The following is a 70,889-nucleotide window of genomic DNA, read 5'->3' on the forward strand; positions in this document are numbered from 1 at the left end:
CCTCTGTCTGCCCGTCTTTTTCCTTTTACAATGTTTTTTTTTTTCTGCACAATAATTGCTGCAGTACAAGTGTGAGTGATGCCGAAATACGGCAACAGCACGCGGAGGCTCTGCACGTCCCATTAGCTGCCATCCCTCTGTCCCAGGCTTTCGAAATTGCATGCAAGGCTTCTACTGATCATTAAATTATCTGTCGAGGTCTGCTGCACTGTTCAGGAAGGCCAGCTTATTAACGAAAGGCCCCTGCTTTTTCATCTGAGGACACACACCCACAGACAGACAGACAGACACACACACATGCACACCGAGTCTTTCATGTGGTAATTCGAAATGCAGACGTCCAGGTACCAGAGCGATGTTCGCATCCCTGATTCAGTTTACTTCCCATGTTATGTTTTTCGGAGGTAAATAATGAATCTAATTAAGTTCATTTGTTAGATCTCTTTCATGTTCCTTTAAGTACAATAATATTTTTAGTTTGCTTTAATAGGTCCACGCTTTAAGGGACATTTCTGCATATTTGCCTTTAAACAGAATGCTTTAAATGTGAAGTTAATATCGTGAAAGCAGTGCTATTGGATTATTGTATCTCTCAGTCCGTTTCTTATTGGTTATCTTTTCCTCGCTCTCCTTTTTCAATTGGCTAGCTTTATGTCATTCTTTTTTAATTGGCTAAACATCTAAACAATCCCCTAGACTACGAAAACAACAACAGGAAACCCCAGATGAATCATCAGTTTATTTAGTCAAGCAGAACAAAGAATAAATCATGTCTTATTGACACGGTAGAAGAATTCATATCAGTTTACATATTCCAGGTTCTTCTAGGTTAATTTAGGTTATGATTTGAGGGTAATATACACATACACTATATGATCATAAATATGTAGGCACCACTATTAGTTAGACAAATTTTCTAATTAAGTCACATCCATTTCTGACACGTGTATAATTAAGCACACAGCCATTCAATCTCCGTCAGCAAACACTGGCTGCACAATGGGTGGTTGTACAGCAGAAGTTAGTAACTTTCAACTGCGTGCCGTCACAACTTGCCTTGCCATTGCACAATTTTTGCCCTGCCAGAGCTACGCTGAGCTACTGCAAGTGAGATGGAAACATCTGGAAACATCTAGAAACATCTGGAAACAAGTTCATTTGTGAAGTGGCAGCTGCATAGAAATCAACCTGATCACCCAACATGAACACCCACACTGAATGGCAGAAATGTTCCAGCATGTTCCAGGAAACCTTCCCAGAAGAGCTGAGGCTGTCGTGGCAACAAAGGATGGACCGATTTCCTATCAGTACCCTTGGTTTTGGAATGCTGGTGTCTACATACTTCCACACGCATATTTTAACTGAAAGCTGGAGGCGAATCTTTCACCCCAACCCTGAGGACTGTACCTCCTCCGTGAAAGTTGGAGGTGAATCTTTCACCCTAATCCTGAGGACGGTACCTCCTTCGTGAAAGCTGGAGGAGAATCTTTCACCCCAACCCTGAGGACTGTACCTTCTCTGTGAAAGCTGGAGGAGAATCTTTCACCCCAACCCTGGGGACTGAACCTCCTCTGTGAAAGCTGGAGGAGAATCTTTCACCCCAACCCTGGGGACTGTACCTCCTCTGTGAAAGCTGGAGGAGAATCTTTCACCCCAACCCTGGGGACTGTACCTCCTCTGTGAAAGCTGGAGGAGAATCTTTCACCACAACGCCGAGGACTGTACCTCCTCTGTGAAAGCTGGCAGAATAAAAGAGCTGGATACCTGAGAAACACTGGGCGATAGAAACACTCAAGGTTCTCACCCCAGACAGTCCTCGGCCAGTAGGGGTCAGTACGTGGTGATCAGTGACCTTTAGCTTTGCAATCTTATTGTCATCATGAGAAGGTCAATGTTTGTGATCAACATCCCTCACCAAGCCTGAGTCTTCCAATGGAAATAGAAGGTATGGTAAATGAAATTCATTCTAAATGAGAAAACAGTATTGTATTATGTCGTGTCATACAACAGTGTTACCAAGTTAGCAGTGTTAGCTTCTGCAGGGACCCACAGAGCTAACAATGTTAGCTATTTTCACGATTTGATAAGTACTGCAATAGCGCCATTGTAGGTTTGGCAGGCATTAATGATAAACTGACATCCTGGTAAACACTACCCTGCGTTCTATCCTTGCCGTGGTGTTCTGTTCCCATAATACCGTAGTGTTGTGCTTCCCAGTACCACTCAGGGCCTATTCTGACGGTGTGACATCAGCGTTTGTTTTAGATGTCAGGATCTGATTCGTTAGCTCTATCTCTGGCATGGTGTTATTTTATGTGCCTTTATTTTAATGTATTACTCATTTAATTTTATTAATCTGCTTTTAACCCAAAGCACCTTTGCGGTGCTTTTTCCCCACAGCAGTATGTTTTATAGGAGAAAGGTTTAGTAGAAGCCCTGTTCAAAGTGTAACGGCTGGACTTTGCTGTCAAGTTTCCTTTCTGTTCATGGTTTTATCTAGTTGACAAGTTATGCCTGAATAATAATAATAATAGTAGTAATATGACTCGATGTTATTTTAATTGCAAACTCTGGGATAGTCAAGCATTTTGCTAAACCCTTTCATTCCTTGAACAAATAAGTGATATATTTTTAGTACGTTTTAAGAGTGCAGTGTCTCTGAGGATTGCACTGCATTTCAAAGCTGTATTTCGCATGAGGTGTAAACACTAGATACAATTAACTGCAAATTAGACTGATTAAGCCGGGGAAGTGGGTTAGAACGGCAATTTGCATCCTGTTGTGAAAATGACACCTTTGTTTGCTGGATATCTACAGCTAGTTTCAGCAGTTTTTATGCTAAAACACATTGTATTTTTGCACATCTGACATGACCCAATACTCTGATAAAGGTAGCGGGATCCTTGAAAAAGCCTAACGTCGTGGGTTTGTCTGCCGTAGATGTTTGGCAAAGGGGACACATACTACGTTTGGAAGTGTGGGGTTTCTGAATTGAATAGGGAAACATGCACAGTGGTCAAGGCGTCATCTCTCCATGTCATGAAGTTACTGAGCTCACTCTGGGATCGTTCTGAACTCAAGAGGTTCATGCCATGATGTCCAATTGCCGAAAACGTCAGAGGTTTGGCCGAGACGCCTGCAGGTCCCCCTGTTCAGAGAAAGCGGGGGAATAGAATGAAAAAAGACAGACAGTGATTCTCCATCAAATATCCATCCATCCATCCATCTGCTTATCCTACTGGGTTGCAGGGGGTCCGGAGCCTATCCCGGAAGCAATGGGCACAACCCAGGACAGGGGGCCAGCCCATCGCAGGGCACACTCACACACCATTTACTCTCACATGAATACCTACGGGCAATTTAGCAACTCCAATTAGCCTCAGCATTTTTTGTACTGTGGGGGGGAAACCGGAGTACGCGGAGGAAACCCCACGACGACATGGGGAGAACATGCAAACTCCACACACATGTAACCCAGGCGGAGACTCGAACCCGGTCCCAGAGGGGTGAGGCAACAGTGCTAACCACTGCACCCACCATGCTGCCCCCTCTCCATTGAATATCAAGAACAAAAAGTACAAAAAGAAAAAGTATGCTGCCCCCTCTCCATTGAATATCAAGAACAAAAAGTACAAAAAGAAAAAGTAAAGTATAATGTCAGACTGGGCATATACATTTCATCATTTTTACCCTGAAGCTGATAATACTCAAGCTGATAATACTCAAGCTGATAATACTCAAGCTGATAATACTCAAAGAGCAATAGTGTTGGCCTGCTGCTCTCTCCTGTTTATTCTTTAAAGCATTTATTTTCCCATTTCAAGTTTTACTTTAGTTGTCCGTAAATTGCTCTTCATTTAGTTGTCTTTAGTTGGGTATCTATCGGCGTTCCCTGTCTTGAATTTCAGGAAGCGGAGGTTAGCCTGTGTTTCACAAGTTCATCCTCGGCCAGACCCATGTACCTGTCCACACCATGGTTGACGTGCTGCTAATGGGTGAAAGAGCGGTACGTCACTCACTGTTGTCATCCAGTAGGCTGCAGGAGCGTTAAATAGCCTGTAGGAGGCGTTTCTTCAGTCAGCTGAAATTCAGTCAGGGGTGCCTGGCTGATCAGTGATGGCTTTGACTGCAACATCATGGCATTCCCTAGGCCCACCACTTGTTCTATATTGGTGTGTCACTGCCAAGGACTACTGAACCATTCTTGAGGACGATGTTCACCCAGTGGTCTAAACATTGTACCCTGAAGATGGTGCCATGTATCAGGATGATAATGTTCCCATACAGACAGCAAGACTGGTGACAGAGTGATTTGATGAACATAAAGATGAAGCTGAACATCTCCCACGGCCTATACTGTCACCAGACCTTTGTATTATTGAGCCACATAGGGGTGATTTGCAGAATGTTTCCTCCACCAGCATCACTGTGATCTTTTTGTTTTGTTCAAAATCTCTCTGGCCATTGTGATGGAACTGATGTTGTATTGGCTCTGAAGGAGGCCCTACACCATATTAACAAATCATTGCGGTTTCAGTTTCATTGTCCAGCCCCTGTATTCCCCACCATTACTGAATGAGCAGCAGCTCCTGTTTAAGATGCCCTCACCTGCTGATCAGCTAGACTGTGTACTGGGTGTGAAAATGACTGAATTAAGTAGGCAACTGTAATGACCATCGAGCTGAAGTTCATGTTCGAACAGGAAATGCAAAACAGATGGGAAAGAAAACAAAAATACATATTTTATTTCTTCTTCCTAGTCAGTAGCAAAGCACCCTGACATGAAGTCAGTCACTGACGTGAGGGACCTCCAGACCCCTCCCTCACGTCCGGACCGAGAAGCAATCTTTTAGAGTACACTTCCACAGATTTTATGCGTGACCGTGCAACCTCTAAATTATTTAGTGGAGGCACTTAACTGTGAAACGAGGGGCACGCCACTTCTGACGTGATTCTGTCTTTCCTCCCTTCCGCACTCTGTCGTGCCCCCCAATCACGTGTGCCAACCAAAGTCCCCCTCCCCCCGTCTCCGGATTTGCCGCAGCCCTCGTCCCCTGTGGCAGGGGCACTGATATCCTTTGCTCTCAGCTATGAGAGGAGACCGTACCATGTGAGAGCCATGGACAGGTGAGCACCTGCGCACGTTGGGAAGACCCGGCTCGTATCTGCGCTGTCACCTTGTGCCTGGCTGATCCTCGCAAACGGCACACTGTGGTTATTGTCCTACAGCTGCCGTCTGGTGCTGCCCTCACCAGACTTATTGAATATCAGTTTCCCTGTGCTCCTGCACTGTCATGCAGTCTCTCCAGCTGTGTAAAATTACAGGGCTTGCACAACTGGTGCCCCAAATCACAGCGGTAACCATAGACCTGCAATTAGGTCAGCTGGAGGGCCCCGTCGTTGTCACTGGAAGGAAACCATGGAATTAGAGGGGATTGATTTCTCCTTGGAATCTCCCGTGGAACACGGTATCCGAAAAGGGGTCATACACTCGTGTGAAAGGCGGCCAGGAGGGGTATGATCGCCAGACCGGCGAAAAGGGCGACATCTGACCCAGGAACCACACACAACCAGATGGCACCATATGCCAAGACATTTCCTGGCTGGAATCCAGAGCTCTGTTTTCTGGGCTGCTTTTCCAGGGGGGGGTGCTTTGTTGTTTTTTCCTTTCATGATTATCCTTCTCATAAATGGGAAACAAAAAAAAATCCAGAAGAAAACAGATACAACTACAAAGACCAGCTACAATCAGCCTAGTCAGTATACATACCTCAGATATGTAGTGCTCTATTGCAATTGGTTATACTATATTTGATAATATTTTAAATATGATTTCAGGCATCCATTCTATTTGTCAAATATATAAAAATTATATGCAAACAGCAGGACCATGATTGGATGAATACAGTCAGAGGGACACAAGCAGCAGGACCATGATTGGATGAAAACAGTCAGAGGGACACAAGCAGCAGGACCATGATTGGATGAAAACAGTCAGAGGGACAAAAGCAGCAGGACCATGATTAGATGAATACAGTCAGAGGGACACAAGCAGCAGGACCATGATTGAGTGAAAACAGTCAGAGGGACACAAGCAGCAGGACCATGATTTGATGAATACAGTCAGAGGGACACAAGGAGCAGGACTATGATTGGATGAATACAGTCAGGAGGACACAAGCAGCAGGACCATGATCGGATGAATACAGTCAGAGGGACACAAGGAGCAGGACTATGATTGGATGAATACAGTCAGAGGGACACAAGCAGCAGGGCCATGATTGGATGAAAACAATCAGAGAGACACAAGGAGCAGGACTATGATTGGATGAATACAGTCAGAGGGACACAAGCAGCAGGACCATGATTGGATGAATACAATCAGAGAGACACAAGGAGCAGGACTATGACTGGGTGAATACAGTCAGAGGGACACAAGCAGCAGGACCATGATTGGATGAAAACAGTCAGAGGGACACAAACAGCAGGACAGAATTAGTTTGGCAAGTTTCTGGACAAAGATTTACTTGTAGGATCTGAACCGTGAGCAAACTGTTGCAGGTGCCTGGTCATGATTTAATTTGATCAAAACATTGTAAAAAACCTGCAAATGATACCTATGACATATAGGTTATGTTTACTAGTTTCTTTTCAGAGACTGTAATATTAATCCTCATTAAATCATGGGGATCTTGTCTTAGAGATAATTCACTGGCCAACTTAAAATCTTACTGAACTTAATGATCCAGAACTTACTAACGGTATCTAACAACCAGTCAATGTATGGGGCATGTAGGTTCATTCCTGGATCCCCATGGCACCTCCAGCAGAGATGAGAGTGAGGATGAGGGCATTGTGTGTCACGTACCTCACACTTGTGTGTTGGGAAGCCGGGGTCTTCATTTCTGTGTAGTTGCAGGGTTCTTCGAACTGTAGGCAATCTCTTTTTCTCCAACATCCTCTGTGTCCCTGAGGCAGGTGGTTTATGTGAGGGGCAGGGGGCAGTCCAGATGTCAAGGTGTGGTGTGGGGGGGGGGGGGGGGGGGGGGGGGGAGAAGGAAAAAGAAACAGGTATTAGAAGTGAATTTATTGACAGTTTGAGAGTGACACTGTGGCAGAGGCACTGACAGTGGCGAGGACATTTTTGTGTCATTCTTCTTTCTGTGCGTGGGAGGATTGGCAGCCTGTTCAAATACTGCATACTGTAGGAGGAACTGCCACAATATAGTCTCAACGTGGGCAGGACATCCTCCAGAGCAGTGGTGGCCAATCTTATCCAGAAAGGGCCGTTGGGTGTGCCGGTTTTCGCTGCAACTCCTTAATTAGAGGGCAGTCAGCCAGTTGTGTGCAGGACATCCTCTACAGAGCAATCAGCCAGACGTTAGCAGAGTCTCCACTAGAGGGCAGTCAGCCAGATGTTAGCAGAGTCTCCACTAGAGGGCAGTCAGCCAGATGTTAGCAGAGTCTCCACTAGAGGGCAGTCAGCCAGATGTGTGCGGGACGTCGTCTAGAAGGCAGTCAGCCAGACGTTTACAGGACATCCTGTAGAAGGCAGTCAGCAGGCAGACATTTCCAGGATCTCCACATGGGTGCAGTCAGTCAAACGTGTTGCTTGACGGTCTTCAAAGCAGCTAAATGCATACGGGACATGCTGTATGGTGCAGGGAGTCCAATGTGTGCTTTTACGATCATACCTGCTCACCTGTCAGCATTCAAATCTTTTCCCCATTTTCACCATTTAAATCACAGCTTGCTATCATTATTATCGCTATAAACACCAAATGGATCGTCTCGCCAACGGTTCCCTTCCTATTCTTTTTGTCCTTTGTGTCCAATAATAAGACAGAGAGTTGGAGGTTCTACCGTCCATTGTGTGGCCGAGCTGCAACATAATCTGGGCTCTCCCCCTTCACTGTTCCCCTTGACTCACTTGATGGGCCGAACCAAAACCTTGCTGTCACCTTCCAGAGACTCCAGAAGGTACATAATATTCTTTGGCTTGCATGTCATTGTTTGCTTGATATTATTACCTTGCCTGCAATTAATTTTACTACACTCACACATGCAATGTTTTACTTTTGGGCCAGCAGAGGTATATAATAAAATAACCATGTTTCTCAGTAACAATTCACTTTTTCCTGGAGAGACTCTTAACTGTGTTTTCACAATGAGCTAAGAGAATTTTTTTAATGGTTCTTATCTCCATTTGGACAGTTAAACAGTGCTGTTTGGAAGAAGTAACCTAGCCAAGAGACTGCGGAGTTGAACGATTGCTCATAAATTGTACATATTTAAACTATTTATGAAAACTTTTCCATACTTGTTTTTGCATGATTGTTTTGCATTATTTTTTACATCCACAGATGAATCTGTGAAACACAATGAAGGAAAGAATGTACTAGAAATAGCTTAATAAAAATACACTTGTATGTTTGTGTGGTACACTTGCACGACTGTTAAAGGTGATTAACAGCCTACCATATGTGCTGGTTAATACAGTTATTTGCTGTGTTTAACCTCATTAAGATCCCAAGTATGTGCGGGGGAAAATGTGAAATGGATTTAGACATCATCCTGCTGTAAACCTATTTTTCCTAAACATGATTTCATAGGGAACAAAGCAAACCGAGACCTTTTCTGATACTTATTTGAGGCTAAATCTACTTTTGTGAAAACCTCAGTATACTAGTTTGTTTGTTTACAGAGAACAAGAAGTACAGATGATGTTTCCGCCCAACTGCGCTGAAATGAAATTGACAGCAGTTTATACTCTGGGGTAACACTGCGAATCGCTGCTGTCCCGTATAGGGCATCACCTGCCTTGTACCCTGTTCTCCACATTCATTCTGTTGGACAAGTGGTTAAATGAATGGATACATTAATTGACTGACGGCTCACAAACTGTACTGGCCTTTATCTTTCCTTTGGCTTTACTACAGGTAATGTACAACTTTATATACAACGATATTTAAATAGCCCCTAAGTTCTCAACAACAGTCAATTCATAAATTTGGCTATGAATGGTAGAGATGTGTCCCATATACACGAATAATGTGGGAGTACCGTGCCCGGTTAGAGAGGCAAGGGGGGTTGGGGCTGACTTGGCCTCTATCAGTGCTGAACCCAAACATAAGAACATAAGAACTATACAAACGAGAGGAGGCCATTCGGCCCATCAAGCTCACTTGGGGAGAACTAAACTAATAGCTCAGAGTCGTTAAAATCTTATCTAGTTCTGATTTAAAGGAACCCAAGGATTCAGCTTGCATTACATTATCAGGAAGGCTATTCCATACTCTGACTACACGCTGTGTAAAGAAGTGCTTCCTTAAATCCAGCTTGAAATGTTCTCCCGCTAATTTCCACCTATGGCCACGAGTTCGTGAATTTAAACTTGCACCCTGGCTTCACATTATGATTGTTCATCATTCATTATATGCCGTCGTCAGAAAAATAATTAACTCTATTACAAACAATGAACATGACATTTGCGCAAGGGAGCCAGCACTGGAATTGCTGCTTTTAAAATCTGATGATTTTCTAAGCTCATACTCAATAACAACTGAAAAATGCAGAGCTACAATAGCACCATTTATACATCAGCCAAACCCTTCTAGGAATGACAGTTCTTAGCATTGCAACTGAGCAGCTGGTCGAGTCACTAGTTTCTCGACCTCTTCTTATTTGTTATAAGTAATCATTTACCATACATGCTGCAAGAGGGTGTTAGTCTCTGAGGCCCCCTCAGTTACGACATTAATATCGGACAAACAAGACAAGCCAACAACCTTCCTTTAGCTTGTATTTTCAAAACATAAAACGATGAGTCAACCATCTTCATGCAAACAACCCCAAGAACCAGGTTACAAATTATACTGTCTGTGACGGCTTCTGTCTTGCAGTAACAGCGACCGACAATCTCCGGGAAAATTGCTTCATGCAAAAGCAACATATGGTATGACAGAACTTCATGTGATGTGCATATTACATTAGTTTAACACTTCTACTACCAGTAGGCAGGTATAGGGATGGGTTGGGGGGGGGGGGGGAATAAGGGTGCCTGAGCACCTGGTCCTTTTGCCCAAACAATTGAAAATGCCCCCCAACACTAAATATATTGAGGGGGATAATTTACCTATACAGACCCCTACCATGGAACAGCTGGTCCTTGTACAGCACTGGCGTTCAGCAAGAATACAGGGTCTCCCTGCTCTCTCAAGTTAAAATGTCCACTGTAAGTGTTCTGGTGCAACATAACCAGTACTGATGGAGACCCTGAAATGCGACGTGTGACATTATCCCCTGAATAACCGCAGCAGACGGATTTCATTGTTCAACTGTCCCTTCATTTTTTTTTTGGATAAAAGAATGAAGTATAATTTCCACAGTGAATAAGTGTCGATGCTGAGAGATAGTCTCTGCCGTTTAACGATTTTTTTCTGTGTACCAACACACATTTAACTAATGATGATGCCTTTTTGGTGCTAGGAGGTTTCATAATGACACTTCGTAAGGCCGTCAAGAACCTGGGAAAAGCTTGTTTGTCTGTTGTGGCTTTAATTCGTTGAGCCCAAACGTGATGCAGGGGTCATGCCGACGTGTCACATGCGCGTTTGCTTTCCAGCAGCTCGTCTCCCCATCGCTCAGCGTTACGGGCCTCTTGGGACGACCAGTAGCACGTTCAGGTTCGCATTGTGTTCATAATCGGATCAAGTCTCAGGCACAGAGCATCTCCAGAGTGGAAAGCAGGAAAGAATGCTATTTTTGGCAACTCAGACTTCTGCCTCGTGAAAACAACATTATCTGCATGAGAAATTTAACAGACGAGACTGTGAAGGCATCAAACACCACGAGAAAGCTCCTCTTCTATATAACTTTTTGGCCCTGACACTGGGATAAAACCCATCAGATCGCTGGTGTCCCTCCAGGAAGATTTCCATTAAGCTTTCAGTTAAAGTCTCAGATAAAATGAGAAACGTGGAGGCGAGTCAAGCCAAGACTGGAGATTAACACAGATGTGGACCCTCTGATGCTTTGAAGTAAAGGACTGTAATTCCCCCCCCGGCTCCACGATTCCTTGGCAGGAAATTTAATTTTGTTCCCGAAGGTCTGCCATAGGTTTTATGTTCAGGGCAAAATTGGATAATGTCTTTTTTTCAGAATTCCTCAGTCTTCCTGGATCACTAAGCTGCCCATACTGGGTGAGGAAGGGTTATGAAACAGGACCCTACATGCAGGGGAATGAGCCAGGGCAAATTCCACAGATAGGAGATTACCCATCCTATGATAATGTACTGATTGCATTCATGAATAATTAGACGTGAGCAAACTTACGGCTGTTGATAGCATGTACCTTTGTCTTTGGGAACAGCTTTGGACATGAAAATAGCACACAGTGAGGCGGAAGGCAGGCACCAGCTGGTGTTTGGTTTGTCTTTGTGTTGTTGGTGATGCACAAACTGGACATAGGTTTGGATATTTGGGCGTGTTTGAATTTATGAAATACCTCTTCTAGGTGGTGGCAAGTACTGATAACAAAAGTGTGTACATGATTCTGCAACAGAGTGTGAATTATGAGCAGAGATGGATAGTTCATATGGCCCTATCAAATCTGGCCTCCTAATAATCCCTTATATCTAACTGCTGAATTCACTCCTGCCCCTTCACCACCTTCGCTACAGTGTGGGTAGTATACTGGTATAGAATGCCTGCCATCATGTCATCCAGGTGGGGGCTAGACAGTGGTTGAAGTGGCTTCCCATTGGTTGTCTAAAGGGCTTTGGGTGTCTTGAAAATCTATAAATATGACATTTACTAGGTCCTGGGGGGGTGGGGGGGGAGGGGTGCCATAAAACAGGATTTCATGGTTATCTGAGCTATGTAATGATTGTCCAATAGTTTACATAAGGAGCATTTTTACTGGACATGATTTCTAGCTTAAGTTAACCCAGCTGATTGAGAAATCCAGCATTGTGAACCCCCCCCCCCCCCCCCCACCCACCCCAGAAAGTAAAAATCCTGACCAAGATTTTGGTTCAACCAACCAGTTGAGTATAGATTCACAGTCAACTGGTTGCTTGAAATTACATCTTGGTCTCGATTTTTACTTTCCGGACTTGAACACTCCACCTCTGATTGCATGGTTCAACTTTTGTGTGGAGCAAGTGGTTTTTATAGTGTCACTTTTCTTAAGTTTTAAGTTTCACACGTCACACAGGCGCATAATCCTCCTTCAGTGTCCTTTTCAGGGTTCCTTACTCCATGCATACATCCTAAGTAATCATGATAATAAGCGGCGAGGGGCTGCGTACTCACGGGTCGACTCTGCTGAAGAACCGCCGCCGTAGTATGATGGCCAGGGTGGTGAGCACCATGACTGTGGTGCACATGGTGTGAGACCAGTGCCGCGGGGTCCAGCACACACGAGTCACGCGAGCTACGTGAGCCCGTCGCCCGCGACTACGGACGCCTGCCGCCACCCACGGACGGATTAGCTAGGGGATTAAGCCAGATCAGAGGCGTCGCTATCGAGGGCAGCGGCAGAGCAGTGAACGTCAGCCGCCGCATGGCGTGTGGGCGCTTCCAGCATGGAGCTCCTTCCTGTTACCCCCCTCCCGAAGGTGAGAAACACAAGCTACCCCACCTTCCCCAAAGACAGTCCCAAGATGGCTGCACACTCCCCCCCTGTTTTCATTCATGTGGAAATGATTGCTGCTTCAAAGAGACCCAGCTGTCCCTCAAAGTCTGGTGTTGCGTAATGAGGTCTGGGTGCACAGTGAGTACAGAACCCCAGGAATACATTTGAAATTGCTCACTTTATTACTCAGTGTCTTGCGTTAAATGTACTTACTGTTTTTAATTTTCCAGATGAAAACAGTCAGTAACTCAATGAATCAATTTGTATCTCACAGTCCTGAGAGCAACAGTGGTGCCCCTCCCCTATGAAAAAATGGAAATATGGGGGCATTATCTGAAGGAGTGAATGAGCAGACATGCTTCTTGAGGCACGGGGAGCCTCGAGCTGGTCGGGAGGAAGCATGAGGGAATAGTGCTTGGATCTGTTGGTTCCTCTCATTGAGGGGAGGTGAATATGAATTTGTTCTTCAGACAATGTTAGGCATCTTATTGCGGCCATTCCTATGTTGCCCTGCCCTGAATTCCCTGCATGACCGGCCCCACCTCAGCCCCCGATTAAGGGACTGGAGGACATTTCTTCAGAGGTTTCCTGATGAGTGACCTGCGAAGTTTAAGTACGAACTTCATGTCAGACATATTTTTCTGCATTAGAGGATTTGAATGTTGTCTCATTATTTTTTGACTAATTTCTTCTACTGCTTAAAAACCCATTGAGCTAATTTGCATATTTGCTCATTTATTTGCGTATTTGAAGACTGGGATTAATGGGTCAATATCCATAGAGAAAAGTAGGATATTAGTGACAGAAATAAGACTGAAATTTTTAAAAACACAACATGACAGGGCCTGTAACTCCTGAGCTACTACTCCATTGCTAGAGTTATTTTTAACTTAATAAAACAAGGAATCCTGAGACTGGTCATAGTATAGGGTGACTGACGCAAGGTGATTACCCAGTTCCCAGCTGCGCCCGTGTCCCGAGCGTATAAGCAGGTCTCCTGTTAATCTGTAAATCTGCAGAATCGCTGACTCAGAGGCGGTGGGAACGCGCACATAGCCCCATGACCACGGATTCAGGGTGACCGAGAGGCACAATAAGGAAGAGAGAGACCACCAAATGCGGGCCCGGCAGGTCACGTGCTGAGCTGGCTGGGGTGTCCGTCTCCTAGCCGTGACTCGCTGACAGCTTCGTGTCTCACCTCGTGTCTCGTCCTGGGGACCCGAAAACGGCTTTTCCTGCTGCGACGTTGTAATGATAAGCTGCCAGACGGGAGACCTGTCCCCATTTTGTCAGCTGGCGAGACGAGGTGCAAAATGTCGGTGCAGGGCTCTCGGCAGAGTGGGGTTAGAGCTTGGCAAAGGCGGAAACGCTATTAGGCAGCTTCCCGCATTGGGGGGGTGGGCCAGTTCGAATAGGCTGACTGCTGTAACAGCACCACCTACAGACATCTGAAGGTTGTCAGTAAGAGGTGCATGGCCTCTCTCACTTGGCCTGGTTTTAAAACATTCACCCAGTAATTAGGGGAGAATTACATGCAGTAGAACAGAAGATAAATATAATTTAAACCCACGTGTAAATTTGCTTAATTCCAGAGAGCTACTCTAAAACAGGAGTGCCATGGTGACAGTGGTTAGCACTGTTGCCTCACACCTCTGGGACCAGGGTTCGAGTCTCCTCCATGGCTTTACGTGTGTGGAGTTTGCGTGTTTCCTTTGGGTGCTCTGGTTTCCCCTCACAGTCCAAAAACATGCTGAGTTTGACTGGAGTCACCCAATTGCCTGTAGGTATCTAAGTGTGAGTGAATGGTGCGTGAGTGAGCCCTGCGATGGTTGGGGCCCCATCCTGCGCTGTTCCCTGCCTTGCACCCATAGGCTCTGGTATAGGCTCCGGACCCCCCGCGACCCCAAATTGGGTTAGGGTTACAGAAAACGGATGGATACTCTGAATTATAATTAATATGAATATTGTTCAAATATGTCTTTGATCCATACATGTCAAAGTCTGTGAAGGAAATAACAGGCCATCAGAGTACATGTTTATTAGTCATGATTATTTGTGACAGGTTTGCTAAGGTATAAGTCTGTCTTAGATCATGAAAACATGCTATTACGGCACAAAACTGACATTGTCCTCCACCAGCAATGTACAATAATTTGTATATACCATAGATTTATATATATATATCAGAATCAGAGTATAATCTTATTATATATAGCACATATTGATAACCTGTATTTTTTGTATATTTAAAAAATATATAGAGTCCAGACTTTAAAATAACAATCCACAATGATGATCTGGGTAAAAACATACACGTCTAGAGAACATTTCCTGCCGACAGACGTTGAATGATAACAGCTAGCGAGTGTATAATTTGTGTGTAATCTGCGAGTTACCCCAGCTTGAAGACATGTGACTTCCCAAACCTTTCAACCCATGACCTCATTTTGTGTGTGTGTGTGTTCAGGGGGGGGGTGTCCCTCAGTAGATTTTGCCAGTGGGGGGAGGGGTAGCATTGAACAATAGTGGTTGACATACAGTTAACGCTGAACATTTCTTATTTCTCATGTTTTTTACATTTTCTGAACATATTCTGAAAATCATAACGCGACCATCCCCCCCTGCCCCCCACTAGTGTAAGGTTCACCCCCACTTTAAAGACACTCATAAGGAAGCAAGATTCCCGCCAGACGGGGATCCCAGTGTTCGCGAGCGGGTGGATGCTAGGTGACAGGCGGCAACGCCGACCCGCCGGTTTTCTCTCTCTTGTCCTCCGCTCCCTTTGATGTGCAGAACTCAAGCTGGCTTCCCGAAATACATGGCGGAGGGGAGGATGGGTGCTTTCTATCTGCGCAGCTGTAAATGGCAGCGTGGGCGTCTCTGTCGACAGGTGAGCGGGGCACTGTACCAGAAGCATCACGTGACAGGACTTACGCTTTGAAGAAAGAACAGTACATCGCCATTTTGGGAATATTAACTGCCCACCGCAGTGCTCAATAAACAATTTGTTGAAACAGTCAGAAACAGCTAGAGTATAAACATCGCTTTGCTATAAAAGTTGTATAAAGAGGAAATCGGGAAAAAATAGGATGGGCCTTAGAATGAGGGCGGAGCCCACTTGATGCTTGGCCAATGACAGATGGGGACTGATTTTGTAAACAACAGTCGTAGTTTAAGGAGTACCCAAACTGGGAAGCGGGTTAACTTCACCGTGTCTGTACGGCAATTGTGTGCAATGTTCGCACTGGTGCCGATAAAAATAAAGCGGAATAAAAAATAAATTGCTGTCCTTTAGCTTCAGGGCATTTATTTATTACTTTGTGGAGGAGATGGACAAATTACGTTCAAATCCCCCCTGCTCCCTCAGCACTCCCAGTAATATCAGATCAGAATGGGGAGACACAAACAAATGGCAAAGCATCTGTATCTCATGCACGGCCAGCGGGGAGACACTGGTGGACGGACGGACGACCACGGGGACTCATGAAGTCCTCGTTAGTGCTAAATGACGATATGAAGGAGAACAGGGATGTGTGGAACAGCCACGCGGGACCAGCTCCTGACAGGATGAGAGGGTCCTGTCGGGATCAGCAGAGACTGGCTCTTTTCAGCCTCTGCAGTCCACTCTGTTTAGTCTGACAGCCTGTTTGGGGAAACCGCAGCAGGAGCAAATTTGAATTATTCTCTTAGTTCTGTCTCAATCGATGTATTTTTTTTTTTTCCAACACCACGTGTTATGAAACAAACGGAGTTAAACTAGTGCCTTCTAAAGACACGGGAATGTGTTTACTTATGAAAGGGACAAACAAATGCATGCGTGGAGAAGGTCTGATATGTTTCCAGTGACCTTCCAGTGTCGTCTGTGCGGACCGAGCTATGCACATGCTGTGAAGTGGTGCATTGTCACGGTAACGCGCCATATTGTATTATCCCATATGCCATTTTTTCTGGGTGTGTGTATGTGTGCATATATTTCTGGAGTGTGAAAGGAAATCACAAGCGCGTGCAGACTGACGAAGCAGGAGAGCCATGAGGGGGGGAGGGAATCCACACCCCCGGGGCATAAAATCGAGGGTCCAGGTGGATACCAGTGAATCTCTAAGGAGGGTAATCCTATTAACACACTCACAGATCTGAGACGACACGGATGACAACTTGGCAGTTACATTTACAAGTGAAGGTGCCAGAGCAGGAAAAGGCCCTCGAAAGCGGTTGGCATTTTTTTATACACTATTTCCAGACAATTTCCAGACTCTCCTCTCTGCCTGGCCCTACACACTCCCACCCAGTCTGGCCCCTTTGCAGACGGGCACCAGAAAGACGCCCGTAGGCTTTAAAACAAATCAGCAGTGTTGGTCAAGGACGGCCACATGGGGGTGCAGCAAGACCCGTTTACCCAGTCACACGGCAGAGCTGGAGAGCTGCACCCAGCCGGACTCAGTGTAGGCCCCGGTCACATGCCAGTACACCAGGCCCATCAGCTTGGTCCAGGCTCTCCGCACGTCCGGGGTGAAGGACTCGGGGCAGTCCTCAGACAGAATCTCCAGAATCACGCCGCTGAGGATCTGGCCAGGAGGAAGGATCGGCAGAAATCGGTAAGTACACATATTTTAAGTGGAGGGTGTTTTTGTCCAGTTATTTTTTTTTTGCCCCCAGCTGATTATTCATATAGTAGCATGTCTGAAGGAAAGGAGTTATCTGACACAAAGATGAGGGGGATGTACAGAAGTGACAGACAAAACTCCCCAAAGGCAGGAGGTGATGGTGCTTGGTTTATCAGTTAAATGAAACATCACTCCACTGATTAACCTTTACAGATTGTTAGTGTTCGGTTTTCTTTAAATTAGTCATCTTGAAGATAAAATGCACTGGAATCCTTCCCTTGGGGACATCTTATGCCATGTGGATGGATAGTTGGAAATAAAGTGTCCCCAGCAAGAGTTTAAATTTCACTTTTGAGGAAGGCAAATATATAATATATAAGGGAAATATATACTGGATATAAATATAAATATAAATATATATATATATGGGGATTAAAAAAGGGAATTTAACTAAACAAACGAGGGGCCTAATTACACCACTCCTGTACCCCCCCTACTGTGAGCTTCTGATGTGATTACAGCGCTGCTCAAAAACACTTGACTAGCTTAAGCTGGTTGACCAAATTTTGGTAGTTGACCAGCTTAAGGTATGTTTTTACACAATGGCTTGATGGTTCAGCTGGTCATACCAGTTTACGATGGTCATTTTTCCTGGTTTAGCTGGTCATGCCGTCAAAGAGCAGCAAGAGCTGGGATATGTTCATCTTAGACCAGCTAAAACCAGCTAAAACCAGCTAACCACCCTCCTCACATGAACATGGACACCCACACCCCCTCACCTTGAAGTACATGGGCTCCACCTTGTGTTTTATGGCGTGTGCCTTGCCCACCAGGTTGAGGATGGAGGCCACCTTGTCTGGATCGTGGAGGTTCTCCACCACGGTGTTGAGGGCATTCATAACTCGCTGGGCGTGCTTCCGGAGCTGAGTGCTCCGCTCCATCTCCTCCATGTCTTCCATGTCCTGGAACTGGCTGAAGTACTGCTTGGCTGAGGGGAAGTTCACAAAAAACCTGCCAGAAAGAGAGGCCCGGGAAGATTAGCTTTTCCCGCCTGGTTTGGATTAATGGCTGGCTTCAAGAAGACCTGAGCATCCGTAAAGCTCAGTACGTCCGCGAGGATCTTTTCCCGATCGTCAAAGTCAGTGCCCTTGATGGACTAAAAAAAAAAGACATGAATATCTGCATATTTATAAAAAAAAGTTGGTTCAGTTTTTTGTGGAAGCATATTTGATAGAAATAACACAAATTTTAAACTTTTTTTTCCCAGTTTCTGTCTGGTACAAGACATTTATTGCAGACCCCCTACACGCTGCTTTCATTTCACAAATTTATTCAGTGTCTTAGTATGATTAGCTACTGCTTCTAAAAAATGTCCCCAAACGCGTACCAGCTTCACTCCATACTTTGAAAAGCTCTTTGATTTTGCTTCCACAGCTCTTCGTTCTCAGAGATTTACTACCTGTCCAACAGACTGATTTTACATCAAACACAATTACTGTGTATGCAACCAATTCATTCTATGCAGCTAAATTAATTTGAGTGTACACAGTGAAGCGTACAGTTCTTTGTTTTTGTGTTTTTGGTTAAAGCCTTTTGTGTTTTGATTCGAGGGATGACAGATTTTGGTTCCTTAAAGGGTCTAAATGAACTGAAAGCTTTAAAACGAAGAAAATGTGAATGCAGGAGTCTAAATGCCTTCACCGGCCACCCATGTTCACATAGCCAGCGATCAGCGAACAGCTTGCAGAAAAATCCGTCAAGTGAGGGGTGCCACAACTACGAGTAACAGCGTATGCGATAAAGATGCAGAATCCTACTCTACTCACTCCCCCCCCTCCCCCGTTTCAGGCAGGGTGCACGTGTGCGCACCGTATGCAACGCGACGTGGTGCCGATGGGAGCCAAGTCACTCTGCTGGCTTGTGGGTAATCGGAAATGTACCGAGTGATAGTGTCCGGAAGACCCCGTGCTGGTGCTGCTTCATGTCCGCCCTGCTGCTGAATAGGGCCATTTCAGGCCTTGGAAGGTTCACGTTCTACCTGTAGCTGGTGTTTCTCTCTCTCTGCCAGACCTGTCTGCTTTCTCATTGTGTTACTGAACAGCACTGCCAGGCCGGCCCTCACCCTCCTTAAACATTCTTGCTTGTGAAGACGACCTCACTTCTACATCTGGAATTCATCTCTTGATAAGCATTCCTGGCCCCCATACCAATTGCAGTAGCCTCCCCCATTCCGGTGCATTGAACCCCCCCTCCCCCCCCCCCCACCCCCATAATCTGTGTTACTGCTGACCCAGTTTCATCTCAGCACTCCCCTGCACACTCATGGCTGACTGCGGATGTTATTTATTCATTCAGTCGGCCCTCGGCTAGAGCTGCGAGATGGACGACCCATGACAGGTTCCTGGGGGGGGGGGGGTAGCAGAGCCCTCAGTGGCCTGAGTTTCCAGACGTCCAGCTCCGCCCTCCTTCACATTAGTAACGGAGGAGCCAAACACGCGTGTGGAGTGCCTCATCCCATCCATCCATCCATCCATTTTCCAAACCGCTTATCCTACTGGGTCGCGGGGCCTATCCCGGAAGCAATGGGCACCAGGCAGGGAACAACCCAGGATGGGGGGCCAGCCCATCGCAGGTGCCTCATCCCAAAACATACATTTCTGCAGCGTTTACAAACCATGGCGCCTTGTGACACATACAAATGTATTACGACGTTCAGGTATCCTGCCATTATATCCCAAAGCGAAATCTCTCTCTGCTTTATGTCCTAACTAGAAAAACTCATACTTTGTCATATCATTAAGAACCGGGGGCGGTTATTGGCCCCCACAATCTAACTTTCCTCGTCCGCTGAATCTTGTTCAGCATCACAGGATAATGCAGGAAAAGCGCCTTGGAGAGGCGCTACTCTCCAACAAAGTGACACGGCCGGTCCATGCATATAAATGACTTCATTAGCACAAAGCAATCGGAGGCTCATTAACCTGCTCTGGTTAATTACGGTGTGGATGATGTACGTATGGGTCGGAACTGGCCCATGCTCTCTTGTGGCTTGTCGATAATGACCTGGTCACTCCCCTCTCATGGGTGGCCACTGAGGCGAGCTGTGCGTGGATATGTTTTATAAATAGTCACCCCCCCGCTCTTTTGAGCGTGAGACCCTATTAAATGGTGGTGATGTATCTGCGCTTGTCTCTTTTACGGTGCCTCCTTGGAGGAAGACCCAGTTCGGCTTAATACTCTGACCTACTCCAAGTAACCGTCGGCGTGAGCAGCAGAGGGGCTCAGAGCCGGTCCGACAGACCCGCAGCGATGTCAGCCTTGCCCATTAATCCAGGCCAACAGTTTATGATATCCGTCTTAAACATTTCCTCCATTTCACCCTAAGGTAAACATGCTTGATGGATGCAGACATTCCCGGAGGCAGACCCATGCAATTCCCCGGGGGTGGGGGGTGTACGGGGGCCCTGTGGAGAGGGCCTTCATCAGCTGATTCGGATCCCAAGGTGGGAGGCAACAGGACTCCCTTATATAACGCAGATGTGTTCCCTGTCTCGTGGGGGGGTGTTTTAAGCCTCCCCCGCCAGAGAGGTGCGAGGTGGAGTCCCAGTTAGGGCCCCCCCAAGCAGCCCGGGTCTGGGCTCTCCAGGCGATGCTATGCAACTCACAGATTTTTATAAATACATCACTTCTATTTACAGTCCATGGAAAATGGATTCAAACTGCCTTTTATACACTGTGCCTGGTGGCTCAGTGTGATATGGTCGGACTAATTTGAGCGGGTCCGTCCCTCACAGCGTGCAACTTCAGCTTTTACGAGGTGTTTTTTTCTTTTTTTAAAAAAAGTTTCACGCGCGGTAAGAGAAGGATTTGTTCACAGCACTCCTTCTTTAAGAATGGCCCTTATTTTTCGCCAGCTGCATGAGTCACGTTCTCTCCACGCATTCGCAGCTCTTTGTTACGCCTGAAACCTGGGCGTGAACAGGTTATGTGTAACACTAGACTTAAAATGCAACCCAATATATATATAAAGAATAATATGCCCAGCCCAGCTGTCATGTCCTGCCTGCCTGCCCCTCCCATTGGCTCTAACAAGCCAATGCCTGTTGCTTGTTTTGTCATACCTCTCATTTCAGCCCTCATGTGGATCACTCCGGCTGCCTCTCGTTTGCTCCCTTGTCAGTCCTACATAAAAGTGCTTCCCAGTGCTGTCATTAATGTCATCCCCTGCCTGTACTCCTATTCTTTCCCCAAGCTAATCTTCCCATTTGACCCCTCATAGTCTGCTTTGTTTTTGTCCTGCCCCGTCTACTTTGAATTTTGTTCATCCTGATGCTTGCCCACGACTTTCTTGCCTTCTGAATGTGACAACAATAGTCTGTTCATACACTCGCCATAGATCTTAATTATACTCCATAAGCCTCTTGGGAATCAGAAGACCTTTAGCTGCAACGTAGCTTATAAGGTCCCCAGCCAGCCGGCCAAGCAGTCAGATTTGGTGACTCCAGTTTTGATTTGACGGCTTCACTTTACCTCCTTAGGGTCTGAGACTCCCACACAACACAAGTCAAGTAATGACTAGCGGTTACCTGAACAGTCAGGGGCACATTGTGAAATTCGGACGTATGACCAGAATAGACCATGTTGCGGACACCATCATTACTGCTGTATTCCTGCAGCGTGACACACATTCAAGAACATTTCACAGATCTCATCTTCAGCCCTAAAACTCAAAGTCAGTGCACAAACTGACACCTTTGGCTGGTATATCAGTTCTGTTGGCCATGTGGTCTGTATAAGACCTCAAATATACTGCTGCCTTCTCTTACATAAAACCATTACCATTTTCATCAGTTTCTGTACAAAATATCGCTTAACAACACTTATGACACATAATTGCGCTAAGGATAGTTTCTTTTTCATAACAACGATAATAGCAATTTCTAGGTGTACTGATTTAATCCGCGTTATGTAATTTCTGCCAATTTTTAATGCGAAATAAATCCACTAATCTCGCCCCAGGCCCGGAAGACCGAAGAAGTCAGAAAGAGGGTTTTACGTCAACAAAACGTTGCATGCCTTTCCTCTCTGCTTTTATCACCCCCGGCTTGGGAATAAATAGTCACTCGGAATTATCGGTAAAGGCACTTTATTTCAGCCCGCTAATTGCCCCGAGAAGTGCCGCTGCCTTTCTTCCTCCCTAAAGACGCGAGTGTGTAACAGGCTTCAGATATGCCACTTGCCATTTCCATCTTCTAAGGCACTTCAAGGCTGCACTGTACGATCCGCCCCCTACAGCTGGCGGGGGTGACAGTGCCATCCACCTCAGGCTTCATTTACAACATATAAAAGATGCGACCAGACACACCAGCTGCAAAACACAGGCATCTTTTTGGTGCCCCTATGTTCCAGTCTCTTACATCTGCACTTTGCACACGAACTTAGTTTCCACAGGGCATCGCAGCACACTTCACCCTCTTGGGAAAGAATGTCTAACTATAAGAAGAATATCCCTGTTTGCTGAGCTTTAAAGATCATCTAAATATGTTGGGATGTGTACAGAGACCACCCTGTTCAACTAAAAGGTCACCTGCGCGGTTCAGAGGCTTGCGGGTTTTTTTTGTTTGTTTGCGATTTAGCGATGCTGCTTCCTGCGATCTGGATGGTGGTTTGCCGAAAACATCGCAAACAACGTCGAGGGCACCGGAGTTAACCAGGCATGCAAAGCCAGAGAAATTTTTAAAATGTTCTGCATATTTCGCTGTCACGTTTGCCATCTACAGCCGGCTCGCAAGCCCGGCTCGTTTTTCGCCGTTTCGTGCTCCGCAGGCTGCTCGCCTCCTCCGGCATCCACACAATACCTTAAAGCACAAACGGCAGCGTTTGCATCAGCGCGGAAAACCGTGCATGCTGCCATGAGGTAGTGATCAGACTCCCCTGTGGAAAGACACAAGGAAAGGACATTTTAAAACAAGCGTAAAAAGTACCTGATGAGGATAGCGACTCCCACATCCTCACAGTTCTCGTAGACGCGTGCCCATGTGTCTTGGATCATGCCCGTCTCCGCCTCAGACAGCTGGTCGGCACGCTCCCTCTGCTCCATAGCCCCGTCTCCTCGCACCTCCTCCATCCGAGACAGAGCTTGCCAGCGGCAGCAGCAGCAACAGCGGCTGTGAGGGGAATTAAGAAAGCAGAACCCACGTGGGATGGAGGTGACAGCTGATCGGGAGGGTGAGCCACACTCACCCCTAGGCACCCTTCTCCCCTTAATCTATCCCCTTCCTTTCTCCTCTGACTCTGTCCTCTGTCTGTCCTTTATTCCACTGTTGGGCTCAGAATGAGCTCTTCTTCTCTGAACTTGTGCCTTGTGGTTTTGAGGACCTGACAGAGATAGCAGCGAGAATTCCCGTATAACAAACCAACCCACTCCTTACTCTCTCTCTCTCTCTCTCTCTCTCTCTCTCTCTCTCTCTCTCTCTCTCTCTCTCTCCTGTTTCTCTCAGATATAAACATAGCAGCAGGCATCAGGGCTGCTCTCAGTAGGATTCAGGCAGATCGACAGGCTGGGGCGTGGGGGGGGGGGGGGATGTCAACAGGTTAAAAACTCAATGCTTTGTTTAACAGTTTAAAATGTAGTTTCTGATATTTTTGAGAAGCATACAAAAAATACCAATTAATCGATAAGCATTTGTTACACCAAGGAAAATGTACAAAAGTAACTGAAAACTGATAAAAATAGAAAATTCATGCCATTTTTTCTTTCATTGGTAGTGCCAGTCAAGGTTACTTCCAAAAATATTATAACTTAAATTTCTCATGCTGTTATAAATCTCTGGAGATTTTCTTTGGAAGTGCGAGCAGCTTCAATTCATAAAGCCTTTCCCATAGGCAAACAAATGCTGTTCCAATGTTTACAGTTCCTTGTAAAAAGGAAAAAGGCCAGCAGGCCGATGTCAAACAGCTCTGATCGCGTGAAGCTCCCAGCGGCGTCCTGCGAACCTGTTTACTGCGTTTGACGGCATGACTTATGTCAGCAGAGCTGAAGGTGAATGCAGTGCTGTCTGTAGCCTTCCTACATCTGCATCTTTCAGAATTTTCCAGAAACTGGTGATGGATACATACGGCGATTTCAGCGCAGAAGCAGTCAATCTGGAATTAGTTTCGAAACAAATTGAAGTCTGATTTCTGAATTTCTGTATCACTGGGAAAGAAACCTTTGACCTGACCACCCAGTGTCTTGGGTTGTACTTACACATTCCTCATCTTATTTACTTTGGAAAAAGATAAGCTATACAGAGATATGTGCTGTATCCAGTGACCACTGTCCCTTTCATGTTGCATGCAGGATTGACACTCTTTAGCTTCACTTTTAAATAGAAATGGGTTCCACTTTTTAAAGACAGAGAAACAGACATAAATAGTAAATACTTCACACTCGCAAATGGAAACTAAAAAAAACATTCAGAAGTGTTTCCTTTCGATCCTCCTGGTGCAATCAGGCCCTGCTCTTTCCATTTAACCAGGATTTGCATATTGATTTGCGATTACATGAAACTCCAGGCTGCAATTTTGATGGTCAGCGGATTACCCAGCAAAGCATTTGGAGGGGAATGAAACTGATGCAATAGAATATGGATGGTAGTGGTAGGTAATGAACCTAATGGATGTGAACACTGGTTGTGCAAGAGGGCACAAGGGTTCATAGAAGGAACTGCAATCTAACTGGAATTTCTCTTCAAACTGTTAGTGCATTCCAATACGGAGACAGCCGCTCACAGAATGAGATCTGAAAGGTGATAAGCTGCTGTCTGGAGAAAAGAAGGGAGCCCACACTGATGCACTTATTATGCAGAAGAGGCGTCTGAAAGGCTTGCTATTCAAATTAAAGTGTCACTGGAAACAAAAAACCATGACAGATTTCTGCATGAAGCCAAGCACTGCACTCTTCAACACTCCACAAACGATGGCAGGGCGACCACACCCTGATGACTATGTGAAAGGACTTCTGAAGACAGATGCTGCTCTGGTGACCTGGTCCAGCGTGGGCTTGTAAAGGAAATTGTTTCTCCACTTGGTTTCCAACTTGGTTTCCTGTGATCTCTCTGCGACTGGAGCGTCTTCACTTTTTCGCATAGCGGTTTAAGAGATCAGTGCTGTTTGGTTCATTCATAGTTTGTGTTGCCAAAGATGCCTTAATATTTGATGCTGATATAATTCCTGAAAAAGCAGCTAGATGTTCTATGGGGATTTATTGGGACAGATGGTTATGTTTGTAGTATTTCTTGCAATCTAATCACGTAATGAGTCCTCCGCCAATTCCTGGCTCTTAAATAACTATGGATTTATTCATACGTTGTCCCTTTTGTCTATTTTGTTCGATGACTTAATACAAAAACTGTGATCTCGTTTTGGGACTTCTGTTCACGTTCAAGGATTATTATTAAAGTCTTGACAGAATCTAATTTACATAAAGTTAATATTTTGTGCCAGACTACTGTGTCAAGTTGGAAAATAAGCAGGTGCAGAAAAAGCCTTTTGTTTTGTTGCTGAGGAGCACAACTATGGATCAATTACCAGCAATAACTCGAGGAAAAGCCTTGCTGGCTCCCCCTTGTGGGGTCACAGGCGTAAAAATAAACTTTTGTTCTTGGCATGTGCAAAGGAAAGAAGCAGCCCTCTCGACGTTCCTCTTTGGGGCACACCGGAGGGGTGGGTTTGCCCTTGATGATGCCAGCGAGCAGGCCGCCGATTCCATCCCCTGTCCTCCCACCATGCTCATACACTTTGTTGCAAACAATCAGTTTATGGGATGTGCAAGAGAAGAAAAACATCCTGTTTGCAAAACAGTAATGAATGCCTTCCATGACAAACTGCAGACGCCGACCTGTAAGTGCTGTTTAAAGCTTTTCAATTTGGTCTTGCACAATGCACATGTAAACGTGGCGAGCGCTAGCTGTCTAGCTGCTGGAGATGATTTTCTTTGTTGCTGATTCTCATCCCTTCTTTGTACATTTGCCCGCACATGGCAAGCACAACCCGGTGGAATGACAGGCGGCCAGCGGGGCTGTGTCTGGGTGCCATGCCGCTGGCTGCCTGTCGTACCTCCACGTTGCACACCTCAGTGAACCAGCTCATTAGGTGATTGGGTCTCTACTGCAAACGAGTAGAACCCTGCTCTTCGAATGTGGACCTCCAGTCCAAATCCAGGCCTTGTTTTCAGTTCTCCCATGTAGTTAGCGTAATAATTACTGATTCACACCTGGCTCACAGGTAAAGGAAGGAAATCTGCAGTGCGTGGAACTTTGAACAGGCCTGGATTGAAAGAATGGGGAGGACACCTTGTTTTCAGAGCTGAAGAAAGAGCCCTGTGTGTTTGCAGCCTAAATTTAGTGTTAACAGCCTGAATAAATTATTTAATTATTTTTTAGGCTAACTTTTCTATATAATGTGGGCTTATGATCAGTTTCAATGTGGGATAGAGATCAGATTTTAAATTCAAATTAAATTTTTTTCTTAAAGTCGGTCCATTTTCTTAATGCCGGTCCATTTTCACATCTCAGCACCAACTAATTGAGACAATTGACCCTATTTATAGTCAAAAAGTTGCATATTCACTGTTTATAGCCAAATTAGGCCCATGACACGACAACAGAAGACCAGGGTCCGGCTTTGCATGAAAGAGGAGTGAAACTACCCAATGCAAAGCTTCCCAATGATTTCCCATATAAGTGGGTCACGTTTCCAGTCCCTCTCTCTTATTGTCCGTCTTCCTATACACCTTCCTGCACTAGTTCATAAGCTGAACAAGAAAAAAAAACATTTACCGTGGATTGCCACTAATTGTTTGTGTGAAAATGACACTGCTCAATAGTAAAAAAAAAAAAACAGCCTGCACAGTGTGTTTACATATTTATTCTGGGACAACAAAAGCAGACCAGTCTTACAGAAAACCTTCCAGCTGTTCCACAGCAAACACACAGTCATCTGCAAATTACAGATCGCATCACACGTCAGTAAAGGTTTTTTCTTATTACAGTGATATAAATCTCTTTGCTTAACAGGAGGAATATCACTTATTATTTACTAGTACCTTTGTCTCGTCTCCAGTATTATCTACACCATATGCAATATGTTCATTTCTATGCAATTCATTTTACTGTTTATCATGATCATCATCTTGCAGCAATACTACAACTCACAACCGCTGCCTTTCGTAAGTGCAATAATTTATCTTATGTGCAACTAGTGTAATAAGAATGTATTTCTTTATTGCTATATGCTATTTACTTTTTTCTTAAATCTTTCTTTTAGCTTGTATAGTTTTTATTGAATCTTCTACAGGATCCAAATTCATCTTATTGTACTAGTACAGTGACAACAAAGATACCTTGGATCTTTTATTTTGTACATTGTACCTTTTGCAGAGAAGCAGTGGCAGGCCTATATGTGAGATGGTGTAGAGTACGGGGTGAAGAGGACTGCTATGAACGTATGATGCATCTGCTTGGGGAGTCAATAACTCTGAAAGTGGGTGGTAAATTAGGACACAAAACAGGGTGATATTAAAAGCCTCCATAGTGTCTCTCCGTCTGCTGCCAAGTAGTGGGTGGATTGTTTTTCTAGTTTTTCAATAATTAGCACTTTAATCATGTTTGGTTGTGGTAGCAGTATAATGTAGGTCAATAAACACAGGAGCTGATTAGTCTGTGACTCCAGATCACTCTGGCGAATTGAAATGTCCCGATTGGAAAAATATCCAGTGGCCCAAAATCCCAGTTTTGTTCTTTAACCCAGCTTGTATCGCATCAGGCGGTCTGCCAAGTGATTGATCTGTTTAGCTTAATAAATCTTGGAGAAAAATGCTTTTGTTGTAAAAGTCTCCTCTGGATTTGTGATGGATAGTGGGAAAATCACAGCCGGGCAAAGGCCTAAGATAGATTATCAGTGATCAAAGAGAAATTAACTGTTGGATTCTCAGAAACTCCAGTGCCATTTTCCCTGCATATTATATTTTGTTTTAAGTACTGTGCATGTGTGTTGAGAGCCATACGTGTGCTTATCAAACAGAAATCTTTACAAGTGACCAGATACCTAAAATACCCTAATATAATATGCAAATATTTGTTTGGTATTCAGTACCAAGGACTGAATATTCAGATCCTACTCAAATCTTAACATATTGTTAACGTATTTATGTATTCTCTTCAAATGCACAAATCTTCAGCAAGTACATACCTACTACGAAAATATAGCATCTATTTTAACAAATATGGACGTATGCTGCCCTCTTGTGGGATCTCTGTGAAACGACGATGCATTGTAGCCCCAGTTTTACCAGATTTCCTGAGAAGTTGAGTTACACGTCAGAATGTAACCTGTACTGGTGAGCGGACGTGTACTGTGACCTCACCAGTTCCTGCGTATCAGCTGACCCCGGATACAAGGAGACATGGAACGTGTAGCCGATATGCCTAACAACGGCGGTAAGACCCCTGCTATAAATACTTACGTCTGACACGGATATTATTTTCGTTATAATTTATTATACATATTATTTTTATACGTCGTTTTGTGCAGTGGAGTTGTCGCGCCGTGCATATATACGCCACTACAATGCGGACGTGTTTTTTTCTGCGTAATCACGCCGTAGGGTAGACGTTGATTGCGTTCGTGCGTTAAACATGCCGAACCGTTATTTCTTGCGGCGATCGGAGCGTCGAAAACGTCCGAAAACACGAGAGCGGGTTTTAAGGCTAGATCGTGTGTACGAAGCATAATTTTGGACTTCATCCGCAGTCCGTAGTAGCAAACGTGTACTGCCCTGATCCAAGAATTAATGAAAAGCGGACAGACCAGTGTACACAAGGGATGCCAGTCTCATTTATTTAGCAGCACGAGTATTAGTTCTAAGGTTAAAGGACATCGGCGGGCAGTTTTAAAATTATTGTTATAATTTATCTCTATTTTGTGATCATAAAAAATAATTCTGTGAAATGAAAACGTATATTTAAAAAAAAGTTTTCGTGTTTAAGTTTAAGATCTTTACATTTTTTACTCATACACTTTTTACATTAGCCGCCCTATAATTATGGGAATTACAAGCTAAATTGCAAAACTATTTAACGCGTAAAACTTCATAAGTTGTGGAACTTCACTGCATGCTGTCCTTACGTCGTTTCTTTGTGGTCACTGCTGTTTACTACAGTGTTCCGGATCTTCTTCCATTGTCCAGTGCTCCCTACATGTCCGTCGGTGTTTGCAGGACCTTCCCCTGCTCATGTTCCTTGACCTTTCCATAGGGTTCTCCATGGCTGGCATTTCCCCCACTCCACGTAAGAGGCAGGTGCGGTTCTCTGCCCGCCACGACATCCTTCTGCTGCGTGAAGTCATCGCTCAGAACCCTTTCTCCTCCAAAGAGCCCGGTAGGATTTGGGCCAAAGTGGGCGAAATAATCACTGCCGCCCTGCAGGACGAGAGCTTTGAGGTGGATGCCAGGCGCTGCCGTGAGAGGACCGCCCTCCTGCTGGATTACTATAAGAAGCAGGACTTCAGCAGCTTGCGCAGGTCTGGTTGGGCTTCTTGTAGCTCTTGCACCCACCTTCTCCTTCTCCATGGCTGGAGAGCACCACTATAGTACACATATTATGAGGACTTCGTATAATATCTTGCATAGCTGTCTGCAGAGGGAATGGGAATAGCTGCTGCTTAGCAAATTTTACTGTATCTGACAGATGTAACCAGCCCAAACATGTAAATATGATCTGTTGCTTACCCAGCGGGGGCGGCATGGCGGATAGCACTGCTGCCTCACATCTCTACCATGCACCATGTGCGTGGCTGTTGCATGTTCACCCTGTGTAGAGTACTCTGTCCCCCCCCACAGTCCACAAACATGCCAGATTTTGTGTGTGTATCTGTATGTGTGCATGCACATGCCCTGTGATGGGTTGGCCCTCCATCCTGGGCTATTCCCTGCCTTATGCCTGTAGCTTCCTGGTTAGGCCCACAAGCCTCCGTACAAGAAGCAGGTATAGAAAGTATCTGGATGCTTACCCAGCACATCAAAAGAGATTTGACACATGTAACTGGGCTTTGGTATTATTACATTTTAAATTGTAGTAATGAATGCATGAATATAGTTATTTTCAATGATAAAGTACGTTTCTTGCCCAATCATACACAGATAAAGAGGGATATAGGAAAGTAAAATTATATTTACCTGTCAAACATATCAATCAAAGAGTCTATATATATATATCCAGGTTTGGGACAGAAAGACTTTATGCCCAGAAGGAGGATCTGTTACATGAAGTCCTGGAGCTGGAGGCAGAGAAAGGCCTCATGGGAAGTGGCGAGAGTAAGTACCAGGATGAAGAGCTTCGGAAAAGAGCGATAGAGGAGCTGCCGCTGCCGGAGCAGGACAAGCCCAACGTGATACCCAACCAGACAGCTCCTCCTACAGGTGAGGAGGAGCAGCGTGCTTTTTTTAATTGCCCCATACATGATTGGTTCTCAAGTCCGTTATATGATTTCAGTTAAGACACAGCAAGGTGCTAGGCTCAGTTGCAAAGCGTGAAGCCTTTTTGTGCATTCCTGGCCCCAGCAGCCCCTACCCCAGAGCCGGAGGAGCAGGAGGAGCTGCCTGACCTGGCAGCACCTACAGCCAAGCGGCCGTGTCAGTGCTGCTGCCAGACCTACTCCGAGATCCTCAGCTTCTTGGAGAAACGGTCGGAGGCGGAGCACCGTCTGCGGGAGGAGGAGATGGCCCTGCGACGCGAGGAGCTGGAGATCCAGCGGAGCAAGATCGCGCTGGAGAGGGAGAGACTGGGCGCCGAGAGGAAGGAACGCGAGCGCCGCTTCGAGCTGGAGAGCCAGGAGAGGCAGGTCATCCTGGATCTGCTGAAAGAGAAAGTGCTCAAAGGCTAAGGGCCTCGGCCAGATGCGGCAGCAGAGACTGTAGTGAAATCGCAGGAGAGGATAAAAACATTTCTGCCTAAAATGAAACATAAACCATCTGGGCCGAGCTTTGCAAAGTAGAGCAGGTTTGGTTTTAGAATCATACATGGCAGCTGATTCTTCAGTTAGAAGGGAGCGTTTATTTGTAGATGGCTCCTGTGAAATGGACTTGAGGACCCAGCTGTTATGCTTGTTTGCTGTATCGGAGCATTTTTGGCCCTCATGACTGGGCACCCTGAAATGGGTGCCTGAAAGAAATATATGTATGGAATAAGCAGGTCGTGTCCAAGGCAAAACATTTATCTAGCTAGCAGTTTTTCCATTTAACACTACATAACTGCTCAAGGGCTAAAGCACTGGTCAAATAAAGGTTTGTGTGGGCGAAGCAAAAGGTGAACTTATCACCCAGTCATTCACTAAATATGAGCAGAACTGCTTTGTGTCATTTCGGCTCTCATTCCAGCAGATAAATTGGCCGCATACAATGAATTATATGTACCTTTACAGCTATATGTAAGAATTTTTATTTTTGTTTGAATGCTACTGCTTTGCCACGAGAGGGCCCAATGATTTATAGATATGCACATGTAAATAATAATTTGTTGCTGATACTGTAAAAATCATTTGTATAGTTATAGATTATGCCTTCAGCATAAACGTGTATTTTAGTCAATTTTTGAAATGTGTTTTATACTGGCATTATATTTTGTTTGTGCTAAATTAAAAAGCGAATAAAAAATTGTGGGCGATTTTCATATATTTCCTGATAAACACGAGGAACTCGGCAGAACTCCCACCAAAATACGAAAACGAAAGCCGCTCATTGCTTATAAATCGTGACCTTTTTGTTTCCGCACTTACGACACCTGAGTGGTTGCAGTGCGCGTTGGGGCTCCGCCCTACGCTCGGATTCTTTGCGCCCATTCGTTACATTGTACTGCCAGTCAAGGGAGGGGTTATCCAATGAAAAAAGCCGACGGTGGTGTTACAGCAACCGCATTGCAACAAAGTTTTCAAGAACGCGAGAGTATGGAGAGCGCGCCGAGCTTCAATTCGTACTTGATTCATTAACTTGGTTGTTTTTTTGCCCCTCCTCCACCGTTTTGTATGACTTTGGCTGTTTAGCTAGGCTGGTATAAAAAAGCTGTCGTTTCACGAAATAACTGAAAGTTATTGCAGAATGTAAATATCGAGCTCTTTTTCTACCAGCTACGTAGAGCCCCACGTAACGACAGTTGACCAGTTAGCCGGCGTTAGCCATCCAGGTTGCTAATCTTCCAGATAGCTTGGTGGTTTAGCCAAGTGGCCGATCGGCTGCGGTTAATTTTTACGTTTGCATCCAGTGTTTAGTAAGGGTTCGGTAGTTTTTTTCGATAAATTATCCGTATATAGCTGACGCTTACAAATGCAACCTTGTTGCTCTGCTATAAGTGGAAAGCAGTAGGCAGAGCTCGCTAGCGCAGTATTCTAACCCTAAGTATTTCTTCAGAATCGCTAATCGGCGAATATTTTACTGTAGCTGTCTAGAAGTGAGCCTGGTAGCTAACTACATATTAGCCTTGACCGTTTGGCGAGAATAATAAAGAGAAGGAACCACCACAGTAAGTCAAGTCGCTGTGAAGCACGGTTTGCTACCGACGCCCAGTGTTTTTGTGGCTGTTATGTCGCCGACTAACGACGTTGGGCTTGTCTGCTAACTACCTTCACTTTTGTATGATAATGTCCGCCTGAGCGCCGGCCTTTGTCAGATTATAACCGCGACATTGACTCACTGTCTGTTTTTTGGACTGTCGGACTTTGCCGGAAGGCGATCAAAGCATCTGCTGCCCCATTCACTAGCAGAAGCGGCGGTGTTTTGTTGCATCTCTAGCCGTAAGGGAGGGGAGAGCGAGTAGCCCGGCGTGTCGGTGGCAGACATGCACAGGAGGCGTGCGGGGCCTCATAAGTCTGTTTTCTCTCATTCCCAAACTCCGAGGCTGTCGTATGGTCACAGCTCCAGGATGAACGTGGCGAAAAGCGGCTACCCTGTCTTTTCGGCCAACTCGACGACGGCCTGCACGGAGCTGGCCAAGAAAATCACCGAGTGAGTATTTCGGTTCCAGTCAGCTTAATATTGCAAAATGGCTCGCGCGTGGCTGCTACGCGGAAAACAAGATGAATTATTGAGTGAAAGTTAGGCCTCGGTATTGGTCCAAACAGCACGTTTCACGGAGTTCTAGTTTGCTTTTTTAAAAATGTTTTTCCAATCATGAGACTTCTAAGCACTTAAGTCGCTCTGGCTAAAGGCGTCTGCCAAATACCGTGAATATACATCTTAAAATGTTAATCGCCCTTTTATTTGTATTCCGATTATTTCACTTCTACGGGGATGATCCGCATATGTGGATTTTGACCTGCGAACTGTGTTTGCTGCATAAATAAATCACGATTTCAAGTTGTGGCCATTCCTTCCAACTCGCATTCCGTGTTTAATCTTGTGTTTATTTTCCACGGACAGTGTTGAAATGTAATTAATCAGGGGATATATTGAGCACGGTTTTATTTTGGCATCTTCGTGAAAGCATCGGTATTCCCCAAAGCCCTTCGTCCCTCACCTGTCATAGCAGAACTCAGTGTTATGTGACCCTGGAAATACGCAGGCTCATTGGAAATCTAGCATTAATTAATAACAGATTTTTAAGAGTTGATATTCATGCAGTGCAGAGCTACACATTAGAGTGTTTCCTTTAACTGCATAATAAATGGCACTTGTGTAAAAATTAATGCGATGCTTCCTTTTCCCCATTCCCTGTTCTATACGTAGGCTGTTTGCCTGCGCGTTGTCTGAAAGATTGATTAGGCTATTCGTCGTATCTGGTTTTAAATACATCTGCGCCCTTTACCGATCCCTTCTTTTTTTGACAGGGTTGGCATTACAGAAATGCCAAGTTCCTAAATACCTGTCTGGAGCTGAGGGGTTTATGAAAGGATGCTTTTCAGCCATGGAATGTTTTGATAATGTATTGGGTTTCTTCTGATGCATCACGGGCTTAAGGGACATTTCCTGAGCTTCTTTAAATAACCACACGCAACAGTGTGAAGATGTAAATTCTTCCAAGGCACGTAGTTTATACAGGACTGTATGTATTTCATCTTGTTTTAAATTTGAGTCTTTATGGATTTTTCTACTATACATGTAATCCAGCGGCAGTCTATGGACCTAAATTACTTTTTATTGTTTAGATTATTTCACTATTCATCTTTTGCATTTCTAAAATATTATGGAAAAAGTTTAGCAAAACATTCTTAATGGTTTGAGATTGCTTGACAGTCTGAAAAATAATGCAACAAGTAAATTAGGTGAATGGTATAATGTCCATTAAATTTCAGTTTGAAATAAGAAACTTATTACTAAATAGATATCTTCATTTCACTGAATATTGAGGAAGGTATCGAATCGCAATCTTTTAACATGGCATTATTTCAACTGACTGCCTTAAGTCTGAGTAATACGATCCTCGGAAATTTGTGAAATATCTATGATCGTGGTGGGCAGTTAACATTTTATTATGTCTCAGGCAGTTAATAAACGATAAATTATAAATGGTGTTATGCTCTGCTCAGTGCAGATGTGTTCTGCTGATACATGAAGAGCATCGACATTTCTCATGGTCAGGAATGGCCTTTTGGGTTTGCGTGTCCTATGGTAGTTTTTCATCCCTATGGTTTTTTTTTTGCAATAAGTGCATAATAAAACGAAAACAATTCATTGGTTAAAGACTTCGATATTCAGAGGAACACGCATATCTAGCAATTTAGTGGCTTTAGCAGATATTGCTATTAATCAGAGACCTTGTATCATTTGCCCGTGCGATTACAACAGTTCTTTGTGTGAGGTCTCAGTGCCGTACTTGGGGTTTGTATGTGAATATTGAGTTTGTGTGGGAGCTTTCCTACCAAGTGTTGAGATGTTGCGTGATGGTTTTTGGTCTGCAGTAGGATTACGCAGGTCTATCCTTTGGAAGTGTTAATGCTCATCCATGCCCTGCGTAGTTTAAGCCCTTAATCATTCTCACGGTTGATATATTTTATTCCCGTGATGCAGTCAGGTCTATATTTAAAAAGTGAACTTGCTTGACCTCATTCAGTTGACTGCTGCTGTAAGATGTTTGTATGGTAATTGTCTTCAGCTCAGGGGAGTAGTTTGGTTTGTCTGAAAGGAAAGTGCTCCGTAAGCATATCCTGGCTTTAATCCTTTGTTTTTTGTCAGTGCACAATGAATGGATTAGTAGCTCAGGGTATCGTGTAGTTCAGAACTTGGGTAGTGTAAATCAGTACGTTTCTCTCGGTAACCGTTTGTGTGCTTGTTTACCTCCTGTGCCGTATGACTGTTTGTTTACTGAAGGGTGTGTTGTTGAAGGAATGCGCTCGTGGCATTTTTAGTTCTTAACTTCGGTCTAACCAGATTATCGAGCCCGTTACCGTTTCCCCCTATGTTTTCCTTCAAAAACATGTCTGGTAAATAGAGCTTCAGTTGCTCTTTGCTGCTAGGCTGTCAGTCATGTTGAAGTTTCTTTTTCGCTATGGCAAGATTTTCTCCAGTTAGCCAGCCCAAAGCTTTTGTACATAATTTTTTTTCCTGATGCATATTTTGAGGTTGTCTGATGTGCATAGCGGGTAGTGCTGGAGTGATAAATTATGAGTGATGCTATATGGGAGGCAGGGAATGTTGTTGAAGTGAACTCTGTCTCCTTATTTTCCAAGGGCAAAATTACAGAAAACCCCTCGTGTCGAGTATACTTCTAATACTGAACAATGCATATTGGTGTCTCGATTGATGGAGGATTAGGGTATGTTGCTCTTCTGCCTTCCACAACTTTGAATATATTCATTTTCCATCTCTTGACAGGCGTCTTGGTGTAGAATTGGGGAAGTCTGTTGTCTATCAGGAATCCAACAGAGGTAAGGTGACTTGCTGCTCGCCTAGACTGCAGTTGGCTGTATTTCATTCGAATGATTTTTCATTTTTTGTTATGAAGTTCCAGCAGTTATCTGACAGTTACTGAAGGGATGTGGAATTTTGCATTGGCTGTGCTTTACAACACCCGGCCTTTCATTGACTCCCCCTCCCGTTAAAATTTAGAAACCAGAGTAGATGTGAAAGAATCTGTTCGTGGACAAGATATCTTCATCATCCAGACCATCCCCAGGTGAGAGGATCACACCCTTCAAATTTCCTAAGCCTGTACACACTTGATGAAGTCAGAATTCTCCCTTCAGATGTTTACTGTGTCTTAGAAGGGAAAGGAAGTGAGGCAATAAGCAAAAGTCGCATTTCACACTGTTTTCTAGGGAAGAAAATTCTCTTCACTGTGCCTGTGTAAACTGTTCGGCTTGAGCTGAAAACTTAGTCTATGACTCCGTGCCTTTTGGCAAAGGCAAGAATGTAGTAAACAATGGAGATTTTTAATGATGATAACATTTCTAGGACAGAACGCAAAGCTGGATTGTAAGAATTGTTGTTGAGTTGTGACTTGTCTGCTGTCAGGTTAACAGACGACAGCCAGAGCTAGATTTTGAGTCTGATTCTGCAGCTAACTTTTGCCAAATTGATTTTACTGTGGTTACTAGTACAAGTAATAATCCCTGCTTTCTCCCCCACAATTTAGGGATGTTAACACTGCTATTATGGAGCTTCTGGTAATGGCCTACGCCCTCAAGACCTCCTGTGCAAAGAATATTATTGGGGTCATTCCCTATTTCCCGTATAGTAAGCAGTGTAAAATGAGGAAGAGGGGCTCTATAGTTTGCAAGCTGTTGGCCTCAATGCTAGCCAAAGCAGGTAGGATGCCTTATACTCTTTATTTAACCTGTAAGACATAAAGCATGTCAGACGTCTTTGTCATTTTCTATTTTCAGTCGTACTACCAGTGTTTGCATGGATTACAATAACACACGAAGTAAAGAAACGTCTGTTTAAAAATGCAGTTCTGATCTTTACAAACTGGCTGATCTAGATAAACAAAAAACTTTCTTGTTTTTTCTTCTGTCATGCATAGTGCCATTCAGTGTTTAATGGGTTAGAGTAAAAAAAAAATTTGGCTCTATTTCGGGTGCAAATCAGGTCAGTATGTGTCATGTAATGCAGTGCCCCCCCCCCCCCCCCCCCCAAAAAAAAAAAATAAAAAAATGGTCCGCTGGTGTTTGTGCTCTGTAATTCTGCATTTCTGTTGTAGTGGACATACGTTCTAATTTTTATTAACTATATTTTAATTTATCTGGTATCAGGCTTTTATTTGTGCACAACCTTCCCTGTAAATATTGCAAAAGGTATTTTTGTTGTCTGTTTTTGAATGGCTTCATTTATGATGACCCCGACAGGAAATGTCATAGGCAGTTGCCCACTTCTGTCTAATACAGCCTCACTGCCAGGAAATTGGTGCAGTTCCTGAGATGATTACACAGCCACTTGTGATTGTGCTGTTCAGTTCACATATTGTTTGTGTGTGAGATATAGTATTGATCATTAAACTGTTGCCTGTAAATAATAGTGCCTGACGGTATGTAATGGTGCTTTGATAAACATTTCTCCCGAATGAGTCATGGTGATGAAGAAGCATCGCCTGTTAGCCAGCCTTTAATGCTAATTCGACGTCTAGCTTATAGCTGCCTGCTAAGTCCCATGTGAGGGTGACAGGATGTTGTTTCGCTTCATTCTGTGTATCAGCACCTACCCCTTCTGCCAAGCCAATGATCTGTCTGCCCCCCCTCCCTTGCAGGTTTAACTCATATCATCACAATGGATTTGCACCAGAAGGAGATCCAGGGATTCTTTAGTTTTCCGGTGGATAATCTACGAGCCTCCCCTTTCCTGCTGCAGTACATCCAGGAGGAGGTACAGCACAGCAGTCATTTGGCTTTACTTACTGCTCTCCTGCTTTTGTCACTCTGCACATGCATGCAGGAAGAATCATCCGGGCATCTTTCTTGCAGATTCCAGATTACCGAAACGCCATTATAGTTGCCAAGTCCCCATCGGCTGCTAAGAGGTAATAACTCTGCTTGGCTTTTTGCATTAGACGGCTTCGTTTCTGTGTTTGTGATTCTGTAATGGGAGAGTGGGCGTGGCTGCTTGTTTTGTGCCTTACATAGCAGAATTTGCAGTAGTGTAAGCAACCGGCCAATGCAACCCCCCCCCTCCGATAATCAAATTGTCATGATGAATGGGTGAGAACCTCAATCCCCCCCAATGTGTAATCCGAAGTTACGCCCTTGTGTGTAAGACTTTTACTGGTCAGTAGTTCCTCTTCATAGCTGGCTTATTGGCTAACACCTGGTCTCCCCCCCCCCTTCCTTCCTTCTGCTCAGGGCCCAGTCCTATGCAGAGAGATTGCGACTCGGTTTGGCTGTGATGCACGGGGAGGCCCAGTGCTCAGAGTCAGACATGGCTGACGGCCGGCATTCCCCGCCCTCTGTCCGCAACACGACAGGGCATCCAGGGCTGGAGCTGCCATGTAAGGAGTCCATCTTATATCCTGTCCCAGTGTCCCTTAGGTACACCCTGGGCTGCTAGTGGCCGCTCCAGTGCTCGTTCTCCCTCTGGAGACTTCCACTCAGGAATTTCCTCTGGTTAAACTGCAGAGTTCCATTATGGCCTGGTTTTCAACATTAACGTTTAACTAATGATTTGACTGCCACCCTCATCACTTAAGTGTAATAAAAAACACACTTAACGGAACAGTACATGTAAGCTGTTAGCACTGGAATTTCTACCCATTATTAGTTAATTTTTCCACTGGATGACCAGTACAAACTGCAGTTCGTAGCGACTGAAGGATCTCTCAAGGAAGATGTGGTATTTTTTCAGTTAATTCTCAAAAGGCAAGGGCTTCATAGCTCTAACTGTAATAAGCAGGCTATATTAAGTAAGAAGCTGCACTGAAATTAATGTGACCTACATCGAGTACCATTTTGTAGAGAACACGAAGAATGGAATTTCAATTTCCTTCTTAAAAAAACTGCTGTGATCAAAGGAAATCAAAGCAGTTGACATAAGGATTTTTACAAAAACGTACGTGTTTATATGTCGCACGTAGTGCGTGTTACTCGGAGGTGTGGTGATTGTGTCACTACTTTTCTACAGTTTTGCAGGTGGACCAAAAACAGTGCTGTTGTCTCATTGTTTTATAACAGAACTTAAAAACTCCTCTGGGGGGGCTCAGCCAAACAAAAAATAGAACCTTTGGGTCCCCCTCTCATTGCCTAATGGGCCAGTGTGTGCCTTGTATTATCTGGGCTTTGCGTTTTCATGCTGACGGTTAAGCTAAGAATTCATCTTCTGTGAATGCAGAGGCCTTATTAAAGCTCGCTCAATGTTCTGCCACTGAGGTATGGCTAAACGCACCGCCTCCTGCTGCTGTTCGCACTGTAAAGCAGAGATGGACGGGGGGGCCCTTCATTGAGTAAGGATATAGTGCTAAACTTGGTTCCTTTCACTGTTTCTAAGCAAACTTTTATCTCAAAACATAATCTTTTAATGAACTTTTTGCAGTAAATACAGGTTTTTAATTAAAATAGTGGCCTTTAACTGAGAGAACCCAGAGGGATTTTCAGGTTCTATATATGTGTCATGTCGTCTGTTCTGTGAATATCTGTTAATGTGCCATTTGTTTGTTGGCAATAGGGAAGCACCAAGCTCCGTTTCCAGGCATTGAGCTCCCAAGTATGACCGTAATTCCATTATACTTTTGATCACAGCAGCAAACTCTGATGGTTCCATGACCCTTGCATGTAGACTTGTGGTTGAGGGCTTTCCATCTCATCAATGCGCACTGAGATATTGAACCTTATGGTTGGGGTCTGGACCCCAGGGGGTAAGCTGCAGATCTTGCTTGACGGCTGACATCTTTGTGAGAATGACACATTGCTGGGGAGAAGATTGCCAGATATGTCCGCCGTTGTTTTGTGGTGGGACCCGTACAGCTGCTTCGGGTACCTTCTTTACACTGATGGATGAATTGGAGATTGCTCTGCTGAAAAAGCCCAGTGCGTCCAGCCATGCAACTTGGATGTTTTTGCCATCATTTCACCTTAATCTTGCATATTATGTAAAATATTTGCATCTAATTTGCTTTTTTTTTTCTTGCTACACATACTGTTGCACGTTCAAGTAAATCCATTTTAGAACAAATGTATTTGACCACATCCTGAATTACCAGAATCTGCTGCATCAATAGGGATAATTATAATTAATTGGTAACTAATCTTACATTTCCTTCTATCCATGCATCTTCCTCTCGTTGAGGAGAATTGCTTAGTTAAAATATTACGGAAAGTGTTCATGGTGCACAGGATTGAAAGCCCTCAGTTATAAAACCTTTTTAGGGTGTACTTTGGTTGTCTGATATGGAACCACTGCTAATTTCTATCTGTATATTCATTTGGTCGCGAGATTGACTTGCTTATTGATGCTGTGCCTCACCTTGCCGTTGGGTTTTTGCCCAGTTTCCAGCAGCTGGCTGTCATTACTCTGTTAAAGCCTCCAATGCAGGGTCACTAGCTTATTGATATTCTGGTTAAGCGGTTTCTTTTTCAGAGTTATTGTCATTGTATTGCTTTCCCCCAGGTTTTAAGTGTGACGAACGTGTATAACTGTCTTCCATTCTCCAGTTACTGAGTGGGGAAATTAAATCCAAACTGATAACACGTTATATTGGTAGTTTTCTTCTCTTGCCGATGGATTCTCAGATTTAGTTGATCCTTTCAATCTCCTTTTCTTGATGCAAGTTTGTTACCCTAATAGGGAAGTCAGAAGATGAGTATGAAGACTTTTTAGTTGATATTCAAAAATCTTTGTGTCATTTGTAACATTCTAGCCTTGTTCTGGTGTAGTTGACGTCAATCGGCAATGCCTTCAAATTGTTTTTGGAGATGCGTATTGGTTGGATATGTAGATACTGCTGCACGACCTTGTATGACATGCATGCGCTCCTTTTGTTCATAAATCCGGCACGTCCTGGCCGATGCCATTTGAGCAATGGGCGCATAGCAGTGACTGTCTGGGCGTATTGAGTGCACTGTTAATATGCATCCAGAAGAGGTATATGCTGCCACTGTTAAACCTCTTGGTGTTGTATACAGACAGATCTTGCTGAGCCCTCTTAGAAGCTGCAGAAGATATTAAATCTATTTTTTTTTTAATCTTGCGTTTTCATTGAATGGCTTAGCACCGCGAGTCTGTCTCCAGTGGTTTAAGATCGTTATCCCCATGGCAACAGGAATGACAGCCAATTGCTAGGAAAACTTGAAACATACCCTTTGTACCAAATAGCAAGTACTAACTGGTAATCCCCCCCCCCCATTCAAAGAAAAGATTAGTGGTTAAAAATGTCTGGCTTTTCGTGTGTCGTTCTGAGTTGCGCTTGTATCATTTCTGTAACTTTGAAAACGCAAAATCGGCAATGTTTGTCGTACTCTCCCTCTGTACTTAAGTGTAGTTGTGTTCGTCTCTAAGTACGAGAGAAAACAGTGTAGAAAGAATGTGATCTTCTATAAAAATATTATACACTAGTCCGAAATTGATTTAAAAATATACAGGTTCAAGGGTATGAGGTAATGGCTGTTCTAACTGATACAATGATCCCTTTTATAATGTAAAACTGAATTGTTGTACATTGCTTGAAGTTGAGCTGTGATGCTGGCTCTCTGGCCTCCAGCCTAGTGGGCGTCCGTAGTTCAGTAGCCTAACAACGTTATCAGTCCTCGGTCTGTGTTCTCCTTTGGTGGAGGACGGTAACTACACAGCAGAACTTGGAACTACGGAGGCCCGGCTTGGAATGTTGGCAAGGCTGATTTTCTCTGTGCTGGTTTTTTACGCTGGATCTACTGTCTTTGATTTGATTATGCAAGGTGCGATCCTTGTATATTTAAAAACCCCCTGCATGATCAGTATTTCCAGAAATGGAATGGAAGTTTGGCCATCTGGCCATTTTTAAACGGATCTGAATCAGATTAAGATCGTTTTTGTATAACCTGAGTTTTTAAATATACAGTGTGACTGCTCATGCTGGGCCAGCAGTAAGTCTGAGGATTTCATTTCTGTTCTTTTGCATGGCTTGTGCTGCAATGAGGGTTTTTCTTCAAAGCTGTAGTTTGGGTAAAATGGGGAGCGACTCCATTTCTTTAGCTACCCTCTCCAGTTTTATTATCTCATCTGAATCTGGTTGATGTCTATAAAATTGCTTGAAGGAAGCACAATTTTTAATGATTATTCATTTTTTTGGAAGGAATGCTTTCTAAGCAGAGTTGGCATTGATTTCCCCCCCCCCCCCCCATTTCTCATTGACTTATTCTCAGTAAAACCGTTTGTCATTCCATTACATGTGGGACCTGACAGCATGCAGGCAATGTTGTCTCAACATTCCAACAACTTTCCCTTGTGTTGAAGGGCTGAGTTATTGGCCCAAGGCATCAGTAATGCTATTGCTTAGAGGAGAAGCAAATAAATTGGTTTCGTACACTTCCGCATTGTTGCTCCCAAGCCTGCTTCAGTCCATCTTACCCAATCTACTTGGATCAAGAGTTTTGTGTGTCTTCTGTTCCCTTTTGTGTGCACCCCTAATGCTCGAAACTGAAATAACTTATTGTTTTTTGCATTGCAGTAATGATGGCTAAGGAAAAACCACCGATCACGGTCGTAGGCGATGTAGGCGGGAGGATTGCCATCATAGTCGTAAGAACGCCTGCTCTTTGTTTTACTTACCTGGAATGTTGCCCAGTTTTTTCACGTGAACAGTGGTTTCATGCAGCTTGACTCGATAAACTCATCTTCTCCAACCTGCTGATAGAGGTTAGGCTGAGGTTGCACTGGCTTTAATCATTTTAGTGGGGAATGAATGAATGAACGAACGAATGAATGAATGAGAAGTCTACATGCGAAATTGTAAATGTGAAATTGCAGCCAAATGTGATCTATCTTAATATGTCTTTGGTAGCTTGCGGATGAAACGGAGCAGTAGCTAAAGAAGGCAATCAGGTTCTGAAGCCTAAAACGTGCTCACTTTGTGACTGGTAGGATGACATCATAGACGATGTCGAAGACTTTGTAGCGGCGGCTGAGATCCTGAAGGAGAGGGGTGCTTACAAGATCTACATCATGGCCACTCATGGCCTGCTGTCTGCTGATGCCCCCCGACTGATAGAGGAATCTGCTATTGATGAGGTGAGCCTCGTGTTGCTGAAATTGTTAAACCAGGGTGTCTGTGGGGCATTAAGTCTTTATCTTAAATTCGATTTGAACCAATTAAGGCCTCGAAATGTCTCAAGTCCTAAATTTAAGTTCAATGCATCCATGCTGTATACGTTACCCTTGTTTTTTAAAAATACAAAACTTTACTTAAAAAACCAGAAAGGTGAGTGCAATACAAGATTTTTAGAAACCACATTATTAAAATTTGTAGTGTTCTTAATCACTTATTGTCCCTAATTTATAAAATAAACTTTACCGTAGGTATGTATAGGAAAAAAGCAGTGTGTGTATATAGGGTTCGGTACTATCCGTGGTTTTGGGCGTTCGCTGAGGGTCTTGGAACATATCCTCCTTGGATAAGAGAGGACTGCTGTATTTTAGTTTGCTGAAAAATATTTCATTTAAGTGTGAATGACTTTTAAGGGTTATTCTGTCAGTTTTTAATCAGACCTTTATTAGACTGTTTGCCCATGCACTTCACGTTCAATGCCTGTCACTCGCTTGTCGGCAGTGGTGATGGATGGACACAGTGTAATTATTAATACAGATGTAAGTAAATACGTAACCTTAATATCAAGTGGTGTGCATTGTTCTCCATTGTCCATTGCTGAAATCACATTTGGACATGGACATATCTCATTTAGTTATACAGACGCTTCTCTACTTACGAACGAGTTACGTTCCGAACGACCGTTCGTAACTTGAAATGTTCGTAAGGCGTTATTCAGCATCATTTTAAGGGTATATGGAAGTACAAAGACCTAGGATGCTGGGAGTACGCACGCTACGCTGCTGCGTGGCGGGAATAGCGGCCGGAAGTCGTACTAGGCGGAATTGGCGCGCAGAAAAAAAAATGATGTTGCGGACAGAAAACGGGAGCCCAATGAACACAGTTTGGACTTGGTTCTCTTTGTATGTCTGAAAGTTCGTAAGTAGAGGAGCGCCTGTATAGTTCTTAGTCCATTTATTCTACCCTTTGCTCTATGATTGGTGTAATTATAAATGAGCATGGATGTTATTCTAAAATATGGCAGCACCTTTGTCATCTTCCTGGCCACTTACACCGTGTGTGACAAATAAAGGAATGTTGAATGGGTGTTGAATGTTAATGTCGCTTCTTAGTATACCCCTTAGTTTTGCTAATGTTTGTTACAGTTAACGTGAGTATTATTTTTAATTACTCGAGTCTATTAAATCTGTCATTTTATATACTCAGTGTTAGACAAGGGGACATTGGATGTCTTAATCTAAGTCCGTTGTTCCTCTATTTTGAGTGAAGTTTCTTGGCAGGAGAATTTCTCATAATTGAGATGCCCAGGCCTTGATCATCGTACAGTCAAGTTTGATTTATTATTCATGCATCAAGTATTAGACCATTTTTTATATAAACTTCTATGAACAGTGGGTCACTAGTGTAAATGTATGGGCATTGATTCTGGTAAAGCATATTTCCGCTTACAGTTTGGTCTTACAATTGGCTTGAATTGGCATTAAAAATGTCTTAAGACTTAAATTTCCCATCAGGAATTCTGCAGGCATCCTGTAAACTTCACTGTTCCTGTCCAATGAAAAAGGCATCTCCAAATTACATTTCAGGAGTGTGAAAATTATGCACTTTCTGAGTGTTGACAGGATACGAACTTAACTTGCTTCATATTCACAATTAACAGCAATGTTTCTTAATGTTGATAGCTAGATAGCTAGCTATCAACATTAAGTTAACATTAGCAATGTAAAGTAATCGATACAAATGACCCTCGTGAATACAAATAACCAAGATAAGTACTAGTTAAGTAGATGACTTCATAAAACATCTTTATTGGATAATTAGATTTCAGACACTATCAGTGGACAGAGAATGGATGTATTCCATCTACGGTAAAATGTCGTAATCAAGGGACAGACTAACTTCCCTGGGGGCCCCAGGCTGTCATGGGTAAGGGGCCCCAGGCTGTCATGGGTAAGGGGCCCCCTAAGTGGGCCATTTCAGATATTTTTGGAGCAGAAGGAGAAACAAGTGGAATCAAAAACAATGGAACGTGAATGATGTAGTACATGATGTAGTACAGGGTACCAATGGTAAAACATCCTGATCAGGATGGGGGAGGGAGTTTTTTGTCAATAAAATTTTCTGATTTGGTGGGGGGGAGGGTTATTGTACCGATGGATCGATCTGCCAAGTTTAAGAAATTTAATTTCTCTCTCTTACTAAAGTTCATCTGAATTTTTGCAGACGTTTAATTGTATTCTCTCTCTGTTCACAAGTTGTCTACTCATTTGGAAAAATGGTATCAGTCAAGGGAGGTGTGATGCTAGTCTTGTATTTTTGTGCCATTTTCTTACGCCAAAAAGCGGCCATACGTGGTTTTCATCAGACAGTGGTGTTGTGTCTGTGCACCTTAGACAAAAGGGAAAACAAGAAAATATAAAGTGGGGATAGTTTTTCAATGCTAAGCCCAAGAATACAATTCATTTTCTGTCATCCTATCATTGAGTTTCTTTGCACTTTACATTTGGTTGTGTAGCTGGATATTTTGCTTCCATAAATGCAGTGTAAGATTTAAAGGGCCTTTTCTTAAGGTTCTGAATTCATTTGTTCGCCGCTCTGCCAACTGCTTCACAGTTTAAGGCTTAATCAAATAAATGGTTTTCACAATTTTTTTTTCCCCCTCTAGAAAATGAAAAGTTCATCTGTGTAAAACTGGAATACCAGCAATTTGCACTGTAGCACTTGGGTGTATAGATGGGCAAGCCGTCACTTAACGTTCTAGACTTCCAAATGGCTCATTGTGTAACTGCGTGTGTGTTGTTTGAATGAACTTGTCTAATCGTGGCATCCCTGGTGTTTCCCAGGTGGTCGTGACCAACACTGTCCCACATGAAGTGCAGAAACTGCAGTGCCCTAAGATCAAGACTGTGGACGTCAGCATGATCCTGGCAGAGGCCATCCGTCGCATCCACAACGGAGAGTCCATGGCTTACCTCTTCCGGAACATCACCGTGGATGACTAAGGGGCCAGCTGAGCCCTGATGAGGGACCCCCCACCCAAGTAGAAATCAATAAAAACAAAAATAAATTTAAGCAGGGGGTCCTGGTGAAGGAGGGCCTGCAAACGTTGTTGCAGTTTAATAATAAGCGTGTGTCCCTTCTGTTTGACCTGTCTGAGCTGCCTTTACGGACGTGCGGTTTCACTTTGTAATATGACTCGGGTGCATTTCGCCCCTTAGATGGAGTCTCTGCATTTGCATACTTTAATGCTCCACATCAGTATTTGACAGAAAGCCCTCCTTGCAGTCTTCTCTCCCCCATCTGTACATTCACTTGGGAGGAGGTCGCAGTTTAAAATGCATGACATTTATAGGACAAATTTGAGATGCTCAGCTCTGAATTGTAAAAGTACAAAGCCTTGTGTTGTGTCAATTCACTTTGGTACTGATGCATTCAGTCTCGGTAATCATTAGTACAGGACAAGCTGTGGGCTTCGTCCAGAAAAACTTTGTCATCTTTAGTATACAAGTACATTCCATTCCTCTCTCTTTGGGTACAAAGTATATTTTCTTATATTCAGCAGGTCTCATTTAGTAAAAATTAACCATAATATGCAATATAAAGCCTCTAGCCCCTCTATCTGCATGCCCAGATTTTACCACTAATGTTCTGTAGTTAAACCACAACAGAACAGAGCTCCACTTAAAGGATTTATGTCTGCAGGGTCAGTCTGTACAGTACATTGTCCTGTTGTCTGAATTTCGAAGGCCTCCCTTTTCACTGTGACAGTACTTGATTATTTCTTGCCCTTATTTAATGGGCTTTTGCTGGTTTGCCAGCCCAACTATGAAAACCACATTTTTAAAGATGCTTCTTCAGTGGAGTTTTCAGTGATCAAGAACAACTGTTTTTGTTCAAAGGGAAAAAAAAAACCCATTTTACCCACACTGTAACCTTGCACACTTTAGTGTTTACTGCAGCCATGCTGTGATGGATAAAATGCTTTTGAACAAAAGTAAAAATGTCTTCAGCTATGTTTATGTCGTGATTGGGATTAAAACTCTAGCAAAAGTTTTTGTAAACTTGGTCCTTCTCACTCTTATTTGAAGTCTGTTTGGAACTACTTGAAATGTGTGTGTACATAACGTTCACTGCAAGCTTCTAATGGACTTCATGTCAGGCTGCTGTTCACATTTTTCTGTCCTTGTCCTGTGAAGTTTTTTTTTTTTTAATGATTAAGTTTACAACTGAAGGGATCTTCATTGTCAGCCTTTATGAGAGAGGATTGTGATAAGGTCATAATACTCTTTTGGAAGTTTTGATTCATGCCGGTTTGTTGCTGGTGTCTGTTATCAACAGTAAGAGGGGCCTGAAATTGCAGCGCTATAATTTGTGACCTTGGTGCCTCTGACTGTTATTGAATAGAACAATGTTTACTTTTGTCTGATAAGTTCCTTCCCCAGTACATAAAATGCGCCAACGTTAATGATCTTCCTTCTATGGCTGTGACTTGCATTCAGAGTTCAATATGTAAATTCCACATACAGGTTTGTTTTATGAATGCGGGCACTTGTTCTTGATGTTATGCAGGAGAGAAATCGCTAATCTGTTCTCTTGTGTAATGGGCAGAATAACGGGGTATATATAGGTTTTTTTTTAACTACACTAGCTTTTAAACTTAAGGTCATCCAAATGCACGTTTGTCAAACATTGAGATGATTTCCGTTGTCATATTTTTATGGCACTGAAATAAATCTAATACAGCATTGTGGAGTTCCTGTTTTATTGAACTGTTTGTGCATCCACACATCGCAATATCTGACATCTCCTAAAACAGCAATGTTTTTGTACGCACTTACATTTGCTTTTTGTAGACTGTTGCCTTCAGTGCTCTTACACAAACTGCAGTCCATTGACCAGCCATATGGCGGCTGTGATTCACTGCACCCGACTAATGATGGCCAAAACGGCACTTCATGAACCACTTGCTCTATTTTCTGGCCCACTAGGTGGTGCTCTCTGCTCAAAAGAAGGTTCAAAGTAAACCAAGAGCCCCATCTGGTGAGGCCAAAAAACACAACAAAAGGTCCATGATGATGTGTCGTCTTGGCCATCACTACTCCCGACCCTCGGTAATCTATGAGTTATCGAAATTGATACGATTGGTTGAAGTGGTTACTAGGAAATTGTCGTGCAACTCATAAGACCAATAAGAGATGTTTACGATCCATCCATTTTCCAAACCGCTTATACTACTGGGTCGTGGGGGGTCCAGAGCTTATCCCGGAGGCAATGGGCACGAGGCAGGGAACAACCCAGGACGGGGGGCCAGCCCATCGCAGGGCACACTCACGCACCAGTCACTCACACATGCACTCCTATGGGCAATTTAGCGACTCCAATTAGCCTCAGCATGTTTTTGGACTGTGGGGGGAAACTGGAGTACCTGGAGGAAACCCCGCGACGACATGGGGAGAACATGCGGAGACTCGAACCTGGGTCCCAGAGGTGTGAGGCGACAGTGCTAACCACTGCACCACCATGCCGCCCCGATGTTTATGATATAATTAATTAATGTATTATTATTATTCTTTATATAAAATGCATATAATTACACCATTGGCCACTGGTGTCACTGTTTCTATTCATTTATTTCGTTTGCCGTAAGTTACTGACTTTTAGAGTCAGGTTCACCTAACCCTGTTTTCCCAAGGACATGCTTATTTTAGCGTGTGATTTTAGTGAACATTTTTGCACGATACACGTGTAAGGATTCAGAGGTGCGTTAGTCCAGTGTGCTGAGAGTGTGCTGAGGGGGTATAGAATAGCATTAACAGTGGGGAGGGGGTTATTAAAACATAACCTGGAAAAAACTGAAACAGGGCTGGAAAACAAACGGGTCAGAATGGGAAGACTGGTACTGGGAAGGGCACAGGCAGACGGGAGGAGCACCAATAATGACCGGACTGGGATGGTGAGACAAACAGGGATTTGAATACAAATACTACGGAGGGGCAACAAGCAACAGGCGTGGCTCATCAGAAACAATAGTACTGGTGACATGTTCATTTTCCGTATTTCAACCTTACTGAAAAAATTAGGTAATTCAGGATTTTACAAAAAACAAAAACCAAAGTCATTTCCTAATGACCCAGGTCTCCAGTCCTGAAGGATCACAGGATTGACTGATTTGTCTTGGGACTTCTGATGTAAATATACTAGTAATTATAATATATACGTAGAACACACAAACGGCTCATTTAAACTGCATGCATACATACCATGACTATGCAGCTGCTTATTTTGCAATCTGCTGGAAACGGAGGAAACTGCATTCATTTTTTCTTTGTGCTTTATCATTTATCTTTAACGAAACTGAATCACATGCCAAGATTTTCTTGTTGAGACTGCATTTTATTTCTCTTATACGCCCAGTGTTTTGTTTTGTTTTGCAGACTGTTTATTCTTTTAAAATCTGCTTCCTCCTGGTGAGATCTTTAGCTCCTTGTAGCACACTGAGAAATTAGTATCTGCTTTGAGGTGCAGTGAAAGGGCATCTGGAAAAACATTCAGAGCAGCAAAGTCACTATATAAAAGCGCCCTGTGCAAACTAGGATTAAGCTTAGTGTCACTATGTTAGTGAGGCACGGTGGCTCAGTGGGTAGCAGTGTTACCTCACGGCTTCGGGGTTTGTATCCCACTTAGTGTGGAGTTTGCATGCTTTCCCCTGTTAATATGAGCACATTTATGGGCAATCCAGCTTCCCCTCGCATTTCACAGACTGGGATGCAGGTAAAATGTCAGCTCTCAATTGTGGATTTCTGTGTTCGTGCCCCATGACGGACGGACCTCATCCAGCTTGTTATCCTGTCTTGTGTCTTATGTTACCAAGCGGAGGGTGGATTGTGTCAAGTCTCACAAATCCGCGGCATTAGTTACGCTGCAAATATCGCTCACTTGTATCATGTATGGGAAATGCTATTCCATCTTATTGTGTTTTTGAAGTCGATTACTGTCGGTTTTCGTCAATCGTTCGACTCCATAGTCAAATTCCAGTTTTAAGTTACTTAATATTGGCCACCAGAAGGCGATATTTGTCCATATATGTACAAATACGCGGCTAAACTTCTGTGTTGTAACAGTGGATCCCACCTGATGATGCTCGTATTATGTCAAGCTATCATTACAGTGAAAATGTATTCTACATCGTTTACCATTTATTGTTAACATTACAAAACCATCTTTAATTTTCTATAGTTTTACTAACTTTAATTGTAAGCTCGCGCTATATTAACGCAGAAACGAAAACAGAGCGTCTGACTTGATTCATGAAATAAAATAGTAAAATAGTCATGTTAGACTATTTTATGTCAAACAAGGCGTAAATCAAACGCCTACTTCCTATAACAGCAGGAAAGTCATGTTCTAAGTTCCAAACACAAAGAGACCGAAACGTGTTCAGTCTGGTAAGTAATTAAACATTAAAAAAAATATATTTTCCATTCAGATTAATCACTTTGTGATTGATTATTTAATTAAGCTAACTTGTGCAGTAAGTCTAGTCCGTGGCTTGTCCGTGCTTTTGCGCGCAGTGACATCTGGCTGTAAGAAATGATTAAATGATGGCGACAACCTTCTTCGGAAAAGAATCATCCTTTGCAAGCCTTTCTCTCCCACTGCATGCTTTCCCACTGACTGCCACGTTACTGGCAGCATTGTAAGGTCAGTACCTTAGATATGACTTTCCTATTAACTAATGTAACGACGTTATAAAGCGCATTTCCAGGGAATAGTTTGTTGGGTGAAATGGGATCCTTTGGATGAAAAAGCACGACTAAGTATCCAGGCGCTTTCTCTTGTTTAGTATTTTTCCATATTTATTTAGCTATATACCTACATTCCATTTAAAATCAAACATTTAAACATCTTTCATATTTATTAAAAAAAGAAATAAAAAAAATCTGTTCAACATTTTATAAAACGGTACTTAAATGATCTTTTGGAAATAAAAGTGCAAAACCCATCGCATTGAAGCTTTAAATCAGTTTGTGCCATCGATTTACTACAGCAAAAAGACTGGCAAGTAAGAAAATAATACAGTTAATTACATTAAAAAGTAAAGTACGAACAGCTTCTCGAAGACTTTCTCCATCCAATTACAAATCCCCAAATTAAAACTAAATAGAAAGTAAGCCAAGATTTCAGCGTATGTGTGTTTTGCAAATATACATTTACACTCTGCTACAAGCTGAAGTCTTATCGCAAGTGGAAAAACTTGGAGGCGTTGCGACACGTAACGCACATTCACTGAAACGCCGGGTGCTGATTTACACGCGGGACACCAGAAGCTCAGAACCGTTACAGTGAAAGTATGGGACGATGGTACGGTTCTGTTCCATGATTTCGCATTACATTCTCATTACCAATCAACTTAAATCAGAAATGATATTTCCCACACGAGGGGACTGTACAGCTTTCATGATGAAATTCATTATTGACAGCAACTGTCCTTTTCAGTGAGGTCCGCTGGAAAGCTAAGGTGAATTAGGGGGTGGGGCTAAGGAATTAAGATGCTTCAGTGTTGGACTCGATCTCGTCCTGTCTCTCTCTATTTCTTTCTCTCTCACTCACACACCCCAGCTCAGTTCAGCCGGCCATCCCCCTCCAGCTGCCCCTTGGTGTTCAGGAGACCGTGCAGCTGTTGGTCTTGTTCATGGGTGGCCGGAGGCTGCTGTCTTTGGGGAAGGTCTCGCGGCGGCGTCGCAGGGCGGGGCTCAGTCGGCTTGGCAGGTTGGCCTGCTGCAGCAGCTCCCGGAAAACCTCCATCACATTGCTGTTCTCCTTGGCCGAGGCCTCCAGCAAGCAGTTGTTCCAGTCCATCTCCAGTGTGGAGAGCACGTCCTCACTGCTCACCTGCCGCTCACCATCTAAGTCGGACTTGTTGCCGACCACCATGATGGGCGTGAACTTGTCCTCCTTCACCTCCATGATCTCGTCCCGCAGGCTCTTCACAGCTTCTAGTGACTCGGGATCGTTGATGGCGTAGACCAGGGCGAAGGCATCGCTGTTCTGGATGGACAGCTTCCGCATGGCCGGGAAGGAGTAGCTCCCGCTGGTGTCCATGATCTCGATGGTCACTTTGACGCCGCTGATCTCGTACTCCTTGCTGTGCAGCTCCTCCACTGTGCGCCTGTACTTGGTCTCAAAGGTGTCCTGCAGAAAGCGGCGGATCAGCGCCGTCTTGCCCACCCCGGCAGCTCCCAGGAAGACCAGCCGCACGTGCATCTTCTCCTTCACTTCCAGAGACATGATCCTCTTCCTCTGTGAAATCCTGTCTTCCTTGGGCCTCTTGCTCTTCTCTTGGACTTCCTGTTCTTTTATGCAACTTTGAGGTTTTTAAATTACAGTCTTGATTCCAGCTAAATGCCTTTACTTCTGAAATACCCTTTGTTACAGGTTTGATATTAAATACCAAAGCGTACTTACAGAAGTGAACCTAAAGTGGCAGAGTCTGTCCAAACGCTAACAGTGGCTAGCAGATGCCTCTGTGTCTTTCAGCTTTCAAGCTCCTTTTTATCTGTATTTTCAACAGCTCAGGCTCCATGCCCTCTGCAGGTTCCAGCCAATCAACATTTTGCTGCATATTATAATGTGGCTTGAAAGCCAATCAAACGGCTTCATGCAGATTAGAAATGGAATCATTCAGAGTAGGGAGTAAAAACATTCTATTCGCTCACATGAAAAGCTGTGAGTGAAACACTGAATCTGTGCATTTTGCATCCTGTTAAATTGCACATAAATAATACAGCAGCTTCTTCTCCAGGAAGCCAGATAATGAATGTCACACTGAAAAGACAAAAAGAAACAGAAAAGTATTTTCCAGGAGCTTATGAATAACTATATGGATTCATCAGGTTGTTAATATTTTTGTGTCAGTGTTATTTTGGAATTAACCTCAGCTCTAGATCAGCCGTAAGAAACACTTCGTAAGCAGGTGAGAATGTGTACATTTTGTTCATGCTGGTATTTTAAAGAGAATAAAAACATGGGCAGTGAATTAAAAATACAGGCATGGGGTTTGTCTCTGTCTTTAAGAGGAAAATCTGGCTTTGAGGTGGAAAGCTGTTAGATGTCTGAGAAGCTGTTGCTGGAACAGAAGGCATCGCTTACTCAACACCAGCCTCATAAATAAAAAACCTCGAGTTTCACAAAAGCTTTTGCTTTTATCAAATGAAAAAACTACACATTGGGGTTTTAGGATTAGAAGCTAAAAATGATGATATTGATCCAACAAGAACATTAAGCATCATGTTCAGAGCATATAAGAAAGACAAATGAAGGTCAAATAATTTTATTCAGTGGGACATAATGTAATTAGCACAAATAAAATGTAATTCTTTCTATCCAGTTTTTATAAATTGATGCTATTATATTTGTGTCATCTCAACCTTTAGTGTGACTGAATCCCACACTTACCTTTTGCCATGTGTCAATGTCAGTAGTTTTGCCTCTGTACAACGCTTGGACAGTCACCTTCGATTGTGTTCACTCTCAGAATTTTCACTTTCTTTCCCATTTTTTGTTTTCATTTTGGCCTTAAATTACATTCACATTCACTGAGGTATGAAGTGAATCATGGGAGATGATCAGCACCTTCCCATGAAAGGCACAATCTGTACAGGGGGTGGAAACGTCCAGCTTCTGAATGTCGCAGCTTCTTTCACGCTGCGTTTCGTCCTGCATGCTTATGCATGGCTGCTTAGCTCTGATCTTGGAATGGCAATGCGGTGCATGATGTGCAGCTCATTATGCACTATGACAGCGTGTTAAATGGGTTCAGTTCCGATGTGCTCAGAACTGTAGTCCGGATTGAATAAAACCCTTCTTGAGTTCTGGGACCAGAACTGAAGAGCCCTGAATACATTTGCTGAAACTGGAGAGTGATTATAGGTGTTATTTAGCAACCAACTGAAAGGCAGCTCTGAGACGTGCAGGACTGTGGTTCTGGGACTCCAGTTTGGGAGATAAGCACCTCCGTTGCCTGTCTGTGTTGCTCAGGGGGAGGCAGCTAGCACGTCTCCAGGCGTGATCCATGGAATAATTAACGTGTGTAACCAACATGTGTATTAGGGGCTTATTCAACAACATTTTCTCTCCCTTCCCAGCATGCTGATTCCCTTGGATGCTATCGGTGTTTGCTTTTAGAAGCCAGTACAGAGCTCAGCTGGTCAATGAACAGATATTAGAATGACGATGAAATTCATCTCCGTTGGGGGTAGTTGGTTTTGCATACTATGCAGTCCACGGTGACACTTTTGGGCCCTTCTGGGCTTGGGAACCTCCACTTGAGTGTTTCCTGGACCCCAGAGTCGTGGCGGTGGGACCACACGGTGAATCACAGCACCTCCAGTGCGTTGAATGATACTCGGGGAGTGCCTGCTTGTCAGTAACCCCAGCGGATCTAAAAAGCCCTCCCCTCAGGAGGAGTGCTGACACATGGTCACAGTAGATATCAAAGGGACAGAGCAGGAACAATCCGTACCTTCCTTCTTCCTTCCACCCCTGTGGACATGCACAGTGGTCCGCAAAATGCCACCGAACCCTTAAAGAAGTTTTATGATCTTGTTCTGGAACCAGTACTTCTCGTTTGCAGTTTGCATTTTATTTTTACCATTTTTTTAAATGTAAGTGACTTTGCATATGCATTTTACTTCAATTACGTATGAAATTTGGTGGTAGTGGTCTGCAGGAGGACATCCTGAGGCAGCTGTGTGTCAGTGTGTCTGCAGGAGGACATCCTGAGGCAGCTGTGTGTCAGTGTGTCTGCAGGAGGACATCCGGAGGAAGCTGTGTGTCAGTGCGTCTGCAGGAGGACATCCGGAGGAAGCTGTGTGTCAGTGCGTCTGCAGGAGGACATCCGGAGGCAGCTGTGTGTCAGTGCATCTGCAGGAGGACATCTGGAGGCAGGTGTGTGTCAGTGTGTCTGCAGGAGGACATCCGGAGGCAGTTGTGTGTCAGTGTGTCTGCAGGTGGACATCCGGAGGCAGCTGTGTGTCAGTGTGTCTGCAGGAGGACATCCTGAGGCAGCTGTATGTTAGTGCATCAGCTTAGAAGACATCCTGAGGCAGCTGTATGTTAGTGCATCAGCTTAGAAGACATCCTGAGGCAGCTGTGTGTTAGTGTATTTGCAGGAGGACATCTTGAGGCAGCTGTGTGTCAGTGTGTCTGCAGGAGGACATCCGGAGGCAGCTGTGTGTTAGTGTATTTGCAGGAGGACATCCTGAGGCAAAGCCTAACAGCTCTTTTGAAACATTTCTGAAAAAATAGCTTTTAATTTTCAAGTTTGTTCCAAGCGTGTCTCTCTCCAGAGAGCACACCCTTATCTTCCAGTTCCCAGAGACAGGAGTCCAATGTTGATGTGGTCACACAACCTGTCTTCCCCTGTTAACAGTGACAGCTTCTCATCAGGCTCGAACTGAAGCCTATGTCTCTGTGTCATAAAAAGGCTTGTGAGGTAAGGTTCATTTAGATTACATTTGCTCTACAGGAACGAGCACATTCAAAACCTAACAGCTCTTTTGAAACCTTTCTGGAATAATAGCTTTTAATTTTCATTCTGGCTGGGTAATTGTTTGCCTGTTTGTTTGGATCAATAGGTTTGGCTTGAATTTTTGAACTGTGAAAGATAAAGAAATGCTATTGTTAGTATAATGACCACCAGTCCAATGATGTTAGCAGAGCATGGGTGGACAACACAGCAGAACTGTGGAATTTCATGCCTCCTGGCTGGACTCACTTTTGTTCCACCCCATTCAAAGAACAAAGTGTAACTGAAATTGATCTTTACTTCCAGTCTGAGTGGATAAAGGCTAATTAGCAACAGATTAGTGGACAAGGACTGGGGTACAATGATTCTGCTGAGACGCCATGATGTGATTCCTATGAGTTCAATGCCGGTGCTGCACCTCAGTCTGGGCCACCAGGATGAACCCTCATGGTGTTTGAGGTTGGTAAGAGACCACTGACAAGATAGTAACTGCTATCAAACGTACATCATCCAGCACCTGGGCATGAGTGGGTGTCGTTCTGGGAGTCTTGAATTGTCCTTGGATTAGATGACAACCATACAAGGTCCACTGGATGCAGATAACCAGAGCTGGAGTATGGGACCCCTACAACTTTGGACCACATTTGAAATACACCTACTTATTTATCAGATGCTCAAAGCGAAAGCAATGTTAAGACAGCTGGGTCCTCCAGTCCCTGAAGCAATTGGGGGTTATGAGCTTGGCTCATGGGCACAACTGTGAGATCACTCTACTGATCAGGGGATCTGAGTCCGTGATCTTCTGATCAGAGGCACGGCGCCCTAACCTGCTGATCCACGCGCTGCCTCCCAGTATACAGAGTGAGGTGAGGGCAGGTGATGGGAGGCTTTGTGGGGGCCCTGCGGCAGCTTCATATCTGGCTGCTCCTTGTCTCCTCGCCCCCTCCCCCTTGTTTATGAGCAGTTTGATGGTTTGGAGATGGGATGACTCAGGTACTGTGAAGGGGGGATGAAGACAAGAGTAGTTAGCAGATGGTGGAAGCTTCTGTCCAGCATTGCATCTAATGACTTAAGAGGCGTGATTCATATTAGAAACTGCTGCTGTTACAAGCTGTCTTGATATAGCTTGGTGTTGTTTCCCTAAATTTGCATTTTACTTTCTTTCTTTCTTACAGAAGTTGGGAAATTCCATTATTTTTCGTTAGCCGAGCCGTCATCCATCCATCCATCCATCTTCCAAACCGCTTTTCCTACTGGGTCATGGGGGGGTCCGGAGCCTATCCCGGAAGCAAATGGCACAAGGCAGGGAATAACCCAGGATGGGGGGCCAGCCCATCGCAGGGCACACTCACACACCAGTCACTCACACATGCACACCTACGGGCAATTTAGCAAGTCCAATTAGCCTCAGCATGTTTTTGGACTGTGGGGGGAAACTGGAGTACCCGGAGGAAACCCCACGACGACATGGGGAGAACATGCAAACTCCGCACACATGTGACCCAGGCTCCGCACACATGAGACTCGAACTTGGGTCCCAGAGGTGTGAGGCAACAGTGCTGACCACTGCACCACCATGCCGCCCCTTACAGTGCTAACCGCTGCACCACCATGCCGCCCCTTACAGTGCTAACCGCTGCACCACCATGCCGCCCCTTACAGTGCTAACCGCTGCACCACCATGCCGCCCCTTACAGTGCTAACTGCTGCACCACCATGCCGCCCTAGCCGAGCCGTCATCTGCTGCAAAATGCAAATGAGAAGCTCTGATTGTGTTGTTTACTGACCCCCCGATGGCTTGCAGCCTCGTTTGTCGCCTGTGGATGCAGGTGTACAATTTTTTTATTTAAAAACTATTTATTAGATCTTAGGAGATGAAGGCAGGTTGGCTAAAATCTAATTATTCAGATTGTGACTTCTTGAGTTGGTAGGTAATTATTGTGATTCAGATAGAAGGTTTAACGGTACTGATTTTGTATGCCACTCATAAGCAGATTTTTTACATTGAATTATAAACAATTATATTAGCTGTTATTATCCATATTTATATGAGGGCATATGACTTTGAGAGAACTGTTAGCTATTGTGATTATATAACATCAACTTTTCCCCTGGAAAATAATACACATTGGACTTAACATATGAATTCTTCTTTAATTGTCTAGGCATTCTTTGTCACATAGTTATGCGAAGGTCTTTCAGCTGCGCATTTTTAGAATGATTCACTCTCTGTTGCCTTGATTGACTTTGACCAGACCTTGGCCATATTTGTAGCATTGACTCTTCCAGCACGTTGTTGCTCCCTTTGCTATGGATGTTAAGGTCAACAACTGAGGGTCAACACCAGCCATGGGGTCCAGTTTGGGGTCCTGTTTGACGCATGGGTGGTCCTTCTGTGGCGGCTGTGTCCCTCTATTCTGGTTCTGCTGGCACCTGTAGTACTTGGTGTAAAAATGGTTTGTTCTAAAAGGGAGGGGGAGCATCTGTTTTATGGAACCAGCAACACCTACGCAGTGCGTCATCTCGTAGCTCCCTCCCCAGCCACATGAATTCCAAAAAAAAAAACCCCATGCCTTGCCTCAAGAAAAAAACAGTTAGCTAATTCCGGGTGCAAGAGAAACAGAATGTTCTAGCAGGTTCTAGATGTCTTCACATTGTGGCTTTCAGCTGCATGCTTTTGGGGTGTAGTCGTCAGCAATAATAGAGTAGCTTCTCTGATTTTCCTGCCGCAAAGTGATAGTTCAAGTAGGCCCCATGACCCTCTGTTTGCTGACTAAGTCCGATTTCCATACAGTATTATACAGGAGGCTCTGTGCTGTGGGTTCAGTTCCTGCTCCATCTCTGTGTGGAGTTTGTGCATTCTCCCTGTGTCTGCGTGGCTTTCCTCTGGTTAAACGAGGTCCCCTCCATAATCCAAAGACCTACAGTTTAGATGAATTTGTGTTTCTGATTTGGCCCTAGCATGCGCCTGTACCCCACAGTGTGCTGGCATCATATGTAAGTGATTCATAATTGTCATTGTTGACACGCCACAGTAAAAAGTGCCCTCTGTGTATAACCCATCTGTGGCATAGCAGTGGACAGCTATCATTTAACACCCACGCAATAGTGCATGGGGCGGTACTTTGCCAGTCAGGGATTCAAACTAGTAACCTATCGATCACAGGTGCATTTCCCTAACCACTGTTGTGCACCCTATCATATTCCCATGTCCATCCTGGGATGGGCTCCAAGCTCACCACAAGCCCTACACTGTGGACTAGTGTTTGCTAAAAATGGATCTAATATTGGCCAACGCTGATGCTGGAAGGCCTGCTGTGCAGGACTGAGATAGGCCGAGTCAGCAGTCAGGCCAGTGTCAGGGCACAGCTCTCCCCGGTGAAGGGCCATTGGAGATTGAGCACATCTGTCACATTGCGTTCGATCTGCCGTGTTCACCTGGGGAGGGCGTGTGGTGCAGTGTGTGTGTGTGTGTGTGTGTGTGTGTGTGTGTGTGTGTGTAGGGGGGCGCAGAGTGGAAAGAAGCCCAGAGGCTCAATCTGTCCTCCCAGTCCTCAGTTCCCCCGCATGGCTCTCTGTCCCTTGTCCCAATGCCTGTGGATTTTGTGACCCTATCTTAACTATTACACAGATCACGGGTCCTCTGTAAGCTACCGTGCGAAATTTCATTGAATGGAAGCTGTTTCCACAAATACCTTTCTTTTGGAAAGAAATGGAAAGGAAGGATGAATGCATTCTGTTTATTTTTGGCTCTGGCCTACATTCAGCAAACTGAGTAGACACACTGCCAATGACGCTAATGTTTGGTAATGGGGGGGGGGGGGGGCTGGCAGTGGGCATCAGAGGGCTCCTGTGATTGGGGTAAAACACGTCATCTGAGTGACGGGAAACGTAGATACAGGTAAATCAGTTCAACTAGTCAAATATAAGGATTCACCACTGCTGCTCCTTTTAATGCTTCGTCGCATTTTTTGCGGCGGAAAGCTGTGTCACGGCTCGCAGTGGCAGCGCACCGTGTGTGACGGTGGTTGTCATCGTCTGAAGCCTAGTGCTCTTCTTCTGCCATAGATCCCTGTCTTGCATTCCCCCCCCCCCCCCCCACCCCCCCATTCTCTCTACGTAAGCACGGCCATGGGAACATGCAGAACAATATGCAATATGCAATATGCATGCTTCTGACCCCGCAATGTGCCCTCCCAGATTTCCAAAACGGCGACGTGACTGTTCACCCCCTTAACTGATGAGTCATTATGTAATGTACCGTTTAGTCATTTTCTGTTAATTAATGATTGGACCATTATCTATGTCAGAGCAAAAAAAAAAAAAAAAAACCAAGGATCTGTTGTGTGTGATTGGTTGGGGCTAAATGAAATGATATTGTTTAATATATATAACTGAGGCAGATAGCAGAGAGCTGCACAAATCTGCTGGTTTAACCATCTGCTGCTCCTTAACATACGGTGGCAGTGACCTGGCCTGAATCTGGCATTACGGTGGTGAAAATAAACCGACGACACAGAAAGAAAAAAACACTGCGTGAATTACAGCAATTGATTCTTAATTATTTAACTTTCAGATGTACAGATAGCCAAGACAGACCGGTGTGTAGTTCAGCAAGTACTGGATCTAAACACCTTTTTGAATATTGCGAGCCACAGAACTCCCTGTTCCTCTATGTAAATACAATGATAAATAGCAACATGTGATGTGTCACGTGTGAGGGCAGGTTTAGGAATAATCATGTGCTGGCACATGGGAATCGGAGGAAACAGTCTGCAAACCAGCTTTTATTAAAAGAGAATATTAAGTGCCTTCCATAAGCAGCCCCAAATGATCTTGTTTGACCACTTTTTTGAAAGAAAGTGGCACGACAAAAACAGCTTGAAAGGGTAAAGTAAAATGACAAGTAATATCTTGGTTGAATGTCTTTATGAATGCCTCAGGTCTGACAGTGACTTTGGTGGCTTTTAATGCTCTGATCTACTTTTATTCTGCCCCCTCTGACAGTGCAAAGATGAAACCCTGTAAGACTGGCTTTGGGTGGGAAGGAACAGGTAATTGATTTGGGTACGGGAGTGTTTCAATGAGAGCAGGAAGAGGGATGGCGAAAGACCTCCTTTTGCCACGATTCAAGGGAAAACTCAAGAAAAAAGCCAATATCTGGTTGTGAAAATGGCTACAGGAATGTGGGGAATGAAAGAAGCATCATTATTATTGGATGGTGATAAGGCACAAGCAAACTGACTAAATGTGCTTGATTTTATCAGCCTTAGGACATCTAGCTTGTTACTGCTCACCCTTATCTCTGGAGATCTTCTTTTGTTGTTGACCTTGAGAGGATGATTTTGGGTTATCTGTTCTCCGCAGTCTTACTCTCAGATCACATATCGATGCTTATAATCTCACACATGTTTCTTGTATCCATTCCTGCTAAGGTGTGGCTCGATCTCTGGCTGCAGCCTGCTTCTTTTCTCTGTATCGGGGCGGCACATCCACCCGCAGAGCTGCAGGACCGCGATGTCGCCACAGTTATAGGCCTTCAGTTTCAGGACGGAACTTACGCGGTCAGGCAGAGTTACGAGGCGTAAAGATGACGGATGTCATGGTGAGTGTTTGTCGTTGTTTAGACTGTGGCGTCCCGGCAAATAAGAGCTGAAGGGTCTTAGTTTTTAATAATCTAGCTAAAAGAATGTCTACAAAAACTCTGAGTGTAAAACTTTTGGCCTAAAACTGTGGTAACATCACAGTTCTGTGGCTCTGTAAAAGAATGATATTGGGTAGGGGGTGCTACATCAGGTCAGAGGTGCATACGTGGGGGCGGGGCCTCACGGGCACTGGTCCCACCTGAAAGCTGATTGGCCCACATAGTCGTGCCTGCTCCACTGTCAATCAACGATTCAAAACATATCAGTAGCTAATGAAAATAGTAGCTTCAAAAAATCTTAGAATCTCCCCTGTATCAGGTGTCTCCCATTTGTTTTACTGCTATGGACCCAGAATGCTGAAACCGATCTTTCCTGTTTGCTTTTTTTTCTTTTCTGGTAAAATAAGGGCCCTTAGTGTGTTTCCTAACTTGAGTGTTTCCAAAGTCAAAATGTTCAAACCTGAAGCTGAATCAAGAAGAGGCTAAAACACAGAGGAGCCAAAGGCTAATCATGCTGTTGCCATGGCTCCCGCACTTTGAATTCTTTGATGCCCATCTTCTGCTCACCACATGCCTTCTGGGAAAAAAAACAGACTGAAGGCACCTAGGACTAATGTGGATCAACGGGAACAGAAGGTTATCGCACGCCTTTGAAACTGTCACTGCAGTGCTGACCCACTTTGTAGCTTCAGCACAAACAAATATCGTGATTGAGATTGTTGTCTTCTCAAATTTCATTCATTCAGAACCTGTGAATGGCCCAGTTTTATTTATGGAATGTGTCTCTAAGTAAGGCATGTTAAAGCATGTGGCTCATGATTATGTTGCACTTGCATCCCAATTAGCACTGATGCTAAAACCTTCCCACTCCATTATGACGGCTGCTATATAATGACAGCTGTGAATTTTGCTCAGGACAGTTGACAACCTTTCATATGTTTCACGTGCTGTTTCTAATCTGAGATATACTAGATACTCCCTGGTTCTTTCTAATCTGAGATATACTAGATACTCCCTGGTTCTATCTAATCTGAGATATACTAGATACTCCCTGGTTCTTTCTAATCTGAGATATACTAGATACTCCCTGGTTCTTTCTAATCTGAGATATACTAGATACTCCCTGGTTCTTTCTAATCTGAGATATACTAGATACTCCCTGGTTCTTTCTAATCTGAGATATACTAGATACTCCCTGGTTCTTTCTAATCTGAGATATACTAGATACTCCCTGGTTCTTTCTAATCTGAGATATACTGGATACTCCCTGGTTCTTTCTAATCTGAGATATACTAGATATTCCCTGGTTCTTTGGAGTCTTTTCTCCTGGCTGGTTCCTATGTCTCTTTTCCTGGTTCTTGTTTCAAGCTAGGATTCCATGTTCTTGTCTTCTGAATGGTTCCTCTCCCGTTATTGGAGTCCTGGTTCCTCATCCCAGGCTGGTTCTTGTCCCCTGGGTTTAACAGTTCTCCGCAGTTCAGTTCTCCCCTTTTCTGGAGTTGACCCACCAGTCAGCAGCCCAGTTTCCTGACAGTTGCCTGCATGTCGTGGTATCCGTTCGCCCTGGACTCAGAGACAGTTGGATGGATGACCTGCCAGTTGAGTAAGATGGCTCATTTCAGATATTTGGATAAATAATATGAGTTGCACAGTCTGGATTAACTCATGAAAATGTCACCATGTGTCCTCTCTTTTAGCCTGAAATTATATTGTGTTTAATGACATTAAACCTTGAAAATGAAATGTCTTTCAGCTTACATAAGAATTATATCTGTTAAACCAATGTTTTCCAACCCAGTCCTCATGGTGCCCCAGACAGTGTCTGACAGGGAGCTGGGAGGGAGCAAAAATGTGGACTGTCTGACAGGGAGCTGGGAGGGAGCAAAAATGTGGACTGTCTGACAGGGAGCTGGGAGGGAGCAAAAATGTGGACTGTCTGACAGGGAGCTGGGAGGGAGCAAAAATGTGGACTTTCTGGGGTCCCCAAGTTGCTCCTATCTGTTAATTTCAGACTGGGATGTTTCATGTCCTTCGATATTTTAATTTTCCCGTTAGGCCTCGGCCTTGACCTCTGCAAAAACTCATTTTATTGCTCAACCTCAGATTTTTGAAAAGGTGCCCGACCTCGAATAATTGCTACCACAGAAGAACCTTTAGAAACCTGACCCCAGATGACCTTTGTTGAAAAAGACCTTGATTAAAATGAATGCTTAATGCTCCATGTTGCATTAATTTGAAAAGCTTCACGATGACCATGTTTTATTTGACCTTCACGCAGGATACAATATTAACAGGTACAGAGAATTCCTTCATGCCAGAAGTTCTCATTATAATTCTGTATATCTGAGAAGTGCGTATTATAATTACTGACTTTTACTTGGAGGTGGGTTATGTATATGTGTCTGTGCCCTGGAAAACCAAAGACTAGCAAAGACTCTCTTAGGACACACTGTTGCTGTCTGCTTGGCCTGAAGCAGAACTACTGCTTTGATTTAGTCATTCTGCACCTAAATCTGAGTGCGAGACCACAAGTGGTGCGAGATTCAGCAGCCTTCAGCTTCGGCTCATCTGTTGTTTGTCTTGACAGGAGTACTCCGCATTCTCATTAACGGGGGGAAAAGACAGGTTCTTCTGCCAGTCCGCCACCATTGAGTCGGCTGTGCTGTTCTGCATGTGGTAACTTAATGATTCTTTTTGATTAGGACTGAATTGAGGCGCGCTCAGTAGACTCTAACCTGAGAACCCTTGTAGGAGTTGGCAGCTGGCAGCCAGGCAACTGGACTCAGGCATGAGCGGCGATTCGGGGCATTGACTTGGCACAGGGTGGCCAGGAAAGGAATCCGGGCACCGAGCGGCAAATGTTCTGGCAGGTGAGAACCAAAGTCAGAGAATAACACAGATCCTGTTTAAGGGAAGAAGTCAATGGAAATTCTGTTTGATACAGCATATGGCTCCACTCTGCCTCTCTTTGAATCCCACACTTGCTTCTTATTGTTGTCATCTGTCAGAACAATAAGCAGCTGAACCCACCTCAGGCGGGCCTGCAGGAATTTGAGGTGGAAGGGTTCCCAAAGTGCTGCAGGACCCATTGTTCTATTAACAGGGGAACTGCGGCCGTGTTTTAGAATAAAGCATTTAATCTTACCCCCTTTAGTAAATAAGCAGTCGCTTATATAAAACACAAGAGTGAAACTGCGGATTGTGTTACAGCCTTCGGATGAAGGCGTCAGCAACGCAAAGACGCAAACCATGCGAAAGAAGCTGTCAGAATGAAAACAGTGTCAGTCACAGTGCATTTCTGGTTTGTTATTTTAATGCATATCCATGCATACCTTAAAAAAACACTATGTGATTTACTCCGAGGCAAACTCTGACTAAAACTGAGGCAGCGTGGCTCCCGTTTCAGCACACTGAGGTGTCACAACAACTCATGTTTATCATTAGCAAGATTTGACACTGTTATAGACTGCATTCATATAAGCTGATTGGTCCTGTACACCATGTGACGTGTGTTTTTGGAGAATATTAACTATAATATAATGCTCCCCCATGTTGTTTTGGTTCTCCCTCCCCTGCGTTTATTTAAAAAAAAAAAAAAACACTCATGGAACGCTCCCCTGCTGGTCATTTCAGCAAATATATTACACAGACAGCTCACTAAATGCACAATTTCTTAGAGTAAGGACTACAGCAAGCATTGAGGAGCATTAAATATTAAGGGGCTTATTCTTGGTCATCCACTCCAGTGTAATTGTATGGTGGAGAGATGGAGGTAGATTTTTTTCACTGCTTTATTTTGTTTCCCCTATAATAGCATAACTGCGTGCCCCCAGTGAACCATAGCTTTGTTGTAAGTTGTTGTTCCATCCAGCTAAACTGAAACGGCCTTCTATTGCATTCACATACGATCAGTATGTGTCCATTGAAAAGGTCATAATTGGAAACCTAAAGGATTTACAAGAATATATTGTGCATTCTGTGATGCAATCTGTGTGATTTATTGTTCTGAGCGCGCAGGAAGCCATCCTGGGCTCTGTTTTGCTGATCTAATGCCAAGCGTAAAGCGTGAAATGCAACTAACATTTATGGGCGTGTCCATATACATTTTGCTATTTTGGCGGCAGAAAAAACGGACTTTGCACCATGGCAAGGCGCTCTCTTAATTGTTCAGAGGCGTGTTTTGGCCGAAACGTGCAATGAACCAATCGGAATGGCACGTCACCTTACCTTTAAATGGCAGGGTCGTATGATCTACGGTGGATTGGTATTACAATGGCGCATTTGCCTGGCAAGCCAGATCGCATTTCGCCCAAGGACATGGACGTGCTTGTGCGCGAGGTGAAAGGCACGAGCACATCATCTACGTGAGCAGCGCTGTTCCACCTGAACCAGGCGTGGGATGAGGTAGCAGGGAGTGTTTCCTTGATTTCTGGCATCACCAGATCATCCACACGGTACTGAAAGTGGTACAATGATGACAGAAGACGGAGAAGACAGAAGTTTGCTGCTGAACGAGCACAGTGGCTTTTGCATTTTTTATTTAAATTTTGGGTCTGCTGCTCACAATATATAGATAAAAATGCAATCTTCGTTCAAACAAATCCCACAGTTTTGAAGGTGTTTTAAAATATTCAAATAAAAGGCAGTTAGGCTGTTAATTTTCTACATCTCACAGTTTAGATTCCTTACCAGGCTACAGACGATTCAACTCTTCTGCCAGCTGATCCCTCCTTGCCCTCGCTGTTGCCAGCGTACACTGCTGCCATCGGCACGTGCAGTTCAGAATAAAACCTTCTAAAGTCCTCTAATGTGTCCTTATTTACATCCATCATGTATGGCAATGTCACGCAACACGCAACATGCCACAAAGAATGCTGCAACCTTGAGGACTTTCTTGCAGCCTAATGTTCCACCTGGCTTACCTAAATATCTGAAACGCATTTTTGTTTGCGTCGGTCAAAAGTGCAGTGTCATTTTGCCGCCTTAAAATAGCAATGTGCTGACAGTGCGCCCTGCCACGTCCCATTTAAGAAGCACCAATCCTATGAGCGGAAAGCAAGTACACAGTCGTTTAAAATTTGGACGTGCGCGCATGGCGTGAAAATAAGCAATGCACTGGTACGAAACTAGCAAAACCACTTTGTGTCGTGCTTTGCATCGGTGGAAAATAGGGCCCATTTCAAAGGACATGTAACATTTATCTATGACATTTAAACCTAAAGCACAAATCATTCATTTTCAAGGGATGTTTGAAACATACTATTATTATTTTTTTTTTTTATTCTTTTTTTAACTTTAGAAGGTCTAGCTTTGGCCACATCCTAGAAATGCTATGATATCATGTGATATGACCTACAGTGACCTAGAGTACGATATGAACAGGTGTGAATTCCGGATGGAGTCGGCTGTATATTGAGGGTCTCCCTGAAAAGGCACTTGGCTTTCACAGCTCACTGTATAACTGTCAGAGGGTGGGGCGCCGTAAGGGATAATGTGCCTATTTTTTCATTGATGGCCTGTTTATATGCTGCAAACCCCTACTGAGAAAAGTGGTCTCCAAGATAGATGGATAGATAGATTGATGGACCTATTTATATATAAATCTGTTTGCTTTTGGGGACGTCTGAGTGCTGAGGTGCCTCCTTTTTCGGCGGAACGTTTATTTGTGCTGAATCCCCGGCAGGCTGAATCTTTCCTCCCTTGTCACAGGTGAATTTTAATAGCTACTCACTGATATATGCTACAAGTCCCCTGATTACACAGAGGCTCCAGCTGTTTCTTAGCACATGTGACCTGCCGTAGGGAGGCGTCATTAAATGGGGAGATTTTATTGGATGACAAGTGTGACGGGATTGGACCTGCGCGTGGGCGGAGGCACACCTGCAGAAGAAATGGACTAAATTACAGCTTTCAGCGACAGACTCGTCATTGGACAAAGGATATTTGTAAGCGTCTAATCGACTTATATTACGTTTGCCTGATTAAAGGGGTAGGTAAATAGCTGAAAACAAACAGATATAATGTGATTCCTGTTTCGGTCATGGAATCAGGATGCGACCTCGTTAATTCTGCATTCCTTGTTAGCCCCACAGGCAGCAGAGAGCAGAAGGGTCTTCATCAGGCAGAGCTGACTGTCTTCTTCCTGGTGCCGATACGCTGCCATTGTTATAGTGTAGTGTCAAACGAGCTGGTTTGGGATGCCACAGCATGAAGTGGCCCAACAGTCTTGGCCGTTTCATTACAGTTGAAATATGGCGTGTGTCACTCACACCCATTGCTCAGATTTCAAGCTGTGGGGGCGGCGGGGGTCTGTGTGTGTGGGGGCACATGCTACGGTGCAGAACTCCATAATGGGCTGTCAGGAGACCTTGAGTTGGTCATGTTCTCCCAGTCACAGTGCCTCCTGCTGAGCTTTGCCTGACAAACAGGGTTGCCAAGCCCAAGGCTATGACAGTGCTCCTACCAACCCAGGGCTATCTCACCTCTCCTCTCTGCATTCACTTTATTATCATGCACTGAACACCCAGGCTCCATCTCACTCACGGTGCTGAGCAGTGCGTGCACATTACAATGGCAGTCCGATTTAAAAAGGGCAGGGACAGAGTTCCCACCGTGCCAGAGGTTTTGGAAAAGGGTAATCTGGATGAATGTCCTATGCTTTCTTCCTCCAGGATGGAGGACAATCAATTTGATCTCAAAAGATTAACGGCCCCTCTGCCATCGGATTTTGGTATATTTAAACTTCAGTAGAGAAATATTGGTGACAATACCTGTCATGAAGAAAACAGGGGTGAAGTTAAGGTCAAAATGCTACAGCTACTGTCACAAACAGTTGGGCATTAACATGAGTTAAATGCCATTTGGATAAAAAAATTGTAATTTCAAGGAAATAAGAGGTGTAAGTGGTGCCCTCGGGCTCTTTATTTTATCTTTTTAATTGGAGACAGAGGAGAGAAAGCTGCAGTCTCTAAATGTTGCTGTCTTGCATTAATGCTCAGCGTGAAGCTGACATTTTCGTGAAATCTTTGTATTACCAGTTATCTGCATGCTTCCATAATCACTAAACATCTCTCTCTCTCTCTCTTTCTCTCTCTCTCTCGCAGACATGCAGATATATATGAGTCAATTTAAATGATCATTTTATTTAATGAATGCATATCACATGGAGATGTGTGCTGAAAGTACAGGACCGGGAACTGGGTCATCGAGTCATCAGTTCAGAATTAAGCATCACAGAAGATCAAAGAGACAGAGATGCTAAGGATGGAGCCTGATTAGCATTAAGTGATGCCTCTTCTGTTCCATTGTGTCAGACACAGACTCCGCTGAAAGAGGGGCCCCTTTTCAGCCGTCTGGTGGGCCCCCACCCCTGGTGGTGCTTGGCTTAAGTGATACAGGGGCCAGTATTTCTCAGCGCCACAGAAAGTAAACAGCTGCAGTTTCTCAGAGCAGTGGTTGATTAAATTCTGGGCATGACAACGAATGATAACATTTTGAGTTTGTGAGATGTTCTCCTTATGGGAATAAATTAGAATTAGAATTATGGGGGTGGGGGGGGGGTTATATGTTTGTCCATTTGGCTTCTAAATTACATTTTAATATCTAAACCTGCACATTCAGTTATTGCACAAAAGGACTTTTCTCATTTGTGGATTATTATTTTGAGTAAATTGATGGATTTTTATCTGTTTTTTTTTTCTTAGTTCTTGAATCAATCCTGTAAACCTGGAATGGAAGTAAAAACTTCAACCAGAAAATCAGTCTTACGAGTTTTAAACATGACAAATCCGTATGCAATCTATATACTTAAGGCTAATTTTTGTTTCTCCTGAATTTTACTTCATTAACTGTTCCTGGTCAATACACTTGCTAGGCATCACTAAAAACAGACACTTCAATTTATAAAACTAGGACTCTGGTCTATTATACATAAAGAATCAAAATTCGAGTGAAATAAATGCAAGGGAGTGTGGAGAAACTTGCCCACAGTTCCGACAGCTTCATGAAGTCGTGTTTCTCTTTCCACAGGGAACGGCCTGTGAGTCAGAGAGTTTTACATTATATAATGATGGCCCAGTTTTTTTTAAACTTGGAAAAAATAAGCGTGTGCGCAGTGATTATTATTGTTATATTTTTAAGAGATCCGTGTTTCTCTCTGGTGCTCTAAAAAACCTTGTCATAATTGCGCGATGTCAGCCACCTGCATCCCGTCGTTCTAGACGCAGACTATTCAGTTATGTTCGCTGCTTTAACCTGAACACAAACTTTGCTTACGGGAAAGTGAAGTCTAAAATACGACGTGAAGCCATGTAGGAAATTTTGGTGAAGAAATTTTATCAATAAACTGACTTCAGTTGTTAACCTACTGGAAAAGTGGCGGGAGCCAGTGGGAGGAAGGGTGACAGTCTGGTTTGGGTGATGGTTTGTGTTTGTGTCGGATTGCCAAGTTGCTTTGCTTTTATTCTGTTTTTAAGTCTTTTATTTCCCCTGGTTTACACCTTCCTGCCCCAACTCGCAGAACAATAAACACTGCAAACAGGATGTCTGCGGGACACGTTTCTCAAAGCATCTCTGTATCTAGACAGTGGTAAAGTTTGCTTTACAGACACAGTAGCAACAAAGGATTTTAATATTGCATTTCTCCGGCGTGGTGCACCTGCCGCATAGCAGAAGATCTTATCGGAGTAGATATTTGCTCTAAAATTCAGTGTGATGCATTTTACATGAATCAAGACGTAAGCATGGTATATTCAACTGGAATACGTACATTTCTACTCCTTTACTATCTACAATTAGTTTTTAAATATCAGTAGTATGCTTTGTTGAAAAGTTGCACTCAGTGTTTAATATCATTAAACTTAAAATTAAGTTGTGTTAAACTTTGGAATAAATGCAATTAATCGATTAATAGATGCCAGCTGGCAACCTCTAAGTCAGCCCTCCTCAGAGGTGACAGGACCTCCGTGAAAGGCATCTGCTGCTTTGATGGCTGTCAGCAGGGTCACCAAATCCCACTTAAGGGTATCGCTCGGGTTTAAGGGTTTTGGAGGTGATACTGGTCCTTACTAATGGGACATTCAGCTGGGCGGAAAACACAGTTTTCGTGGCATCACATACTAAAGTACGAATAACTGGTAAAATATGGAATCTTCACCTGAGTTTATCTGACATTTAGAAGCAATATTGCAATCCTTCTGGGACAAACTAACTGCACCATCTTCCCAATCCCCCAGGCTTGCAATGAATTAGTAGTATGCTTATTCTCAGAGTAGTATGCTTATTCTCAGAG

At 44.0% G+C, this 70,889-nt stretch overlaps 4 protein-coding genes across 10 annotated transcripts; 2 read left to right on the forward strand and 2 right to left on the reverse strand.

Moving 5' to 3' along the window:
* Positions 1-14,660: 14,660 nt before the first annotated feature.
* On the reverse strand, positions 14,661-23,668 carry cygb2 (cytoglobin 2). The gene is made up of 3 exons (XM_049013635.1): positions 23,226-23,668; positions 18,021-18,252; positions 14,661-17,202 (listed from the first exon to the last, which is right to left on the reverse strand). The coding sequence occupies exons 1-3, from the start codon at positions 23,366-23,368 to the stop codon at positions 17,038-17,040; spliced, it is 540 nt and encodes a 179-aa protein (XP_048869592.1). The 5' UTR covers positions 23,369-23,668; the 3' UTR covers positions 14,661-17,037.
* A 576-nt stretch (positions 23,669-24,244) lies between these two features.
* On the forward strand, positions 24,245-31,935 carry si:dkey-45d16.4 (trichohyalin). Of its 5 annotated transcripts, none has more exons than XM_049013631.1 (5): positions 24,245-28,721; positions 29,538-29,581; positions 29,708-29,802; positions 30,501-30,700; positions 30,842-31,935. In XM_049013631.1, exons 1-5 carry the CDS (start codon positions 28,688-28,690, stop codon positions 31,162-31,164), a joined length of 696 nt encoding a protein of 231 aa, XP_048869588.1. In that variant the 5' UTR covers positions 24,245-28,687; the 3' UTR covers positions 31,165-31,935. The 5 variants fall into 5 exon arrangements, with proteins under 5 accessions (XP_048869588.1, XP_048869586.1, XP_048869585.1 ...); XM_049013628.1 differs by lacking the exon at positions 24,245-28,721 and adding an exon at positions 28,753-29,149 and having other exon boundaries at positions 29,444-29,581; XM_049013629.1 differs by having other exon boundaries at positions 24,247-28,721; positions 29,538-29,802.
* Positions 31,936-32,182: 247 nt separating this feature from the next.
* Positions 32,183-48,175, forward strand: prpsap1 (phosphoribosyl pyrophosphate synthetase-associated protein 1). 3 transcript variants are annotated; one of them, XM_049013625.1, is made up of 12 exons: positions 32,183-32,795; positions 33,170-33,277; positions 36,083-36,135; positions 36,317-36,383; positions 36,843-37,015; positions 37,953-38,068; positions 38,167-38,222; positions 38,542-38,687; positions 39,857-39,895; positions 42,834-42,904; positions 43,247-43,393; positions 46,274-48,175. In XM_049013625.1, exons 2-12 carry the CDS (start codon positions 33,195-33,197, stop codon positions 46,430-46,432), a joined length of 1,110 nt encoding a protein of 369 aa, XP_048869582.1. In that variant the 5' UTR covers positions 32,183-32,795; positions 33,170-33,194; the 3' UTR covers positions 46,433-48,175. The 3 variants fall into 3 exon arrangements, with proteins under 3 accessions (XP_048869582.1, XP_048869580.1, XP_048869581.1); XM_049013623.1 differs by having other exon boundaries at positions 32,183-33,277; XM_049013624.1 differs by lacking the exon at positions 39,857-39,895 and having other exon boundaries at positions 32,183-33,277.
* Positions 48,176-50,989: 2,814 nt separating this feature from the next.
* On the reverse strand, positions 50,990-53,225 carry rasd4 (rasd family member 4). The gene has a single exon (XM_049013633.1). It carries the CDS (start codon positions 52,716-52,718, stop codon positions 52,092-52,094), a length of 627 nt encoding a protein of 208 aa, XP_048869590.1. The 5' UTR covers positions 52,719-53,225; the 3' UTR covers positions 50,990-52,091.
* Between the last annotated feature and the right edge of the window lie 17,664 nt (positions 53,226-70,889).

Source organism: Brienomyrus brachyistius, chromosome 5 (genome assembly GCF_023856365.1).
Source record: "Brienomyrus brachyistius isolate T26 chromosome 5, BBRACH_0.4, whole genome shotgun sequence".
Taxonomy (NCBI): Eukaryota; Metazoa; Chordata; class Actinopteri; order Osteoglossiformes; family Mormyridae; genus Brienomyrus; species Brienomyrus brachyistius.

Bases quoted from the DNA above. Each gene is read 5' to 3' on its own strand.
- si:dkey-45d16.4 (XM_049013626.1), top strand. From the start codon at position 29,075: ATGAAAAGCGGACAGACCAGTGTACACAAGGGATGCCAGTCTCATTTA. The intron at 29,150-29,443 runs GTTAAAGGACAT...TGTTTACTACAG, and splicing joins GCACGAGTATTAGTTCTAAG to TGTTCCGGATCTTCTTCCAT. The intron at 29,803-30,500 runs GTCTGGTTGGGC...ATATATATCCAG, and splicing joins GACTTCAGCAGCTTGCGCAG to GTTTGGGACAGAAAGACTTT.
- prpsap1 (XM_049013623.1), top strand. From the start codon at position 33,111: ATGCACAGGAGGCGTGCGGGGCCTCATAAGTCTGTTTTCTCTCATTCC. The intron at 33,278-36,082 runs GTGAGTATTTCG...ATCTCTTGACAG, and splicing joins CTGGCCAAGAAAATCACCGA to GCGTCTTGGTGTAGAATTGG. The intron at 36,136-36,316 runs GTAAGGTGACTT...GTTAAAATTTAG, and splicing joins CTATCAGGAATCCAACAGAG to AAACCAGAGTAGATGTGAAA.
- cygb2 (XM_049013635.1), bottom strand. From the start codon at position 23,368: ATGGAGGAGGTGCGAGGAGACGGGGCTATGGAGCAGAGGGAGCGTGCC. The intron at 18,253-23,225 runs GTACTTTTTACG...TCTTTCTGGCAG, and splicing joins GGAGTCGCTATCCTCATCAG to GTTTTTTGTGAACTTCCCCT. The intron at 17,203-18,020 runs GTGAGGGGGTGT...CCTCCTGGCCAG, and splicing joins TGGAGCCCATGTACTTCAAG to ATCCTCAGCGGCGTGATTCT.
- rasd4 (XM_049013633.1), bottom strand. From the start codon at position 52,718: ATGTCTCTGGAAGTGAAGGAGAAGATGCACGTGCGGCTGGTCTTCCTG.